This window comes from Dendrobates tinctorius, unplaced genomic scaffold, assembly GCF_039654945.1.
Source record: "Dendrobates tinctorius isolate UK_male_01 unplaced genomic scaffold, ASM3965494v1 ptg000022l, whole genome shotgun sequence".
Taxonomy (NCBI): Eukaryota; Metazoa; Chordata; class Amphibia; order Anura; family Dendrobatidae; genus Dendrobates; species Dendrobates tinctorius.
The window spans coordinates 116,880,133-116,951,576 of record NW_027361690.1 but is presented as its reverse complement, the minus strand read 5'-3'; the positions used below and the strand labels follow the sequence as shown (position 1 = coordinate 116,951,576).

Genomic DNA, 71,444 nt, shown 5'->3' with positions numbered 1-71,444 from the left:
ATTGAGAAAAGACCCCGAATACCTCTAAAATACCACGTGATGAAACATGTTGACGATGATAGGGGCTTAGCATAACAAGTGTGCCTACAAATACCTGTGATTAGCCCAAGTGTAATAGTCCTTTACTCACAAACAGCCTCGATATAAGTCCTTTACTCACAAACAGCCTCAATATAACAGTCCTTTACTCAGCCTCGATATAACAGTCCTTTACTCAGCCTCGATATAACAGTCCTTTACACAGAAAGAGCCTCAATATAACAGTCCTTTACCCACAAAGAGCCTCGATATAACAGTCCTTTACCCACAAAAAGCCTCAGTTTAACAGTTCTGCACCAACAAATCAGCTTCAGTTTAACAGTGCTTTCTAGAATAGCTAAACTTGCTGTGATCAGTGCAACAGTTTTGTTCTTACAAATACTTGCAGTCAACCTCAAAATAAGGGGTCATTCACATATCACTGAATTTTTATGTAGGCAAATAAAAACAAAAAAAAACAACAGAATTTCATCAGTGTTTGGTCCGTGTGTCAGTCTTTACCAGCATCATCTCATCGGGGTTTTGAGCATAAGAAGTTTTCTCAAGCTTCTATCAGACATGAAAATCATACGTCATCTGAAAAACTCCCGATTTTCTTTCACGGATCCACAGAAGTGCTTTGACAAGCTTGATTGTCGGATCAAAGTTTGACAGGTCTGTGTTTTGGAGCGGACCACTCGTTCCCCAAAAATACATCGATATGTGAACAGCTCCATAGTCTATAATAGCTATAATGGTCTAAACAGTATAATAGTCTATAACGTGAAAACCTGCCGTCTTAAGGCGCCCTATGGATATGTGAACACTTATTGGTTGTGGGTCGGCTACAAAAAAAAAAAAGCTTGAATCTTCTCATTCATTCAAAATGGTTCAAAACTTCTTCCAGAAATGTAAATCTTCATGAAAAAGCTTTTCCTGAAGCGGTTTCCACTAGAAAACTGGTAGTTTTTGACCATTTCCAAATAACTGTATAGGGCCAGTTCATCACAACTTTTACCCCAGAGATGTGGCGTAAAAGCTTTGAAAAGTCGCAAGAGTTTTGTGCAACTCAAGAGTTGCAAAAAATGTAAGCGACTTTAACAGTTTTTCGCCGATATGAATCAACTCTCCAAAAATAGGTGGAGCTGGGGAGGAGCTGAGGAGAGATGGGGGCGAGGGACAGACATTTCCATGCCCCGTCAGCCAATTCGTTGAATGTGTTGGCTTTTATGTCTCTGGCACACATCACTCAGAAGATGCGCAAATTCATTAAGTGGGCCTCTTAGTGAATTGAGTTCCTTCTACTTCATTTTATAGTTTACTATAGTAATTGATTATCAGACTGCAAAATTCATCACCCATATTAGTTTGACATGACTTATTGGGATCTCTGCAAAACACAAAAAAATAATGTTTGGCAGCACTTTTACATTCACATCTGCATCAGAGGCTCTGACGATGCAACTCAGCGGTTTTCATGCTCAACTGTATGGTAAAGCGGTGACCAGCCATTTCTAATCGACAACTCAGCAACTCAAAACATATAGGAGCATATGTATATGCTCAGCCAACAGCATGGGTTAGAAATGATTCATTAAAGGGGTTGTATCATAAACTCAAGCATCCACAGGACAGGTGACAACTTGATGATCACTGGGGGTCCCAATGATCCTGAGAACAGTCCGCACTTTTAGTGGTACAGCACGTGCACCCCCACTCCATTCATTGTGTGTGGTGCTGCTGGTGATCACCTTGGTCTCTTTATCAGATGGGTCTCAGTAAATGGGCATCCAACGATTCTGTCGATTGGTGATACCTTGCATTTACGGTACAACCGCTGTAGGGAATCTGTCAAATTCCTGTATCTAACGAAAGTGAAAATCATCATGCATCGCAGACACATTATCCATTTTGCCGACATATTGAAAATGTTTAGTAGGGGTGCAAGGAATGGGCACCATGTTACAAGTGGCAACGCTGGGTCCTTTGCAGTAATCCTGTCTTCTGATTGCATCCTATGATTTCCATATGCAGGAAAATGGACTAGGGCAATCCTATTTGAACAATCCCCATAGCCCATGTTCATATTTAAAGGGCAAAAAATGTTATAATAAATTATACAAAACCTCTGATTATATATATTTTTTTTTTTTAAATATGATTTAAACAACCAAGTCAAAACAAAGAGAAATCTTTCTGCTCGTCTAAGATCTCCCCAGGAGGGCAGCAGGAGGTTAACTTGTGTGCAGTGCCGGATGATCCCATTGTGGGTGAGTCAGGCTGCTGTGACAGAGCGCAGAGGAATGCGGCTTCATATCTAGGCATGTAAGGAACCAGACTCCACGTGGGCAATGGGAGCGTCCTGACAGTTTCAGGATCCAAGGAAACCCACTCAAGGGCGGCATTCGGAAAACAAGAAACCACGTAATGCTAAAGATATGGCGGAATCAGGCAGCGCTATGAGTGGGCTATAATACCAGGTTCAGTGGTGAAATATGACACATTCTCCACTCTGGGACAGTTGAAAGTGACCCATTGTGCTCAAAATGACCATTAGCTGCAAGTCACATTAGACATCATGTCTGAAAAAGATCTAGTATAACTTTAGAAATCCCTGAGCTGCTTAGGAGTTCATTGCATGGCCCTATTCAGTGATTTACAGGCTTCGAGATGTCAGCCTACAAGACTCTAAAACCTGTAATCACATAAGTCCTGTGGGGCGGTCTCTTCATTTGAAAGGTCCTCGGCTTCCTGCACTGTACACTGCCAAGCCCCTCCCACTATGCACTTGAGTGACAGTATCAATAACCAGTCAAAAGACCAGGAGAGCCACAGGGGAGGGGCTGAGGGTTGTTCAATGTGCAGAGTCCAGGTCACTGCAAATGAAGAGACCGCCCATAGGACACTTGCAATGCTGCAAATATGGGGGAGGGGGACTAAAACTTTTTCAAGTTTACGCACATGTTGGTATATTTATGTTAAAGCAAGAATAACCCACAATGGTCACTGAAATAATGTAAAACAAAAAAAAAAGTAATTTTAAATTAAATTTTACTGAATATCATCTAAGGAGAATCAAACACATGCTTTCAAATTGTGGTTCAACAGCAGAGAAAAAAAAAAAGAAAATGTCCTGCACAAAAATGATGGTACCCCTAGAATGGATTGAAAATACTTTGACCATAGGGACATGTGATACTAATGTATGTCCTGTGATTAACAGGACAGGTGTCTAGAAAACTTATAATCAGTCAGTCTACTTATAAAGTGAAAAGTAGTCGCTGTGCTGTTTGGCATCATGATGTGTACCACACTAGAGATGAGCGAATATGTTCAGAAAACAATCGCCGAATTCGAATGTCCCATATTCGTGCAATATTCGTGCAGAATTTATGTTTGACGATCATTTCCAAACATATTCGCTCATCTGTACTCTCACTGACTCCAATGGCATTCGGCTATGTTCGGCAAATATTACAAATATGGCGATCGTAATCCGAACCGAAAATTGAAATGTTCGCTCATCTCTATACCACACTGAACATGGTCCAAAGAAAGCAGAGGAGAGATTTGTCTCAGCAGATTAGCAAGAAAATAGACAAAAATGTTAAAGGCTATAAAACTATCTCAAAGGAGCTTGATGTTCCTGTTCCTACAGTTGCACATATTTTTCAGGTATTTAAGGTTGATGGGACTGTAGCCATCCTCCCTGGATGTGGCCACAAGAGGAAAATCGATGACAAATTGAAAAGTTGGATGTCATCGATATTGAAAATCTCTAGGACTCTGTAGTGCACTCTCCTCCCCCTCATACAAATTTCCATTGAGGACTGTCAATCTGAGCCCCTTGAATAGACTGTGTGAAGTGAACCCGCTTAATTAACGGGCAGGCCACCCTTTGTGAAGTGATATGATTAAAACAAATACCTCACATGAAGGAAACAAGAACTTTACAATCCACCAACCTCTATTGACCATAGGAGCACACAGTTAACATAAGGTAAAGTGAGGAATCTTAGTTACAATACAGAAAGTCCTTTTGAAGCTCAGGTGACTGAAAGAAGGTCCCATTTGTGAGAAAGACTGAAATTTAGTATGGACAGGTAATTAGACAAAAGGTCTTTTCAGCCAAAAACAGGGTACGTGTTTACGCATAGACACAAGTGGCAGAACCCTTTTGTTCCCAAGAAATACATGGTCCTTTCAAAAGAAGTGTTCTACATTTACACTACGTTATTTTTGTCCATGTAAGGGAAATATTGCATCTTTGGCCGACATATCTCTGGAAGAAAATATAGAATATCGAAGTCTGTATGGATACGATAGTAATGGGACATACATTTTCAGCCTCAGGGTTAATAGAGGAAGAATATGCATGTTTTCTCATAACTGTTGCCCCTGCATATAAGCCCCAAATCCATAATGGCCAAATCACTGACAACAGCCATGACAAGTTTGGTGTCTGGGTAACCATAAAATTCAAATAAATAATATGGTGGCGTCTTCGAACTTCTGCGATCATCCGGAGAGGAGTTATTGCATAAATTGGGATTCTCATAACATCCTGAAGGGCAGAAGACAGCCCACAATCCTGCCCAAGGGAGGGGGGGATGTGTAACTCAGGTGCTAATAAAAGAACAGGGCCAAATTAAGATCTAGGTTCCAGAAGAGAGATGCACATCATGCATGAACGAATCTGGTTTACCGAACGGCCGGCCTTAAGCGAAGCGCTCTTATTTGGCTAAACTGAATCGTCTCTGTGATCGATGTAGCAAGTTCTCTTGTTGATCCCTTTTATTTACTGTCACTGTATATACTGTATTGTTTTGTCCCATTTGCAAAATCTTTTGTATATTTTTCATAAACACTGCCCTCTTTTGGATTAAATATAAAATGTAATAGTTTTGTTCATCACACCCCTGAAAGCCTTAATCTACAGTCGGCCTGTATTAAACATGACTGGTGGTGGCGGCGAGTAGTCTGGGGTTATCGTACGGGGGTATATACATATTCCATGCAATAGAACCGGAGGTGCATATACTATGTTAGTTTCCCGGTAACGGAGGTGACAGGCTGCAGCCTCCTTCGGGAATCGGCCAATCGTGTAATTGTCCAGACAATAGGGGGCAGCAGAGAGCTGTTAGACACAAAGATCACGGCGGATGATTATACGTGACCTTCCTGGCCTGCTATAAACCTTGACAACTGATAATACGCATGGTAACAAAGTGCCCAGAACATCCAAAAAGATTACAGGTGAACCCCAATGTCAAGCTACATCGGTGTCAGATCGCAGCACCCATCGCTGTATGGGTCAAAGAGGATTTCATGGAAGACGACAGAAGAGGAACAGGTCAGATGAGGCAAAACTGGAGGTTTTTGTTAAATCACATCAGCTCTATATTCAGAAGCAAAAATGAAGCCTACAAAGAAAATAACATTGTACACTAATTGTTACATTAATACACTTGTAAGCGGAATTAGAGGAAAAGAGACGGAGGAGAAGCCACACGGCCACTCCATGCACACACCGGCAGCACTCAGACAGAGCTTGCTCTGGGAAGAGATCAGTGTCAGAACAGGACGAAGGGCCCCGAGACGCAAATGATGAGGCGCAACGGTGCACCAAATGCTTGGCCACCCTAAGGGTTCACCAAAATCTCCCATTTGCATATGACTTAAAAGTTATATTTTAATAATAAGAGTGGCTATTATAAGGGGCTAAGTCCCCTACAGCACTCTATAGCCCATTTCAAATGCATTTTGGAATTGACAGACTCCTTTTAAGGTAAGGGTACGATCAATATCTGATATTGAAAATGGCTTTGGTCAATTTCAATCTATTTCAGCGACCATTGTGGGTTTTGTTTTTTTGTTTTTTACACCTCATTCAGAGGTCTGATATTGTTGTACAGGTGTTTTCCGTAGTTTTCACGCATAGCACTTCTACTTGTGAAAGTCCATGGGGCCACTCACATGTCCGTGATTTGACGCGTACCAAGCGGTACATGCAAACCTGTGGAGACACCCACGGCTGATAACATGTAACATTTAACTCGCACTTACTGGAAGCGCGGCAGTAATCCCACCCATCGGCACCCCTGTAACATGAGCTGGCATGACAATCGGAGGTCTACAGAAGATGCAAAACTGGGGTCTTGTTATTGCTGATCTGCTATGGAGGCCACCCGGTGGCCGGCGTTCATAGCAGATGATTTTAAGCAATCGAATGATTGCAGCGACTAGTCTCTTCAGGGGCCTATTTAAACAAGTCAAAAAAAAAAAAAAATTTTATATATATATATATATATATATATATATATATATATATATATATATATATATACACATACTGTATATACACATATGTATGCATGCCTGCACACACACACACTTGGTATCGCTGCATTTAGAAGTGCCCGATCTATCAGGATATAAAAAGAATTGATCCGATTGGAAAACGAGAAAGAGAATCAAAACGCCAGAATTATGCTGTTTTTGGTCGCCGCAGCATTACAATAAAATGCATTAACAGGGGATTAAAACATATCTACACCACTATCAATAAAACATCAAGCAAAAAATAAACCATCACCCAGCCCCAAATACCAAAAAATGGAGACACTACGAGTCTCAGAAAATGGTGCTCCCCCCCAAATAAGTGAAAAAGAACCTATACATACTTGGTATCTGCAAACTGGTAATGACCTGGAGAATCATTATGGCAGCTCAGTTTTAGTATTCCATGAACATAGTATAAAAAACAAACAATTGTGGAATTGCACTTTTTTTGCAATTTACCGCACTTGGAACTTTTTTCTTGTTTTCCAGTACACTATATGGTAAAATCAGTAGTATCTTTCAATAGCACAATTTGTCCTGCAAAAAAACAAGACCTCATGGCCTTATTGATGGAAAAATAAAAAAAAGTTACGGTTCTGGTGAGGAAGGGGAGCAAAAAAAACAAACTCAAAAACCAAAAAAATCCCAAGGTCGGGAAGGGGTTAACAGGAGGATACCAACAATTTTACCCGTGTGTATATATGAACCATGAAAACTTCTGGCTGGCAACTGTGTGTTTATACAAGTTCGTTCTTTTCCCCTTCTTTACAGCTGCCTGCGTGCCTCGTTATTGCATATTATTATTAATAGAGCACCATTGATTGCAAAAAAATTGTAAGGCTAGTTTCACACTAGCGTTTATTCCACGCAGCGCACGGCGCCGCTAATCCCCGCCCCCTGCCGGCTCCCTGCCCGCCCCATCCGGTCATCGCCGCCTACTATCGCACATGGACGCTTGCGATCTGCGCACCCCATCTTTAGCATAGGGTGTGCAGATCGTGCGCTAGTAGGATTTCGGCGTGCGCTGTGCACTTTTGAAGGTGTGAACGTGCGCTCCGAACGCAGCATGTTGCATTTCTGCGCGCACGGCGCACCTTCAAAAGTTAGCAGCGCACGCCAAAATCCTACTAGCGCACGGCCAGCGCACAATCTGCGCACCCTATGCTAAAGATAGGGTGCGCAGATCGCAAGCGTCCATGTGCGATAGTAGGCGGCGATGACCGGATGGGGCGGGCAGGGAGCGGGGCTTAGCGGCGCCGTGCGCTGCGTGGAATAAACACTAGTGTGAAACTAGCCTAAGATAGTGCTGTAACTACCTTGTCCTTACATACAAGATCTCCTACCAAGAAACTGGCTGTTCACCTACTCACTATACATTGCTGCCCAGCATGTGAAACACAATCCCTCCTGAGCCAGAGGGAAGGGGAACAGAAGATGCTTATGGTGGGACATCCCATACAACATTAAAGGGGAGAAGGTGACACAAGCAGGCGACGAGCATCAGTGATTGCGTGTTAGATTGGTTTGCAGAGACATTCCAGCTACAGAAGAAACATCACTGACAAATCTTACTGCATATAAAGTATTGTGAACATCATTTTTTAAAATTAAAAATACCCTCCTAGGAAAAAAAAACATGAGATGATATAGTTTTGGATAATTTCATTTGACCGACCTATGAGTGACCCTGGACTATTACTATATTATACACTGCTATGACCGCCACCATGACAGCTCCTGCAGCTGCTGTGTCCATACTCATTTTCACTGTAAATACCGTAAGTTTCTCAGTTTTATATATTCCACCTCAAAAGTAAAAAATACACCGAATTGAGGATTTGCCTAATGGAGGCAGATCATGAGACATCATTGATGAACTGCGCAGATTCTCCGAAACCAAGGACAGTATTAGTCCTAGCCCTTCATCTGACATCATCTGCAGGGTCAACGCCAAGGACCAAGAGGCTGCGGCAGACCCCAGGAAGGGTCGAATTCGATCACAAGCTCACAGACACATCATTAAGAGGTCTTTCGGTCAGCTTCAGCCAGGGAATCCTTCAGCTTCTTGGTCATACTGGGGAGGAGATTCATGTGGTCCTCCGCACACTTCATCACACAACTCTCCAGCTGAGCTCTTGCTTGGGATTCTTTACTGCCATGATCCAGGGAATCCTTTGCCTTGTCATTGCAGTGCATTGTGCAGCGGCTCAGGCGATCCTAGGGTGAGGAGGAATCAGAGGAGCAACAGATCAGACTGTGTAGCAGGGCATGTGAATGGACATTAATACAAAATGGCCCTATATCATGAATCTGAACCTATAGCTGAAGCCCATGGATTTCTATTATTTCTTATTGTTCATTTATCCCCATCAATCATTTTATGCTAGTGCAGTGAAAGTGAGCACAAAGATAAAAAATGGCATCACTGTAACCTGTGGTGTTTTGACCATCCACACACTGTAATACTCAGCCAAAACCTTGGGTTTCTCTGACAATTTGCAAAAGTTTTAAAAGTAATAGACTGACTCCAGCAACGACACGAGCACTGAATGACCAAGCGTCTCCTGCATAGCATCAACTCCCTGCACAATCTGTGGCATCAATAGGCAGGAGCGCTACATGCAGCCAATTATGGGCCCTTACAGGCAGGCTTAAAGGGGCTGCGCAGTGAAAACAGGGGATAGGTGAAAATGTAAGGAATAGAGAGGGTCTGACATCTTGGACCCAACACTGATAATCAGAACCAGATGCTGTTAGAATGGAGCAGCAGTGTGGATGCCTGACCGACGCTCCATTTATTCCCTATGGGGCTGCAGAGTGCTGCACTCGTCTTTTATGCCCACCCCATAGGGACTGAATGGAGCGCTGGTCACATATCCGGCCTGCAGCTCTATTCTGTAACAGAGATAAGGGCCCTAGCGGCCAGACCCCCACCCATCAGTAAGTTACCCCCCATCAGGTGGACAGCTGATAATTCGTTTTCAACAGTAAACCCCTTTAAGCTGTCCGCAAATGAACTGCAGCTGCTGTACGTGAGAATGGTATAAATCATAGTGCAAATCTATGCCAATATCTGGAGTAAACTAGAGCAATGCTGACATTCTACTCACCTTTCTAGTAAAAAGAAAAGAAAGAAAAACTAAAAAAGGCCCCCAATACTTTAGGCTCTATTTGTATCCAGATCTCAGACTCCGATTCAGATTTTAGCACTTTTACAATGAAGAAAAAAATAAAAAAGCAATAAAAGTGGAGATACACGCTCTTCAAAATGTTGGAAATTTTGACAACTCCAATACAAATCAATGGTAGCACAAATCTAGAAGAACATGGTGGCTTCGGTTATGAATGTAAGGCGCAACGCAAATGTGCACAGGCCCTTAAAGGGGTTTACATTTTACGTGATCCCAGGAGCCAATCATTAGGCTCAGCTGCCATGCTTAAGTACACGGCACAGGACCGCTGAGCTCAGTGATTGTCTGCAGTGGTTATGAGCTATAGTGGTGCGATCGCCCAAGCTTGTCCGATCCACAAGGACTTGACGCGGCAGGCAGCAGTAGGTGGCGGAGTTCAGCTCACTCTGTTATTTTTACTCAGCTGATATAGTACAAAAATATAAAAACTCAATGAATTAGTAAGCCAGCGTTATCACATGGTGTCCTTACAAGGACACATAAAACCCCGGCTAAGGAAGGGCCACTTGCTGTATGCAACATTATCCTGGTGACCAATATCTCACAACAGAGCTCTGCTGCCCCCTGCTGGATTACACAGAAAAAAAAAAATTGTATTGGCATGATTGTTGGATTTTAGCTACAAGACTTACCTGAAATCTCTCCAGCTCACTGGTGACCAGACTCTGCGCTTGTGCGAGGGGAGCGTGGCAGCGCTCGATGCAGTTGTGCACCTGCTGCATGGAGGCCTTCTCGTTATCACAGCACTGTGCGCTACACAGGAACATCTTCCCCTGAAAGAAGAACCAGAGTGGAATAAAGTCACCTTCCGGAACACATAATACACAGATGCAGGGGTTTCTTTAGGGCAGAGGCTCCTGTAACCATGTCTTAGCTTTTCCCTTCTGTCCCTGGTATCAGTATTGATGGTCTAGCAGACATGTCACAAAATCACTTGTAGTAAAGGTGGAAGTGCCGCTAAGAACACCACCGAATTCTCCGGTAAGGCCCACATTACTAACAATTAATATGCAAAACGTGTTTATCTGTGATGTAAAGGCTGGCATCCCTTAAAAAAAAAAATATATATATATATATATATATATAGTACTCCAAAACAGGGAAGAAAAATACTAATTTTCTTGCACAAGAGCGAGGCCTCATACAGACATGTCCATAGTAAAAATAAAATAAAGTTATGGCTGCTAAGAGGTGGACAGGAAAAAGCTAAAAGAACTGACTGGTCATTAAAGTGGTTTTCTTGTTGCCCTTGGTTGCAGTTGGTTTTAAAAAAAAACAAAGATGTGCCTACCTTGCCCTCCCTGGGTCCAGCTCTCAATGTCTGGTCTGCAGCTCTGATGTCACGTTGACAGCAGCACACACAGTAAGCTCAGCATCTCTGCCTGAGCGACACTCTGCTCTATTACTGGCTGCCGCGATGCCAACGTGACGCAAGCACAGCCGATTGTAACACAGACACCAGAGCAGGAGCAGAGACTCAGCACTGGATCTGAGAAGGAGGAAGAAAAGGACAGTTTTGGGTTTTTTTTTTAAAGGGAAGGCGATTTCGGCTGCCCAAACCAAGACTGCAGCCAGGTATATTATTTTCTGAAACGCTCTGACCTTTCGGAGAAAATATACTTTAATAATAATAATAATAAATGATAATTTTATTTCTATAGCGCCAACATATTCCACAGCACTTTACATTATAGAGGGGACTTCTACAGACAATAGACATTACAGCAAACCAATAAACACATAGATCAAAACAGACACCAAGAGGAGTGAGGGCCCTGCTCGCAAGCTTACAATCTATGAGGAAAAAAGGGGAGACAAGAAAGGTGGATGGTAACAATTGCTTTTCTTGTTCGGACCAGCCATAGTGTAAGAATTGGGTTTTCCTGTGATGCTGCATGAACCAGTTAACAGTCTAAATATGTAACAGTACAGACACAGAGGGCTATTAAACGCACAAAGCATGTGAGAACATGATGCAAGGAACCTGGTTATGGTAAAAAATTTTGAATGTGCCATACAGGGATAGATTAGGTTAATGTGCTGAGGTGATAGGCCAGTCTGAACAAATGCGTTTTTAGGGCACGCTCAAAACGGTGGAGATTGGGGACTAATCGTATTAACCTGGGTAGTGCATTCCAAAGAATTGGTGCAGCACGTGTAAAGTCTTGGAGACGGGAGTGGGAGGTTCTGATTATTGAGGATGTTAACCTCAGGTCATTAGCAGAATGGAGGGCACGGGTAGGGTGGTAGACTGAGATGAGGGAGGAGATGTAGGGTGGTGCAGAGCCATGGAGGGCTTTGTGGGTGAGGGTAATAAGTTTGTACTGGATTCTGGAGTGGATGGGCAACCAGTGTAAGGACTGGCACAAGGTAGAGGCATCGAGCATACTTTGAAACTTGAAACTTCTGGCCGCCTCATCCCAGGGCTGCTGCCGCTGACTGACAGGTCTCTATGTGCACAGGAGGGAAAGACCTGTCAAAGAGACCTATCTCCAATCTCCTTATTGTCCCCAGCCAGATCCTCAAAGTATATGTTCTCGGAAATACCGGGTTGTCCCAGAGAATAAAATACCTATCTGCCTTGATGAATGCAGGTTGAGATTCATGTTGCCCATGGTTTAGGCAGCATGAATTGCCCAACAGGTTCTGCAGCGGGAGAACAGGAGTTTTCCCAAATCCTTTTGATGCCAGATCAATAAGGGGTTAAAAATGATAAGACAATAGAAAACAGCCGATTACTGGCAGCATCTCCACAAACATTAACCAGACTGTCAATAATAAGGGACAGGACGGTCTTTACTTTTTGACAAAGGGCAGAGTTCAGTGCATCCATCGTGGGCCGGCCGCCATCATCAGACCCCTGAGCCACAGATTTACTTTTACTAACGGCCTTTCATGCCCCTTCTAATTCTCTCAATGTGACTGTACCTAATCCGGAGAGGAGACCTGGGCACGTCCTCTCCGGGGGCAGAACGGACGGCCATTACACCAGTCGCCCACACCGCCAGTGCAGAGGGGAGACTACGTGGGGCTGGTACAGACAAAGAGGCAAGTCACACAGAGCCGTCCTTACAGACAGGAAAACTATTACAAAAGGGGTTAAAAAATGTAAATTAAAGGAACAAACTACAACTTCTAAAGCCTCAATAGCATCGATCACCAAGGTGCTGATAAAAGAAGATCACCGGTGTCTGTGGGTCTCAATACAATAATATAAGCAATGACTATTGGGGACCCCACAATACTGTATGTCATACTCTGTACATGTCTGCCACCTTGTGGCCATACTAGTGCACTGCCTTCACAGGATGTCTAGGGTTGCAGCATGAAAGTATATCTTTACATGGTGCTGTCAGTCAGGAGATAGAAAAATATTAAAATCTGAGAGTCCTCAGTGGTGGATATGGTTAGCAATTAAGAGGCATCAACCACAGAGGACTCATATTTTTTTGCCCCAAAGCACCCCTGGACCTTATTGATGCTTGGATGTCACTAGACTTCTGCAGGTGTCCCTATGGTATCAGAAACCAAGAGGTTAATAGTATGGCTCTAGGTGTGGATTTGTTTTTTATCAGGATATCCCTCAGATGCCTGATCAGAAAGTGATCAGGGAAATATACAGGCCAAGTCATCGCCATGATCATCAAGTCATGCTTCTCAAACCATTCCTTCGAGGGGTTGTCCAACATTGAAAAATGTTTCCCCAAGGCATGGATCTTTTCAAGATAACAATCGGAAACATGCTTGCCCTTCCGTCACCCTATGAATCAAGGGCAGAGCTCTGCATAGGCTGCAAAAGTGATAAGTGTACCATTTGTAAGTCAGAGGACAGATGAATTCTCAGATTAGCTGCAGCGGTCACATGAGTATAACAGCACGTCTCCGATTATAGGCGGAATGGTAACAGGGACATATTGGTATGGGATACAATAATACAGATCATCAGATGGCTAACTGACCCCTTCTCGCTCCATGACATATGCATGCCCTTCATGGGAGTCTGGAGCAGAGCCTGGGCCACACAGGGCAGGGGTTAACTCTAACAGCAGCATCCATAGCTCGCTCAGATCGCTGGCATTCAACCACCTAAACAGGAGCCATCACTGGGTCAGAAGGGGCAGCTTTTGCTCTTAGTTTATTCCCGTTGCTTTCCTGAGCAGGCCAGTTTTTTGTTCTTTTATAATCCGCCGTACAATTCCAGCGATATGGGCCTTTTTATTTAGGGTCACATTCTATGAAGGAGGCATGGCCGATATCTCTGAGCGCGTGGTGGATCGCTCCCCTTTTTTTGATGCGGAGATTCTGCACTTAAAAAGCAGCTGTGGTTTTCAGGCACCCAATGGAAGTCAATAGGACGAAAACCAAACAACCACATAGCAGCTTTAACCCCCTTAAAGGGAACTGGTCTGCAGGCGGGAGCCCTATAACTAAAGGCACGGCCATAATGGCGCTGTGCTGCGGATTATTATACCGGGTGTGAAGGGATCGCTCAGTGGTTGAGGAATACTCACTTGGGAAGTTTTCATAAAAAGACGACTTCTGTGCTTTAAAAAGGAGGCAGGGGACTGAATACTCAATGACCTGTACAAGAAGCAGAGGAACAGATAACCAAAAGAGGACCCTGCCCCACAGAACACATCATTTTCTGAATACTTCAGAAGGCGAGTATTAAGGCCTGTATCACACATCCCTTTTTAGATGTCCGTCAAAATCCGCCGTTTTGCAAAAAAAACGGATCCGCCATTTTTTTGGGCGGATCTGTTTTTTTTCCCCCATAGACTTGCATTAGTGGCTAAAGCGGATCCGTCCAAAAAACGCATCCATTAGCATCCGTTAGTGGCAAAACGGAAATGGATCCTTTTTTTCACACTTTGGCGGACGCCAAAAAACGGACCAGGTGTCCGATTAATCCGCAGCACAGCGCCATCATGGCCTTCAGTCTGTAGGGCTCACTCCTGCTGACAGGTTCTCCTTAAGGACTGGACAATTTTCGCAGTCAGTGCTATTCTCCTTTTCTTTCAAGAGCAAAAATGTTGTTATATTTCTGCACAAACGACTATTTGACGGCTTGTTTTTCGCAGAACAAGTTGCAGTTCTAAATGACACCATATAGTGTACTGGGAAAACAAATCCAAGGGAGATGAAATTGCAAAAAAAAAAAAACCCGCGGGGCCACTTTTTTTCAGTTGTGCAGTAAAAATTATTCTCCAGGTTCGCATGATTACGGCGATACAGAGTTTCCTTTTTTTTTTTTGCCATTTCTGTAGTCAATAAATATTCAGACACTCGTAAAAAAACAAATGACGACAAGGTTTTCATTTTGTGGTTGATGGAGCTGTGCGACGGCTTTTTTTTTTTTGCAGGGCAACCTGATGGGTTTATGGACACTATTTTGGGGTCGATAAGACACTTTGATCGCTTCTTATTGCATGTTTTTGAGTTGAGATGATAAAAAAAAAAAATAAATAATAATAATTCTCATACTTAGATTTTTTTTTTTCTCTTTCCAGTTTTTACCAACTGGTTGAATTAATGTAATTTTTATTTTGATAGACTGGACTTTGATTTTTAAATGGCAATACCAAATTTATGTGCTTAATCTTTTAAGATCCAAATTTTAAAATGGTGGAAAAGCGGAGGGGGATTCAAATTTGTAATTTTTTTTTTTTTTACTTACATTCTTTAGTCCCTTAGGGAACATGAACCTGACCTATCCCTGCTACTGCTTTACCGCTGCATTGCTGTACATTGCGCAAGTCAGTCTTGTATTGCATCAGCGTTCCACCATTCTGCTGCGGTGGGGGTGGGGGGGGGGGGGACTGTCGTGTGGTTACAACAGCGCACCCCTGGGCTAATCACTGTAAGGGTAGGTGCCAAGAAAGATATTTGATATCCATGGAGAAAGAAAAATGTAATTAAAAAAAAAAATCTCTGCAGACTTGTTTAATCTGGTATTGAGATCACACTCAGCCATGCAAGTCAATGAGTGCTTGGAAACCATTGGACTGCACTCGAATGACATCTGAGGGCAGTCCGATTTCAGTGCACTGACAGATTGTAGACCATTTGTTCTCCATCTTCTCCTCATTCGAGAGAATGGGATCACACTGTGAGGTTGATCAGAAGGCAGAATCGGGCCGATTCTCTTGGATGACACAATATACAGTCGGCTGCCCGGAGAATGACAGCAGCATGTACCAGGCTAGACGAGCTCCGTGCCTGTACACTGATCACCATTATAGATTCTTTAGTGCCCCCTACAATTGTTTTTGCTTCACCGATCCCGCAGATGATTTTTTTCTCTTTTTTGTGCCCCTCCGGTCCACAGTTTTGCCACCTGATAGTAAAGGCGTCACTTTTCCATTCACCCAGCGGTGCATGTAACACAGACCCTGCATTTCCCCATGGATGACACACGGTCTGCAGTATATGCCATACAAAATGATGGCTCCTGGAAGAAGAGCAGGAAAAAAAATAAGGCACAAAAATAAAAGTCTGCTACACCCATAAAGGGTTAATGAATGGCATGCCGGCCATTGCCAGTCCCTGCTGCACCGGTCACTCCGCAGCACCTGGCTGTGTGCCCTGCGCTGAGGCTCGGGCAGGTCTCCCACCTGCATCTGGCGGATATTCTCCCGCTCCAGGCTCTTCACCATGGCGTCCACCGCATTCTGCAGCCGGCTCTGATACTCCTCAGCCATTTCCTATGTAGACCAGTGCAGCAGCAGCATGGGCTCCAAGGGCATAGACCGAGCTTCCGCCCTTACTGCGTCACTTCCGGTATCCTAGGACGCCTCGGCATCACTATCCGCCATGTTTGTTTCTGGCACCAAGGGGCGATAACAACATGTATAACCCCAAACCAGAGAGAAAGATGGCGCGTACCAGCGCCGACACGTACCACGTTATAAAGCGGTGTCTGCAGCCGGGCTGTGATTCACCTCGCGTTCTCCTGTGTGATCGTTTGGGCTGCGGCGCCCAAAACAAAAATGTCTGCGCCGTGCAGTCGTCACCGGCGTTTCCGCTTCCTCTGACGTTAGTAACGTGCGCCTTTTGTAAAAACGTTGCGGCTTTCCTGGCGGCTGGAGCTGTTGTGTGATACGAGCCGGCGCCACACGAGGAAGGAAAATGAGCAAAGCGCACCCGCCCGAGCTGAAGAAGTAAGACCCCCGGGGACGGCGGAGGGTGCGCGGGGCTCAGGCACCATAATTACTGATAGGTTCCCAGTGGTGTTCAGGCCTGAGGAGGGGATGTAACTGCAGCATGCTGAGCATGGCGTCTGCTGCGCGGTGCCCCAGAGCTGTCAGGGTTGGTGGAGAATCCCACCGCGACCAATCACATGACAGCTTTCATTCCAAAGTGCATAGTTAAAAAATGAAAGTTGGTTTCTGATTGGCTTTTAACTTGGGAGTGTTTCTGCACATGTTTTTGTGGTGCAGTTGCCCATAGCAACATATAGTTACAAGGCCTCCGATGACCTACCTGCCTCTGTACCTTGTCCTCCTGCTTCACGTGTTTTCACAGCGGATTTATATTTTGTGACTAACTTGTCATGCCTGGAAATGCTTTTTAGAAAGGGTTAATCATTAGGTAAATAGTGTTGTAATCCTGCCTTACTAGATCAGCAGCTGCAGGGAGAAAATGGAGTAGTAATCTTCCTGCAGCCGCTCGTTTTCTCTCGCCGAAGCTGTCACAGTCACCATTCGCTACACGGTGGGTGGGACTGAAACCCCTCTGGTGTATTATCTGCAGGTAAATATTTCCCAACATGACAAGCTCCTGTTGGAGGACTAAATCCTTCAGCGCCTCTCATCGTCCCCCTGATAGAATCTTTTTGACCATTCAGCTTTGTCATAAGAGATGGGTTAAAAAAAAAAATCTCAGGTTTTATTTTTCACACTGACTGATTGGCTTCTGGGGTTTTTGGCAACTTCCACATCACTGTCCATGTGCTGGTGACGGTATTTGTGGACGTGGCTGATAATGATTTGGTTTCACACAATGAGGAGTGTCGGGATTATCACAACCAATCTATAAAAGGGGCAGTTGCCAGTAGTGACCAGATTTTGCAGACTTTTTGAAAGTTGGATGAACCAGGGCTCCAGTATTTCCTTGCTGTAGACCCCAGGGCCGGGTCCCTACATTCATTATTATCTGTATGTAAGTTGTGTTACATCTACTAACTCTGGATTATCTCTTTAGGTTCATGGACAAGAAGTTGTCATGTAAGTGTCATATGTGCGCCCCACCGTCATCTTCTCTTTATATTTGAGCACTGGGTAGAGTCCGACTTAACGCTTTTTCACTTGTCCTTTATTCTTCTCTCATCTTACAGTAAAACTAAATGGCGGCAGACATGTACAAGGAATCCTGAGAGGGTTTGACCCATTCATGAATTTGGTGGTAGATGAGTGCACGGAGGTGTCTGGATCCGGGCACCAGAACAACATTGGCATGGTGGTAAGTGTGCGAGGAGAACTAGCTCTACAGTTGTGATTGCTGCTCCTCACACAGGTCCCCCCCCCCCCACACACACAAAAAAAAACCAAAAACAACCATATGAGACTTTGGAAAATAAAATGGCGCTTAATGCTTGTATAGGTGCAAAATGTATAAAAAGATGGGTATGTGATCTATTAAGAAATGGGCTCCTTTAACAGTCTGTAGAGGGTCCTTAAGTGGCTCCTGTCATGCCCTAAATTGCTATAAACCTGCAGACATTTTAATCTGGTTATTAATAGCATTCTGAAGGCCCAGCTACCAATATGAAATAAAGTTTTTGTCCTGGCATCCTCCGGCTTTTATTCATAGAGGCACTGATGGCATGCGTTCAGTGGCTGTATTCACACTGAGGCCTGTCACTTACTGCCCGGCATGGTTACAGCCACTGATCACTACTGAAAGCGCAAGGAGGAAAGTTAATTGCCTCCCAGCATCCGGGCATTCAGTGCGGCGGCCGCACAGCTTTACAATGCTATTAACACCTTATCTGCAAGTCAGTAGCGTTTTTGACATGACTGGTTTCCTTTAGTTCAGTTGTATCGTAACCCATCTCCCAAGTGAATGACTTGCAGCACTTTTTTAGTTGCTTCACATTTATTTAATTTCCTGCACAGCAGCGTTACTAGCCACCCGCTGCCCAACAAAACTACTACATAACCCCATTTATTTGCCTGATCCTATGTTCCCGTTGCCTTCACAGTAGATAAGAGATGGCTGTTCTGCTGAAGGGGCCTTTTTTTTTCGATCTATTGGCTTTTCATCTATTTTCACAATCTGCCAGCACCTATTAAATACTGTAAAAGCCCATTCACAACATGGCAGTCGGCAGTGACGTACAGAGATGATCTGATTGTCAGGTCTTTGGATTTTAGGCGGGAGGGGCCTTTGGGAAGCCTTTTTTTTTTTTTTTCCTTCCTAGGATAGAAACCATTTATGTACTAAACATTAATGCATGATCTGCTGTGCTGCCCCAGTTCTCACGTGTGATGTGTGATCCATCCTTATCTTTTCAGGTTATAAGAGGGAACAGCATCATTATGTTGGAAGCTTTGGAACGAGTATAATACCGTGGAAACAGATGGAAGACCCCAGACCCGCTCAACAGAACACATTACTTGCAATCCCGAATCTGTGATGTTTATAGAAGATGCTTTACTTTTACGTGTAACTTCTGTTTTGTATTAAAACTCTTCAGTTAATGATGAGTGCTGCATTTTATGATCTAAAAATTCTTCTCACCGAAGCAAATGTGTTCACTATTGGAGGTAGTCAGCAAGATGGAGTCTACTATGACTTGCTGATAGTTTCATCTGGTCATTAGTGATGAGCAAGCGTGCGCAGATATTGTGTTATCTGTGTATCTCGGGCGTGCTCGAATATGTTGGAGTCCCCGCAACTGCATGTTTCGCAGCTGGTAGATGGCTTCCTCCGCCCATTCAGGTGGACATCTTTTCCAGTATGAGTTTGGGTACAGTGAGCCTTGATACAATGCTCAGTACAGGCTCTGAGAGGCGGTAAATGACGACACAGGGACTCGCTGCCCATAACAGTCTGCGTTTCTCCAATGCTCATTTGTTCAGCAATATTCCTTTATTTTAATGATCAAGGCAGACGCACAAAATATTGCAGCAGAAACACTAGGGGCCCGTACTGTACCTGCACATCAGCAGTTTCCAGCCTACGTTAAGTAACACTAACTATATATTATAGCAAAGTTTGTCATGAAATATGGCCACTTGTAGCCTGAACATTTTGTCTTTATTCACTCTGATGTTAAAGGTTTTCCCCCCTAATGCACAAAGAAGACCCTCGTCACCCGCATCCATCAGCTGTTATTGCTGGGATGAGCCTGTCGCCAGCATCAGATTGAATCTCCAGCATTTAGGGCTGTAGCAAGAAATGAATGACTCTCCACATAATTTAACATGGATATTCTGACCTCGCTCTACACTGCTGCAGCTCGCCACACTATTGGTGTAGAGAGACACCACAATATAATTGATGTCATAAATTAAAGGGGTTGTCCAGTCTAAACTGATAAGTCTGCAGTCACACAGTGTGACTTCAGACTTGTGAATCCCACAGCACACATTGCTTTACTGGGATCCGCTGGTTTCTGAGCCAGGACCAGTGGGTATGTGTGAGTTATGCATACTCCTGGCCAGTCATTGTAGTGGGTCCAGCCCCGCTCCGTACTGGACAGCCACATCATTGGACAGGGTGCGGTCTTGCTCAATGCAAGTGTGTGGCGTGATGCTGCGCCCACTAGACTGATTCTCACCTGGAGTATGCATAACTCTTACATACCTGCTGGTCCTGGCTCAGAAACCGGTGAATCTTCGCAGCGCAAAGTGCGAGCGCTGGGGCAATTCATAAGTCTGCAGTTACACAGAGTAACTGCAGACTTATCATCTGTTTTTCACAAACTTTTTCTCTCTGAATTTCACGGATAGAACGTACCCATTATAGTTTATGAAGCTGCTCATAGGACTAAATTTTCTAAGACTGCATGTCCACAAAAAAAAAATCTGATTTTTTTTTTTTTTTTTTTTTTTTTTTTTTTCCTCTCTCTAATCCGGATCAAAATCACCCATAAAATATGAATGCCGTTCTTAACACTATAAAGCCCCCTTTACATGTCCGTGTTTGCAGTACATGTGCCGTTGGGCACATGTCCGTGTTGTGACACAGATTGTGTGCCTATGCAAAACACATGGACCCATATCCATTTTTCCCTATGGCAGCACGGATGACGAGGGCCAATATAAGTATGGGTCCATGAAAACCATATACAGCACATGGAGGGCATCTGTCTGCGGCACATGTATTGCATAGTTTAGGAGAAGCATTGTAATTTATTTATCCATACTGGAAAACCACTGATGGTAAAAACGGACACCCGGCTGATACACTGATCCAAAACACTGAACGCACCGTTACTGTGTTTTCCGATACCAGTTTTATACAGCCATGTGAAGGGGCCTAATAGGTGGAAGCTTTAGATTTTTTTTGCACATGAGAAAATCACTGATGGAAAAAGCTGACGCCAATGAAAACCTGATCCAAAACAGTGATGAAATTGGTGCGGTTTTTCCCGAACTTCTGAGGCCTAAAAAGCTAGATTTGGAGTCTGAGTATGGACTGCAATTTGTTTAATATTCTTAGGCCTTCTGACCCGAACTCCATAGCTTTACTGGCATATATGAGTACCGAGTTTGGGTGAGGAGACCCGCGTCCGGTCCTGAAATTGTGGTTTGCACATGGACTTTTAATCTCAGGTGTGAAACCTAAAGTCCAGCACAGGATAGCCAGATGTGCCGGTTTTACGCTTTAAGTCCAGTGTGTTAGGAACGGCGGAACGCACTAAATAATAAAGTGCGTTCGCCGCTCGGGGTCCACCGTGCAGAAGGTGTTAACACTGATGCTAATTAATGGCAGACGCGCTATATGGCGGTATAATGCGCACGGGTTCAACGTCACCCGATGTGCGTAGAGCGGACTCAACTCACAGAGGCGCTGTAACACAAACACTAAGCCTGTTAGACTCACAGGTCTCAGCGAAATTGCACGAACGATATCAGGTCACAGGACAGGGGATGGTGTCCGTTTAGACCTACCGTGCGTGCGTCGTCGCTACTACTGCAGACGCCGGTAAGTACTGCTGAAAGCAGCGCGGCGGCAGACACAGCCGCTATGCGATAGAGACGTGACACCACCGGACACTAGTGTAGAGGTGAGGTGTGCACAGTGGCCTAAGGCTTGCCACTGACTGGCGCTTACTCTTTCTATAGTTCCCTATCCACATGCATAATATCAGAGGGAGGGGAATCGTAATAAGTCAGTCACCAGAGTCATACATCCATCACCATTCACACATCTAGCAAGAAGAGTCTATACTAGCTCGGCCATGCGGGCCTTTTATAGCCGTGCGCTGCCAGGACATTCCAGATCTCTGAGATGGACCAATCAGATCTGGAGAAGGACCTGAGCACGTGACTCCCAACCTCCAATGGGAGATCGTCTCGTGAGCATGCTGAGTGGAGCGGCAGAGGAACTTAGCCTCAGGAATGACTTGCTGCAGAGCAGCATGTGAGGCTCTGGATTCCTGTTGTGTAGCTGCAGGAATCCGACGCCTAAGGGTGGTTTCACATTAGCGCTTTTTAAGCGCACGCATGGCCGGGGGTAGCTCCGCCCCCGAGCCGGCTCTCTGCCCGGCGTGCCCGCCCCTTGCTTGTAGCGCCGCCTCCTAGCGCACTGCGGCGCCTGCGATCGGCGCACCCTATCTTTAGCATAGGGTGCGCAGATCGTGCGCAGGCCGTGCGCTAGTTGCGCTTTGACCTGCGTTGCGCACTTTTGACGGTGCGCCGTGCGCGCCAAAATCAAACTTCGGATTTTGGCGCGCACGGCGCACCGTCAAAAGTGCGCAGCGCAGGTCAAAGCGCAACTAGCGCACGGCCTGCGCACGATCTGCGCACCCTATGCTAAAGATAGGGTGCGCCGATCGCAGGCGCCGCTGTGCGCTAGGAGGCGGCGCTACAAGCAAGGGGCGGGCACGCCGGGCAGAGAGCCGGCTCGGGGGCGGAGCTACCCCCGGCCGTGCGTGCGCTTAAAAAGCGCTAATGTGAAACCAGCCTAACACAGTGTCTATGGATCGATTTCATTTGCACTTTTATCTAGTTTTGGGTGGCTTCGCTGGTTTTTGATTTGAGACAATTTTTTTTATTTGCACCTTTTTAGAAGTCTATTTTATACGTGTTTGCCTGTTTTATTTTCACTCAAGTTTTGTGACATTTTAGCGTCATAAGCAACTTTTTTCCTCTAAAAGGATACATAAAGGTAAAAAGACATATAACAAGCATTTTTGCTTATGCACAAAATTCATAAACCACATGCAACAGTTTGAAGAATTTCAATGAATACCAAAAGACAAACCTCAACAAATGACTCGGGTACTACGACATGATTGGCAGGAAACTGCACCACTTTTTTTATTTTTGTACTAGTTTTTAGTGCTGGTTCGTCATTGTTCACTTAGTGCAGCCTCCATGTGTGGGCTAATGTATTATATATACAGCAAATGGCTGTGTCTGTCATGGAGTAGAATGTAAAAATGTAGCCATCACTGAAAACTAGCAGGGAGCAATCCTCAAAAGTCTCTGCATTTTTAGAAACTCCTCTTGGAAACTGCTCCAGGTCTCTCATATTTGAAGGCACCTTCTCCCAACAGCAATTTTAAGATCTCTCTACAGGTTATCAATGGGATTTGGATCCAGACGCATTGCTGGCCACTTCAAAGCTCTCCAGCGCTTTTGTTTCCATTCATTTTTGGGTGCTTCTTGAAATATGTTTGAGGTCGTTGTCCTGATGTAATACCTTTGACCTAAACCCAGCTTTCTGTCACTGGGCACTACATTGCGACCCAAAATCATTTGGTAATCTTCAAATTTCATGGTGCCAAGGCACCCATTGCCAGAGACAACAAAGCAACCCCAAAACATCTTTGAACCTCCACCATATTTGACTGTAGGTACTGTGTTCTTTTCTTTGTTGGCCTCATTCCATTTTCAGTAAACTGTAGCATAATGTGCTTTACCAAAAAGCTCTATCTTGGTCTCATCTGTCCACAAGTCGATTTCCCAGAAGGATTTTGGCTTACATACATTTTGGCAAATTGAAGTCTAGCTTTTTCATGTCTGTGTGTCAGCAGTGGCGTCCTTCTGGGTCTCATTCAAATATCGACAGATAGTTTGCACTGACTCTGCTGCCCTGATCCTGCAGGACAGCTTGAAACTTTTTGGAATTTGACGGGCTGGTTATCCACCTTTCAGACTATCTTTCGTTGCAACCTTTCATCAATTTTTCTATGCTGTCCATGTGTAGGGAGATTAGCTACAGTGCCGTGGGTTGTAAACTTCCTGGTTATGGTGCACACCGTGGACAAAGGAACATCGTGATCTGTTGAACGAGCATCACATGCTTGAAACAAGGATGTTTACCCACAATCTTGGAAAGGTGCCATCAATTTTGTCCTTCCCATTTTTGGGGTCTTGTGTGAAATTACGTCCAATTTGCTTTTGTTTCTGCATTTTTTGTGTTCCAATACACAAAAATTAAATAAACGTGTATAACAAAATGTGTAACTGCAATCAGTTTCTGGGAGAAATACTTCATTTTCTGGAACAATGTCAAGGGAGCCAGTGCTTTCGGCCATGAATAAGTACATTGTTGGTTGGTTATCATCTCAAACCAAATGGAATGGAGCTGTTATTGATTATTTATTGGTAAACCTTAATTAAGAATTGTGGCCAATTTATGCCAATTATTGTCTTGAATCTTTAACTTGTTAAAGTAATTACAAGTGGCATATACCTTCGTATGGGAAAGACCATCACACTACTTGGACTGCTGAGGAAAAATCTCACCATTTCGAAGCCCTCACCTAAGTACCAGAAAACTAATTGCACACTACTGCTTTACGCCTGTGCATCGACAGCTGAGGAGATGTAAAGCACTAGTACCCGGATGCAGTCATGCATTTTCAGAGCGCTGGCACAAATGTCTTTATGACAATAAGATGTCTAAAAAGGCAGAATTTATTTATAAACTGGGAGGATGCTGATGGGTAGAAGAAGAGCCCCACATCATCCTGCAGAGGACATCCAGTAATCTGTAAAAAAAAAAAAAACAAAAAAAAAACTATAGGTTAGGACCATCCCAAATTTGAGTACACCTTGACGCTGGTGGGATGGCTTTTACGTTTTTCTCGATTAAAAACAGTTTACTAAGTACCCCATGTTATTTATATACACTGTTACTTTTACTTCTTTACTTAGAGCAGGGTATATGTTCATTTTGTTTCCGTCTTAGATTTTGATTGGCGTTTAAGCGAGAATGATGTGACAGGACCTTAAGACGTGCAGGTGGTTGCCCTCTTCTCCACATCACCATCACAGGGTGCAGACCTCGAAGACTGTACAACCGGGACTCATATTTTAATTAAATGTAATGTCCTGTGACTTGCGTCGACTCCTTAATTTTATGTTAACATTTATTCTCGTGCATTTTTGCTTGAGAAGAGATACACGACCAAGTTAGGAAACTGTGCCATGGGCAGAGATCACAGTGCAGAGAGTGGGACAAGGCGAGCTTTCAATTACCTGCTATACCCCATTTTGTTTGCCCACAGAGGTGTTACCCTCCATTATATTGGCGCCTGTGATGGTAGTGAGATGACAAAGTGGCCGAGTCTCGCATGTTAATACCCGGCACTCAGGAGCGGAGCATGCAGCTCCATGTATTACTATGCAGCCGCACGCTCTGCTTCTGAGTGCGGGTGGCAGTGCCGGGTATTAACATGCGAGACTCGGCCGTATTCCTCACATATGTGATCTCAGCCTTAAAAAGATTGTGTCAGCAAAAAAAAAAAAATTACTATTCAAGCCAAGCATAGGTGCTTGGTGCACCCTTGGTGTGATCGAACAGTTGAGTGGACCTTCCCACCTACTTGTCTAACATTAATCTCCACGCTCTTCTGGCTCCTACAAAGTGCTGTCAATGAAGGTAGAAAAAGGTGGAGGTAGATGAAAAAGAAATAGGTGGGATGGTGCTTTGAACTGTTTGGTTACATCAAGAATGCACCGAGCACCTGTGCTTGGTTTGAACAGTCATTTTATGCTCACAGATTCCCTGTAAACTAAGGGAAGCTCTTCAGCCCACTTTGCATAAAACTGATTTTTCAGTAATGGACCCGGCCATGGAAAGGTATTGCTGGATTTGTCGTTGAAAAAGCTACATGCCCACATAAATTGGTGGGAAAACAAATTCTGCTCACAGATTCCCTTCAACCCATCAGTTCGGCTCAGTACACAAAGATTTTTCAGGACACGTTACTAATTTTTCCTTTATTATTTTTTCTTCAAAATTTTAAACATTGGTGTTAACAGCTCATCTACTACCAGCGTGAGAATAGTGGTATGACTACTTTGCTGATATTTTTTTTTCTTCCTTAACATGGCAGAAAATAACAACTATCAAAAAGGAGGCCTGGATGTCAGAACCTCAGTTTTCATAGTTTGTAGTTACGCATGAGGAGCGAACGTCTCAATTCATATCAATAGAGATCTTGTTTTCATGTAACAAGATCCAAAAATGTTCGCAAAAATGAGAAACTGAAGAGGCCTTAGAGGCTCTACTCAGATCTATTTTAAGGCAAAGTTAGTCCAGTGTACACAGGGCCTATTGTAGGTCATTGGGGCCCTCCAGGTGCTGACTGTGCATTACATGTCCAGACTGAGCATGTGTGACTATTAACACTGGGCACATTTGTGAGACATTCTGCAAAGGAATTAATAGAAACCCAGAGACGCCATAACTTGATTAACAGTGATAGCTACAGACATACTGTATTTTTTTTATTTTTAATTAAAATTGAAAAATCTGAACTTTTTTGCCCGATCGAAAAGAAAAAATTAGAAAAAGGGAGTTATATTGCAGTCAATGGGATTGCATTTCAGAAAACTATGATTAAACTGTTTGTAGTTTAATTATACACAGCATTGTCCTGGCAAGACTACAAGCTGTGGTGAGGCGGACATTAATCCACCAGTTGAATGCATAGCTGGCTGCAGTATAAATCACAGATGGATTGGTGCTGGCAGGTTATAGGTAAAGGGGGATGTCTGACGAAAGGCATTTATGGCATATCCAGAGGTGGGACCTGTACCTAGGAATCTCCAGAATGCGGGTTCTCAAGATTCCTTGGTGGTCAAACACCTCCCAGAACAGCTGAGTCAGTGGACCTCTGTTTTTGAGAGAAATGTATGACCTGCAACCACCAGGCATTTATAGTAATGTCTTTCGAGAGGCAGACCTTTAACCATTTTCAGGTGTCATGAAAACACAGATAAAAGCATTGTGCGCAAGTGACTGGCTAAATAAAGAAAAAGTTGGCAGAATTGACCTTTTTCATTCAACATGTTATCAGAAAGTGAGACAGGTTTCTGGGTGAAAAATTACAGATGATGTTTAGTAAAAATAAACAAAATTATAACTCAGACTTGAGACGTTCGGCTAGATCCTCCTGGTCGATTTGTCCATCTTGCCCATACCAGCGGTGGTACGACAAAAGGGCAATATTCTTTGCGGAGATGGCACACATCTCCATGGCACTGGCTGCCAACTCTATACTGTTCAGATAATAAATGTCATGGTGCAATATTATAGGGGGTAGTTTTTCAGGAGGGTCGTACTGGGGATAAGCCAACCATTTCTTTACAATAACTGCATGATAGGACTCGAACAAGAGACGCAACTGTTCATCAGTGAGGGGCTCCGGTGAGAAGATCTTCCAGACTTTGGTATCAGAGGACTTGGAACTTTCAGGCTCTGGTTTCACAGGAGACACGGCACCGATGCTATTGATGAAGAGTTTGGGTTCATCAGTGGTTAATATTTCTAATACAGAAAACTGCGATGGCTTCGGGTAACCAAAGAAAGACGAGTTGATCTGCCCGTGGACAAAGGTGGCCACCGTCTGCTGGTATGGCTTGGAGGCTTCGATTGGTAGGTTAAAGTCGAGGAATTTAATGTTGGTAATTTCCTTAGCGAGTGGAGTAGCAATGACTACAATATCATACAAGCCTAGTGAGGGCCCTTGGTCAGTCTCATAATTGACTTCATACAGTTTCACTGTATTTCCTGAAATAAAATGGCAAATAATTAATAATGAGAGCTAGATATAGAAGCACAAACATGGCGTAAAATATTTGGAATTGATATGTACAAAATGGAACTAGAGAGTGAACCATAATCGATAATTCTGCTCCTTGGAATAGACTTTCTGAACTTCTAAGGTGCCAGCCCTTTCACTGACATCATTAGGAAAAATGGGGGTCCGGAAGCCTCTTACACAATATATTCTAAACATATAGTTTCATTATTTGGTTTTATTTTTAGATATACAAATCTTATTAATTAAAGGAATGAAAGTTCCATAATGGTGGCTAAACTAACGCTTAAATTCTGCTCTCAATCTCTAAGAACGGCATTTATAATTTCGCAATCCTAGTGCAGCATCCACTTGACGCGAATGTGAGTTGCTAATAGTTTGCTATGACAACAAAGGGCCTGCTGATGGCCCCAACCCCCAACATAATGGTGCTCCCATGAAGCCCAGCCACATACACCAAAATGTGAATTGCCCCCCTTTTTTCCTCACCTCAAAACAAGGATGTTTAAAAAAAAAAAAAAAACCAAGCACATTCGGTGTCAACGCATCTGTAACAGTCCAATTTCTCAAAATACTTAAAACAGGTTCTCCCCATTCAGAGAATCTTCAAAATTTTTGTCCCACCTACTACAACCCCCGATGCAGTAAGGTATAAAAAGGGAAGATGCACGTAACCCCATGCAGCCTCTTAACTAATGGCCAGGGTTGAGTTGTGGAGCCAGCAAAGATTAAAAAAAATATAGAGAAACTCACCTGATTTTGTAGGACGAGCCTTCTCTTGCACAGAGGTAACTGTTCCCTTAACTAGTTGGGCCTTGGAAGCATAGAGAAGCCCGATGCAAACTAGGTTGTTACCTCCTTCCACTGCCCAAAGTCCGGAATCCGTACCAGCTAGAGACACGGCCCCTAGAAAACAAATATTTAGAATCATTATAACTAAAATAGCAAAATTATAGGTTCTGCCACCTGTCGTTTGCTCCAACTTATGCAACACAACTCATAGTGCTCCAGTTTTTAGCAAGACTATAATTTCCACTTGTTGACGGCATACAGGGATTTTAATTTTTTTACTTTAAATATTTTTATTGAGTTTCAACATTGATATGAAAACAGAGTATTCCAATAATGTTTAACACTAAAAAAGTTGACGATTATTAATGTGAAGTTATCGTTTATAGGTATGACCGGCTTGATTGGGCATTAATGTAAGCTCTTACATGAACCAAACAATTGTGTGTGCTAGAGGCATGCAAAGAAAAAAAAAGAGGAAAGTGAAAGAATGGGAAGAAAAAAAAGGTGGGGAAATACCACATCTACCATGACGTTCTATTTTATGTATTATTTTCTGACAACCAGATTGCCAGATCATTCCCCTCACTGAAAAATATCCAACACGTCCATTGGCGATGAAAAGCTTTGAGGCGAATGCTTTGTGTAATCATGTTCCATTTTCATAATATTGTTAACCTCTTCCACCCATTTTCCCAAAAGTGGGAGTTTTTGTGGATTTACAGTACTTTTTAACACCCTAAGACCCTTCCTGCCCCCCCCCCCCCCCCCCCGGAAGGACACAAACAAGGAATTATCCTTCTTCCAATGATTAGTGGCCGATGAATACTCTAACAGGAACCCCCTAAAGTCTACAGTATGAAGCTTCCTTTCTTTCTGGTTAGTAGGATTGGAGAAACAGGAAGGGACAACCATTTCCTCTGACCGGTGGAATTTGGAGGCTACTTTGGGCAAGTAAGTTGGACCTGGCCTAAGCACCACCCTGTCATCCAGGAACTGTGTATATGGAGGGAGTCTAGAAAGAACCTGGATGTCACTCACCCTCCACGCAGATGTTAATGCAACCAAGAAGGCTGCCTTAAGGGAGAGCACCTTTACCGAAGCTGAGCTAATAGGCTCAAATGGGGGCTCCGTCATAGCTGTGAGAACCAAGTTCAAGTCCCATGGCATAATCCTTTCTTTACGAATGGGCCTAGATCTACTTGAGGATTTAATAAATTTGGCCACCCAATAATTACCCGCGATGTCACAGCTAAATAAGGCCCTCAGGGCTGATACTTGGACCTTAAGGGTACTTGTGGAAAGACCCATCTCCAGACCCCTTTGAAGGAACTCCAGAATTTGACCTACCGGCACCCCCTCCACGGCTCTAAATTCTGAGACAGAAATTTCCTCCAGGTTCTGGCGTAGATCCTGGTAGCAATTACCTTCCTACTCTTTAGGAGAGTGACTATAAATTTGGGAGAAAACCCCTTACCCCTCAGTAACGGCCTCTCAATTTCCACGCCACCAGGTGAAGCCCCGTCCCACGGATCGCAGACCAACATGGTTCTTAGCCATGAGAACCACGCCCTCCTGGGCTAAAAGGGGACAATTACTATAACTCTTGCCCTGTCCTCCCTGATCTTTCTCACTAGAGGTAAAAGGGCTACGGGGGAAAGGCATAACTCAGGTTGAAGTTCCACTTTATCAAGAAGGCATCTACCACCAGAAGATTCTCTCTGGGGTTGAGAGAACAGAATCACCTCACTTTTCTGTTTTTCCTCGTGGGAAAGAGGTCTATGTCTGGCTGACCCCATATGGCTGACCCCTGTAATGGCAAACAAAGGTTTCTGTACCAAATATTAAGTTCTGTTTTTCTATTGTATCCAATATTTATTTCATGCAATAAAATGCAAATTAATTATGTAAAAGTCATACAATGTGATTTTCTGGATTTCATTTTAGATTCTGTCTCTCACAGTTGAAGTTACCTACGATAAAAATTACAGACCTCTCCATTCTTTGTAGGTGGGAAAAATTACAAAATCAGCTTCGGCAGTGTGTAAAATAGTTATTTTTCTCACTGCATGAACTGAGATTCTGTATAGTGGAAGAGAGGCACTTAAACCTGTATTTAGTTATGTCTAATTATATGCGTAAAGAAAAAAGTAAAACATCTGCAAACTGTCTCCCATCAGGGAAGACCAGATTCCATTTCAGGAGCTCATAGACTGGCAGATTCCTTTCCAGTCTAGGTGCATCACCCTCATTCTGATCCATTGAACACCTTCTGCGACGTGCCGGACCTCTGTGGCAATGGTAGATCAGGAGATCAGTCATATATTCAGTACAGTCCAAAAGTTTGGACACACCTTCTCATTCAAAGAGTTTTCTTTATTTTCATGACTATTAAAATTGTAGATTCACTCTGAAGGCATCAAAACAATGAATTAACACATGTGGAATTATATAATTAACAAAAAAGTGTGAAACAACTGAAAATATGTCTTATATTCTAGGTTCTTCAAAGTAGCCACCTTTTGCTTTGATTACTGCTTTGCACACTCTTGGCATTCTCTTGATGAGCTTCAAGAGGTAGTCACCGGAAATGGTTTTCACTTCACAGGTGTGCCCTGTCAGGTTTAATAAGTGGGATTTCTTGCCTTATAAATGGGGTTGGGACCATCAGTTGTGTTGTGCAGAAGTCTGGTGGATACACAGCTGATAGTCCTACTGAATAGACTGTTAGAATTTGTATTATGGCAAGAAAAAAGCAGCTAAGTAAAGAAAAACGAGTGGCCATCATTACTTTAAGAAATGAAGGTCATTCAGTCTGAAAAATTGGGAAAACTTTGAAAGTGTCCCCAAGTGCAGTGGCAAAAACCATCAAGCGCTACAAAGAAACTGGCTCACATGAGGAAAGGAACACCAAGAGTCACCTCTGCTGCGGAGGATAAGTTCATCCGAGTCACCAGCCTCAGAAATCACAGGTTAACAGCAGCTCAGATTAGAGACCAGGTCAATGCCACACAGAGTTCGAGCAGCAGACACATCTCTACAACAAGTGTTAAGAGGAGACTTTGTGTAGCAGGCCTTCATGGTATAAAAGCTGCTAGGACACCACTGCTAAGGACAGGCAACAAGCAGAAGAGACTTATTTGGGCTAAAGAACACAAGGAATGGACATTAGACCAATGGAAATCTGTGCCTTGGTCTGATGAGTCCAAATTTGAGATCTTTGGTTCCAACCACCGTGCCTTTGTGCGACGCAGAAAAGGTGAACGGATGGACTCTACATGCCTGGTTCCCACCGTGAAGCATGGAAGGGGAGGTGTGATGGTGTGGGGGTGCTTTGCTGGTGACACTGATGGGGATTTATTCAAAATTGAAGGCATACTGAACCAGCATGGCTACCACAGCATCTTGCAGCAGCATGCTATTCCATCCGGTTTGCGTTTAGTTGGACCATCATTTATTTTTCAACTGGACAATGACCCCAAACACACCTCCAGGCTGTGTAAGGGTTATTTGACCAAGAAGGAGAGTGATGGGGTGCTACTCCAGATGACCTGGCCTCCACAGTCTCCAGACCTGAATCCAATTGAGATGGTTTGGGGTGAGCTGGACCATAGAGTGAAGGCAAAAGGGCCAACAAGTGATAAGCATCTCTGGGAACTCCTTCAAGACTGTTGGAAGACCATTTCCAGTGACTACCTCTTCAAGCTCATCAAGAGAATGCCAAGAGTGTGCAAAGCAGTAATCAAAGCAAAAGGTGGCTACTTTGAAGAACCTAGAATATAAGACATACAGTATTTTCAGTTGTTTCACACTTTTTTGTTAATGATATAATTCCACATGTGTTAATTCATAGTTTTGATGCCTTCAGAGTGAATCTACAATTTTCATAGTCATGAAAATAAAGAAAACTCTTTGAATGAGAAGGTGTGTCCAAACTTTTGGTCTGTACTGTATGTTATCTGGCAATGTCGAGGGCATCACAGAATGGTCTTAGGTTGCTTGGGTCTTTCAAAATATTCAATGTTCCATTTTTCAAGACCTGCAGCCAGAATAAGTACCCCCAGGGGTATCCAGAAAAAAACTATAGAAATCAAGCTTCTAAAAACTCCAGACTTTAATTGAAAAAGTTTAAAAACACATGGAATCAAGTATCATGGTGATCTATGCATGGAGCAACGCGTTTCAAACGCCCTTCCGGCGTTCTTTCTCAAAGCTAGTGAACATAGAATTCCCACAGGGTGTTATAGACGATCACAACCAATGAGAAACACTTACAAAAATCATGTGCCACTATAAAACCAACATAGTTTCACCAATCAGATGCTAAAGCAGAATTTAAAAAATACAATACAAGTACTTAAACCAGATGCGTTTTTGTTTTTTTTGAGATACGAATCTGTATATATCACAAGTCATTTTATTATTGGATTATTGGAGGACTTTTGTACTTACCGGAAACTTACATCTGATCCAACCACCAGAATGCAAGGGGATACCCACAAAATTATTGAGAAGGGATATGCTTTGGGAGTTCTTACAAAGTCTCAGTGGGATTATCTAATAATAATAAATTGCCCTACCCAAGGTCTACAAAGTCACTAATCCACAGCCAATGAGGCCCATTATTTCTGGCATAGGGTCATCCACGGGTACATCTTAGCGAGTGCTTGGATTCCCTTCTTCAGCCTTTAGGTCAGCGAATTCCGGGCCTTCTTAATGACTCAACGGATAAATTGGATCCATTTTTTTATATTACATGGCCCAAAGATTTTTCCTGGTTGAGCTGTAGCAGCGCTGTACACTTCTATTCCACAGGATATTGCCATAGAGGCTGTAGAATATCACTTGATCAGATATAGTGATTACTCCCAGAATTTGTGTCTTTACATAATTCAGGTTACACAATTCTTAATGACATGTAATTATTTCTCCGTTGATCAAAAATTTTATCTTCAGTACAGGGGAGTTTCCATGGGTTCGAAACATTCACCCGCCTTGGCTAATTTAATCATGACGTACTGGTAGGAGAATTATCTGTACAGTGATCATAATCTATTTTTTTTCACTGGTATTCGGGTATGGCAGATACTTTGACGATCTCTTGTTCATTTGGAGGGGGGTGGTGTGTCTGCTATACCAGAATTTGTTCAATACATTAACAATAATCAGTGTAGTTTGACTTTCGTGTATTCTGCTAACCTGTCATCTATTTCATTCCTAGATTTACATTTGGAGGGTGCATGTGACATGCCTATATCTACATCTACCTATATAAAACCATTATCAGGTAATACAACACTGCATGCCGGCAGCAGTCATCCGGGACATACTGTGTACTCAATCTCGGTAGGTGAACTTACTTAGGCCGGTTTCACACGTCAGTGTCTCCGATACGTGTGGTGACAGTTTTCTCGCGTACCAAAGACACTGACACATGTAGACCCATTCAAATGAATGCGTCTATGTACATGTGCGCGTTTTTTCACGGACCGTGTGTCCGTGTGCAAAACATGCAGACATGTCCGTTTCCTCACGGACACAAGGACCGCAACACGTGCCGCACACATGCACACGGAGGACAGTGCACACTGTCCTTCGTGTGTACTAACGGCCGCCGGGGAAGTAACGCTACTGTAAGCTGCTGGTCCCCGGCGGCTGGTGCTGAACGCGCCTGTCATTATTCTGCCCTGCTCGCCAGCGAGCAGGGTGAATGAATGAAATGAAAACCCAACGTGGGGTCCCCCTTTTTTTAATAAACCAACTTGACAAAACTCACAGGTGCGGTAGTCAGAGGAGTTCAGTTTCACATTCATTCATTCTCCTCTGCTCGCGCTGATCACGGCAGAGCAGGGGATAATGAATGAAAGCCGGCTTCAGCACCAGTCGCTGGACAACAGCGCTTACTGTAGTGCTCTTCCCCGGCGGCCATCCGTGTGGTCCTGATGCGGCACACGGATGCCACACGTGTGCCGCACGTACTACACATACGGACACTGATATCTCCGGTACCGGTTTTTCCAGTACCAGAAATTTCAGGACGTGTGAAACCACCCTTAAAGTGCATATATCAGAATATCAGAACAATTAACCAACATCATTTCTTCTTCCAGCTCCAACCGCACAGTTTCCCATGCATCCAAGCACTTTATTACGTGCCATGAACGTCGCACAGCTTCTTTTAAGGTTTCTGGCATTGAATGAGTGTTCAGATTGCCTCGAGGTGAAGACATCGAGAGACGTCTCTTAACCAGAGAAGCTTTTTGGATGTACACTCTCGGCACCTGTTTTCCTATGGGTTTAAATGCCTGAAAAGAGATCATGTTACATTACTAAATTCTGTATAACTGTTAGGAGTTTTCCTGCTTTAAGTACTTGTATATTGTATTTTATGCATTATCTGTTTTGTGAAACCATGTTGGTTTTATTGTGGCTCAATGACATGATTTTTGCACATTTTTCTCATTGGTTGTAATCGTGTATAACACCCTGTAGGAATTATGCTCACTAGAAAGAAAGCTTGAAGGGTGTTTGAAACGCGTTGCTCATGCACAGATCACCATGATACTTGTTTCCATAAGATTTTAAACTTTTTCAAATAAAGTTTGGAGTTTTTAAAGGCTCGATTCGTATAGATTTTTCTGCGTGTAGCGGCATGTATCCCCACTTCATCCCACGGGTTGTTCAGTTGAGCTTTATCACCCTCAGGAGTACTCAGGCCATTTTCTCAGAGGGCATCAAGTAGTGGTTTCAATACTCTTCTTTTAGCAAGTGTCATTCGGGATAGATCTGACAGCAATCACTTGCATTTTCCATTGGAGTCAACAGAGCTCAACTCCCTTGCTGTCGTCATAAAGGCCTCTTTTACATTGAAAAAATGTATGCGATGGATAATGTCCCTTGGACGCTCAGGATCTGGGCCACCAGGGCCTGGTGTAAGGTGTGCCCTATCAATCTCCAGCTCCTTATCAATAGGCTCACCAAGGATATAACCCCTTGTGTACTGATGCTTTCAGGTATACCCCTTATTCAGATATTATTGCGGCAATTGCAATTTTCTTGGTCATCAACCATATTAAATACACTATTTGCTGACTGTGAAGGTCCAGTGTTGGTTTATAAGCATTATGATGATCACAACTTGTACGACATGGTCCTCTAGTCTCTGTACCTTGTCAGTAAGCTGTGACCGGCTACACGTGAGGGAATGTATTTTGGATTTGTACGTGGTCTGCAGCCTCTGTATATATTGCTCCATGTCGTGTTTAGTTGGGATAGATGCAATATGATGTTTCAAATCAATTATGGCTTTCTCCATATCGGAATCCCTTGTGCCACACGGGAAAAGGAGCCCTCTGATAAACGCTGTATACCAGACGTGCTGATAGAGATTGGGACCTCAGATTAATCTCTGGTCTCTTGTCTTCCTTTCCCATAACAGACAGCATGTGGTAGGCCGTAAATTGCTTGTATGGTCTCAGGAGAGCTCTTCGTGTGTGTCCTCTCAGTGCCATGTCCAGGCCATGCCCACCAGTGATTTTAATAATTGTTGGTGATTTGAGAAACAAAAAGGTATATTAGAAAGTTGTAAAATGTTTCAATTCACAGCCATCAAGTGTGCTCCCTACATATTCTGATGGCCCCGTTCTCAGCTACATGCAGCTAGCCGAGGCTTCAAGGTGGCGGCTACATTCATTTTACTCTCTAAAGCAGGGGTCCCCAACCTGTAGCTCGGGAACCACATGAATTGTGGCTCGCGACTGTTTGCCAGCTTGGTGCATTAGGTCCAGGTCTAGCAAACGGGTATGAAGAGTACATCTCAAAATGGTGAATTTTGTGAGTAGCCCTGCACAGCAGTAACCCTGCACAGAAGAGCAGATCTGGATGCACATTTACTGGTCTTAGGGGCTTAGAGATATTTTAGGTATAGTACGCTGGAGGATGGTACTACCAGTTAGAGGAGGTGCTCAAAGCTGGATGCGACAGTGTGTTGGGAGTCCTTGATGGGAGAATACTGAATGGGGGGATTGTGGGAACCCCTGGATCTACTGCTCTGGAGTAATTTCTGTGGAAAAGCTCTGGTTATCATTATACCTGTAATGGGGGCTTTAGATGACACTATTTTTAAGGGGGGTGGGAGCTGGATGTGGCTCGCGCCCCTCTCTCAGTGCTGAATGTGGCTCGCGACCCTCTCTCTAAGCTGAATGTGGCTCTCAAGGTCAGAAAGGTTGGGGACCACTGCTCTAAAGCATAATGACAAATCACAAAATTTTCAAAGTTTTGTACTTGGCAGAAAGACTGAGGGGAGTTGGGCACTTTTGCACTCCAGTTTGAGCACTTACCAACAAAGCCGTTGATTTCCGCTCCCTGCCCGTAGTTGACTCTCATAGCTGGAACCACGATCTCATTGATGAACCTCTGAGAGAAGCCAGCTTTCTGCATAACTTCATCTATGGTCACATTTACCTTTGTGGTGAAATCATTTCCACCCATAGCATGAAGCAAAGACTCGGTGCTGGAAAACGAATAGTCAAAGGTCTGATACCGGTAGATCCTGTCAACAATAAAATAATCGGAGTTAACTACATATGACATCAGCCGACTGGGCCAAAGAAGTGCAGAACAAAAAAAAAAAATAAGACTCAGACTCTCAGATGGCAGAAATGTGGAGCTTCAGGCGCAACAAGAAAAAAACAACAATATTCTCTATTACACAGAGAAGAACTAGAATAAGGACACACAGAGCTACTTAATTGCATCCAGTTTACATGATAAGGGCTAAGTAGAATAATTGTTCTCCATTTCGAACCTTCATGAACGTAACAAAATCCTTAGCACTTCTAGCAAAAATTAGTTCAGGTGTTTAGGAAATCCAATGGGAAATACCCGAGTGGCAATTAGTGATAGGGTTCTGAGCTGTGACATGGTAAAGTGACCCAAACATCTACGGTGTAATGGATGATGTGTGGTGAAACCACAAAAGTGGATTAACCCCTGCAGTCTTTCAAAAATGTTATTGCAGTTGCTATAAAATTAGAAGCATTGCGGGCAGAATGGACTCTTGTTATTTTTAACGAAAGGGATCATAATGGAAGGACAGACTATTTCATGGATATGTTTCTAACAGGAACCTGTCACTTCATTTAGGCTACTGAAACCATGGGTGGCATGAATCAGTGGTTGCCTACAAGATTGCAGGAAGGTAGATTTTTCTCTGAAATGCTCCGACTTCTCCCAGCGCCGATGCACATTACTGTCCGGTCTCTCCCATTTGTGTACATATTGGCCGGGGGTGGCGCTGGACTAGTCTCCTTTTTGACCCCTGGCCGGTATGAACGGATCTTAACTGGACATGTTAACACTGCCTAAGGCAAAATGCTATGGTTGATTTAGAGGCCATGTACTGTGCCTGATGGCTGCCAGGCACCCAATTGTCACTGATGGGGGGGATGGTAAGAGGCAGAAAAAGCAAACAATGTAAGATATCCTGTATAACGTGTGAATCTAAAATTTACAAACCTCATGAATTTATCCATCATGTCTTCCACCCACATGTACATTCGCAGGAAATTGAGACCATAATTCCAGATCATTTTGAAGATATTAACCAAAAACCATTCACTCTCTTGAAAAACAAACTCATCTCCATTATAGATTCCAACCAGATTTCCATTCAGTGTGCGAGTATTGAGACCTAGAAGGAAGAAGTCACGGGTTACATCCCAGGCTGTCATTACTTACATAGAAAAAGGGCTGTAAAGACTCAAAAGCTATATGTCTTATTGTCTGACATCAAAATCTGTCACTTACTGACTAAGGCAGGATCTAATACAGCTTAAGGGAGGAGTCAGACAGCTGTATAACTTGGATGAGGATCACAGCGCAATGCTCGGACTGGCCGTCAGCTCTCCCAACTCAAGGGTGACAGCTCCATAGAAATACATGCTGTCACGCTCGGGCGAGTCAAGGGCCAGTCCGAGAATTGCGATGTGATGTTCGAGTTATACAGCTGTCTAACACTTCCCTTATGCTGTATTAGATCCTGCCTTAGTCAGTAAGTGACAGATTTTCACTTGAGACAATTAGACGTAAAGCTTTTGAGTCTTTACAGCCTTTTTTCTATGTGATCTTCGTCCTGAGTTAAATGGCCATGTGGCTCTTCCCTAATAATCCAACTGTCCAAATTTCCTGCAGAATGGACCTACACTTTATACACAAGTCTTCCATGTTCCATAGACCTACTCTTTATACACAAGTATTCCATGTTCCATAGACCTACTCTTTATACACAAGTATTCCATGTTCCATAGACCTACTCTTTATACACAAGTATTCCATGTTCCATGGACCTACTCATTATACACAAGTATTCCATGCTCCATGGACCTACTCTTTATACACAAGTCTTCCATGTTCCATAGACCTACACTTTATACACAAGTCTTCCATGTTCCATAGACCTCTACACTTTATACACAAGTATTCCATGTTCCATGGACCTACTCTTTATATACAAGTCTTCCATGTTCCATGGACCTACTCTTTATACACAAGTCTTCCATGTTCCATAGACCTACACTTTATACACAAGTCTTCCATGTTCCATAGACCTACACTTTATACACAAGTCTTCCATGTTCCATAGACCTACTCTTTATACACAAGTCTTCCATGTTCCATAGACCTACACTTTATACACAAGTCTTCCATGTTCCATAGACCTCTACACTTTATACACAAGTATTCCATGTTCCATGGACCTACTCTTTATATACAAGTATTCCATGTTCCATGGACCTACTCTTTATATACAAGTATTCCATGTTCCATGGACCTACTCTTTATATACAAGTATTCCATGTTCCATGGACCTACTCTTTATACACAAGTCTTCCATGTTCCATGGACCTACTCTTTATACACAAGTCTTTCATGTTCCATGGACCTACTCTTTATACACAAGTCTTCCATGTTCCATAGACCTACTCTTTATACACAAGTCTTCCATGTTCCATGGACCTACTCTTAATACACTAGTCTTCCATGTTCCATGGACCTACTCTTTATACACTAGTCTTCCATGTTCCATAGACCTACTCTTTATACACAAGTCTTCCATGTTCTATAGACCTACACTTTATACACAAGTCTTCCATGTTCCATGGACCTACTCTTTATATACAAGTATTCCATGTTCCATAGACCTACTCTTTATACACAAGTCTTCCATGTTCCATGGACCTACTCTTTATACACAAGTCTTCCATGTTCCATAGACCTACACTTTATACACAAGTCTTCCATGTTCCATAGACCTACACTTTATACACAAGTATTCCATGTTCCATGGACCTACTCTTTATATACAAGTATTCCATGTTCCATGGACCTACTCTTTATATACAAGTATTCCATGTTCCATGGACCTACTCTTTATACACAAGTCTTCCATGTTCCATGGACCTACTCTTTATACACAAGTCTTCCATGTTCCATGGACCTACTCTTTATACACTAGTCTTCCATGTTCCATGGACCTACTCTTTATACACAAGTCTTCCATGTTCCATAGACCTACACTTTATATACAAGTATTCCATGTTCCATGGACCTACTCTTTATATACAAGTATTCCATGTTCCATGGACCAACTCTTTATACACAAGTCTTCCATGTTCCATGGACCTACTCTTTATACACAAGTCTTCCATGTTCCATGGACCTACTCTTTATACACTAGTCTTCCATGTTCCATGGACCTACTCTTTATACACAAGTCTTCCATGTTCCATAGACCTACACTTTATACACAAGTCTTCCATGTTCCATAGACCTACTCTTTATATACAAGTATTCCATGTTCCATGGACCTACTCTTTATATACAAGTATTCCATGTTCCATGGACCTACTCTTTATACACAAGTCTTTCATGTTCCATGGACCTACTCTTTATACACAAGTCTTCCATGTTCCATAGACCTACTCTTTATACACAAGTATTCCATGTTCCATGGACCTACTCTTTATACACAAGTATTCCATGTTCCTTGGACCTACTCTTTATACACTAGTCTTCCATGTTCCATGGACCTACTCTTTATACACAAGTCTTCCATGTTCCATAGACCTACACTTTATACACAAGTCTTCCATGTTCCATAGACCTACACTTTATACACAAGTATTCCATGTTCCATAGACCTACACTTTATACACAAGTCTTCCATGTTCCATAGACCTACTCTTTATACACAAGTCTTCCATGTTCCATGGACCTACACTTTATACACAAGTCTTCCATGTTCCATAGACCTACTCTTTATACACAAGTCTTCCATGTTCCATAGACCTACACTTTATACACAAGTCTTCCATGTTCCATGGACCTACTCTTTATACACTAGTCTTCCATGTTCCATGGACCTACTCTTTATACACAAGTATTCCATGTTCCATGGACCTACTCTTTATATACAAGTATTCCATGTTCCATGGACCTACTCTTTATACACAAGTCTTCCATGTTCCTTGGACCTACTCTTTATACACTAGTCTTCCATGTTCCATGGACCTACTCTTTATACACAAGTCTTCCATGTTCCATAGACCTACACTTTATACACAAGTCTTCCATGTTCCATAGACCTACACTTTATACACAAGTATTCCATGTTCCATAGACCTACACTTTATACACAAGTCTTCCATGTTCCATAGACCTACTCTTTATACACAAGTCTTCCATGTTCCATGGACCTACACTTTATACACAAGTCTTCCATGTTCCATAGACCTACTCTTTATACACAAGTCTTCCATGTTCCATAGACCTACTCTTTATACACAAGTATTCCATGTTCCATGGACCTACTCTTTATACACAAGTATTCCATGTTCCTTGGACCTACTCTTTATACACAAGTCTTCCATGTTCCATGGACCTACTCTTTATACACTAGTCTTCCATGTTCCATGGACCTACTCTTTATACACAAGTCTTCCATGTTCCATAGACCTACACTTTATACACAAGTCTTCCATGTTCCATAGACCTACTCTTTATATACAAGTATTCCATGTTCCATGGACCTACTCTTTATATACAAGTATTCCATGTTCCATGGACCTACTCTTTATACACAAGTCTTTCATGTTCCATGGACCTACTCTTTATACACAAGTCTTCCATGTTCCATAGACCTACTCTTTATACACAAGTATTCCATGTTCCATGGACCTACTCTTTATACACAAGTATTCCATGTTCCTTGGACCTACTCTTTATACACTAGTCTTCCATGTTCCATGGACCTACTCTTTATACACAAGTCTTCCATGTTCCATAGACCTACACTTTATACACAAGTCTTCCATGTTCCATAGACCTACACTTTATACACAAGTATTCCATGTTCCATAGACCTACACTTTATACACAAGTCTTCCATGTTCCATAGACCTACTCTTTATACACAAGTCTTCCATGTTCCATGGACCTACTCTTTATACACTAGTCTTCCATGTTCCATGGACCTACTCTTTATACACAAGTCTTCCATGTTCCATAGACCTACACTTTATACACAAGTCTTCCATGTTCCATAGACCTCTACACTTTATACACAAGTATTCCATGTTCCATGGACCTACTCTTTATATACAAGTATTCCATGTTCCATGGACCTACACTTTATACACAAGTCTTTCATGTTCCATGGACCTACTCTTTATACACAAGTCTTCCATGTTCATTGACTATGAGAACTGCTATGAATAAAGCAGCCACACAGCAGTCCCAACAATACTAGATTATTGATACAGTCTGTGCATTTCTCTGTTCTAAACTAAAGGTTCTTATGTCTCTTATTTTGGCTGCTACTCACCCAACTCTTTCACAAATGATTTCATGTGCAGATTCAGAGGGTGTATAACGGACCCCCCAGATTCATAATGCTTCCCTTCCATTTCTACGGTTGAGAGGCGACCTCCTACCTCTCCCTTTTCAATTATGTCAATCTGGACATGGTTCCCAAACTTCTGTCGCAAGAAATAAGCTGTGGATGTTCCTCCGACCCCAGCTCCCACAACAGCTAAAAAAAAAGTAAATCATATTTTAGCAGATCAAAAAGCAGATATTAAAGGTCCTGTTCACATAGCTTTTTTCCCCCCTCTCTGTTTAATTTATACAGTAGAAAAAGTTACCAACGTATACAATAACGGGAGTGACCATCAGTGGCATCCATCACCCACAGGCTAGTGGGGCACTCATTAAACAGATGTTATGGAAAGTAATTGAAAACTGCATGACAAACACATGCAAACATTTAACGCACGTCTGTGATGATACGATCAGTGGTTTTCGTCACCTATGGGTTGACCTTACACATTATTTTTTGCAGTTTGCTGACATTGGCCAATGGAGTCCAAAAAGACCCTTTTGGCCACCATGTGACTAATTGACATCTATGGACATGTAGAGCATGTATGTCGGGAGCTTGGATCTTTCCTAGTGGATATGCTAATAGTTGCTAACATTTCTGTAGAGGGTATAGGAATGTTTAAGTCCCACCAATCCAACCCCTCCCAGAAATGCCCCCAACCCTCCTGAAAACACCCTCGACCCATCCATTGTTTTTTAGTGGGGTTTACATAACTTTCAGTATTGGACTCCTCAAATTTGCCAGGAATGTGTCTGAAAATTCGAGACAGTCCTGCAAAATTCGGAACAGGTTTGCATGCTACGAAAAATCAACTGTGAACAGACCCTGTAAGGGCTATGTCATTCACATGTACAAGGCTGTGTCATTTCTCGTGTACAGCACCATGGAATCAAATCATCATTTTTTTTTTACACATCTAAAATTAAGAAAGCTAAAAATCGGAAGTTTTGAGTTTGCCGCGGTAACTGACCATAATCAATATGTCGGCTCTGTCTTATTAACAAACATTTGGTAAAAGCGGTACATCACAGTCGCAAAGGGTGCAAACGGACCCTGAAAATAGGAGGGCTCGTCAAGATCCCCAGGAAAGCACTGCTTTCAATTATATAGGTGTCCAGTAAGCAGAGAAGCACTGGTTCCCACCTGCACCATTGCTATATGCTTACTAGTGCGGGGGGGGGGTGCGGAAGGAGATGGGCGCCATGATGACATCACATCCTCGCACCATCTGCGCCGGGCCAAAAACTGCAGGAAGGAGAAGTGAAGCTGCATGGCTCATCATGGAAGCAGGGTTATGCGAGTTTCAGTCTTTTAATTCACTAAAAAGGGGGCAATGTCATATGGAGTCAGGCACAAAGCGGGCATTATTAATATATGAAGGGGACCATTATAAATAGAAAACCCAACCCTGATCGAAGGAACGCGATCACAGGCAATAACACGTTACAAATCTAAATCTAGGTTATCTCCCTGCCAGTTCTTTAGTCATAGGGCCCTACAGGCTGACTTAATAAGGAAAGTAGTCCTAGCTGCCAATCTAATCTCGTCAGTGGAGATGTCAGCCGAGGAATCTGCCGCTTTTTTGGTAGAGAGGGCACAATCTCATCCCTTAGGTTATATGCGCACGTTGCGTATTTGCTTGCAGAAGTTTCTGCATCTCTTGGCAGAAAAACCCAGTGGAAAATACGCGCGTTTCTTATGCGTTTTTGTAAATCCATAGAGCTAAATAAAGATATATTATTAAAATCATTACATACTATGTTCAAATGTATATTGTTTACACACAGAAAACGAAAAAAAAATTTTGAATTAACCTACATATGCTGTAACAAAACAGCAACTGTCAGAAATCTGCCCGAAACGCAATGTTTATTTAAAAAAAAAAATAATTAAAAAAATTGCGTGGGCTCCCGCATAATTTTCATAACCAGCAGAGGAAAAGCTGAGGGCTGATGTTATATTTCTGGGAATGAGCCAATAGCCATAAAGGTTCCCAGGCTATTAATATCATCTCACAGCTGTTTGATTAGCCTTTACTGGCTAGTTTACAGGGGAACCCCAGAAAAAAATTGACATGGGGTCCCCCCCTATAAAATTGAACCAGCAAAGGCAAGGCAGACAGCTGTGGGCTGATATTAATAGCCTGGGAAAGGGCCATGGATATTGGCACCCCCCCAGGCTAAAAACATCAGCTCAAAGCCATCCCAGAAATGGTGCAGCTTATAGATTTTCTCTTGTTACCCTTGCGAAAATAAAAAAAAGTTTGGGTCTAAAGTAAATTTTTGGTGAAAAAAGTTAAATGTTCATTTTTTCCTTCCACATTGTTTCGGTTCTTGTGAAGCAACTGGAGGGTTAATAAACTTCTTGAATGTAGTTTTGAGCACCTTGAGGGGTGCAGTTTTTAGAATGGTGTCACTTTTGGGTATTTTTTGTCACATAGACCCCTCAAAGTCACTTCAAATGTGAGGTGGTCCCTGAAAAAAATGGTTTTATTAATTTTGTTGGAAAAATGAGAAATCGCTGGTCAACTTTTAACCCTTATAACGTCCTAACAAAAAAAAAATATGTTTCAAAAATTGTGCTGATGAGAGAAAAAACAGACGTTACAGACAGATTTCTCTACATGGTCATCTGATTAGGTTGTAAACTGAGCTTTGAGCGAGAGACGCCATCCGTTCACTTCCTGAGATGGAACATTCTAAAATTATGGCCTTATTCCAACTAAAATGTTGCACAATTTTCGAGGATAGAATAATTTTACTTATGTTCATTCTTCTCCAACTTGAAATATTCTTCTATATTGCGAAAACCTTTCAAACAACACATTCAGGCAGAACATATTGCAAATCTAAAAGGGTCGACTATAGTCCGTGCTATACCTTGCCAGCGCCCAGGGCAAAGCAAACACTGCGCCCCTCTTGAACCCAGTAATAACGCCCCAAGAGCCAGTTTTAGACAGGCCAGGAACAAGTACAACGCTCTCATCAGAATCCCAGAAAAGCAGAAGCCTATCAGATAAGGAGGTCAAAGGAGTCACTCTGCACCCTGGCTTCTGTCCGGGTAATGTTTCACCTTTCCAGATATGCACAAAAGTGTGTTGTTTTTTTCGGGGGGACAGGGTTTAGGAACCATTCCAGAGGAAACCCTGACGCTGTGCTTAGTGAAAAGCAGAGTATATGTGTGAACTTACCATATACTCTCCAAATTTGTGCAACAGAGACCCGGCCGGCAAAGGACTCACAATGCAGAGACATTGCCTCACCTGTACCGAGGTCCTGTAGGGGTTATGCCTGTAGGAAAACGGGTGGTGGGGCAGGGAGCTCACGGATCCATCACAGGGTCCTAACTGTATCTGCATCATGCACCAGCCTCATTTTTGGTCTTAGCGATTCCTCTTCTTTGGGGGCTCAAAATGGCAAATGAAAGTTGCGGGGTTTTTTCGCCTTTGAAATTTTGAGCCCAGAGCAGCGAAATGTGGCTCCCCTACGTCCCCCACGCTTGTAGACTATGAAGCTGCAGAGGCTGGAGGACTTGTCATAATGATGCACTCGGGTGGGATTATTTGTTTTAAGGGGGAATTATTACTTGGTTAGGGGCCACAATAGTCGACTTATACCCCACAAGGAATCTGGCTTCCTCATCATCGTATGAGTACAATCTCAAATTGTGTGTGGGATAATTGCAGGTGGCAAAAAAAAAGCAAAAATATAAACTGCCCGCGGCCATGTTCGGCTTCTGGGAGGTTATACGGACACTGCACAGGTATGGTCACCAACTGCAGACGTCCTGGGGGGCTCCGAACACGCATAAGGCCTCTTTCACACTTCAGTTTTTTACAATCAGTCACAATCCGCCAGGTTTTGAAAAAAACGGATCCGCCAATTTTTTTTGAGGATCCGTTTTTTTCCCCATTGACTTCCATTATTGGCGGATTGTGACGGATTGCCGTCCGTTGCATCCGTTTTTTTTTGCGGATCCGCCAAAAGTTGCTGTCCGTCACCATCCTCAAAGATTTCAAAACGGAGCTTGCAACGTTTTTTTCTCTGGCCGATCCTCCAGACACTGTTTTAACCCGAAATTCTTTCTGGGTGCCGGACAAAAAAACAAAATTCATTTTCTCTCTCTGTCTCTTTAAAATTCTTCATTTGTCGGATCCGTCAAAAAAACGGACGGGTGGCATCCGTTGTCATCAGTACTACAACGGATCCGCCATCCGTCCTTTTGGCGGATTATGACTGATGAAAAAAACTGAAGTGTGAAAGAGGCCTAACCCTGCACAAATGCAACAAGGAGTCCTGCGATCTACAAGGCTCGGAGGATCCTCTGGAGGAACAGACTAATGGCTGCTTGGATAGTGTGCAGACCGCAGGGCTCAGGTGCGCTGCTGGGATAGTGGGCGGACCACAGGGCTCAGGTGTCTGCAGAGCTCAGGTGTGCTGCTGGGATAGTGGGCGGACCGCAGGGATCTGGTGTGCTGCTGGGATAGTGGGCGGACCGCAGGGATCAGGTGTGCTGCTGGGATAGTGGGCAGACCGCAGAGCTCAGGTGCGCTGCTGGGATAGTGGGCGAACCGCAGGGCTCAGGTGTGCTGCTGGGACAGTGGGCGGACCGCAAGGCTTAGGTGTGCTGCTGGGATAGTGGTCGGACCGCAGCGCTCAGGTGTGCTGCTGGGATAGTGGTCGGACCGCAGAGCTCAGGTGTGCTGCTGGGATAGTGTGCGGACCGCAGGGCTTAGGTGTGCTGCTGGGATAGTGGTCGGACCACGGCAGAGCTCAGGTGTGCTGCTGGGATAGTGCGGACCGCGGCAGAGTTCAGGTGTGCTGCTGGGATAGTGCGGACCGCAGGGCTCAGGTGTGCTGCTGGGATAGTGGGCGGACCGCAGGGCTCAGGTGTGCTGCTGGGATAGTGGGCGGACCGCAGCGCTCAGGTGTGCTGCTGGGATAGTGTGCGGACAGCGGCAGAGCTCAGGTGTGCTGCTGGGATAGTGGGCGGACCGCAGTGCTCAGATGTGCTGCTGGGACAGTGGGCGGACCGCAGGGCTCAGGTGTGCTGCTGGGATAGTGCGGACCGCGGCAGAGCTCAGGTGTGCTGCTGGGATAGTGCGGACAGCAGGGCTCAGGTGTGCTGCTGGGACAGTGGGCGGACCGCAGGGCTCAGGTGTGCTGCTGGGATAGTGTGCGGACCGCGGCAGAGCTCAGGTGTGCTGCTGGGATAGTGGGCGGACCGCAGGGCTCAGGTGTGCTGCTGGGACAGTGGGCGGACCGCAGGGCTCAGGTGTGCTGATGGGATAGTGGGCGGAACGTAGGGCTCAGGTGTGCTGCTGGGACAGTGGGCGGACCGCAGGGCTCAGGTGTGCTGCTGGGACAGTGGGCGGACCGCAGGGCTCAGGTGTGCTGCTGGGACAGTGGGCGGACCGCGGCAGAGCTCAGGTGTGCTGCTGGGATAGTGGGCGGACCGCAGGGCTCAGGTGTGCTGCTGGGATAGTGGGCGGACCGCAGAGCTCAGGTGTGCTGCTGGGATAGTGGGCGGACCGCAGGGCTCAGGTGTGCTACTGGGATAGTGGCCGGACCGCAGGGCTCAGGTGTGCTGCTGGGACAGTGGGCGGGCCGCAGGGCTCAGGTGTGCTGCTGGGACAGTGGGCGGACCGCAGGGCTCAGGTGTGCTGCTGGGACAGTGGGCGGACCGCGGCAGAGCTCAGGTGTGCTGCTGGGATAGTGGGCGGACCGCAGGGCTCAGGTGTGCTGCTGGGATAGTGGGCGGACCGCAGGGCTCAGGTGTGCTGCTGGGATAGTGGGCGGACCGCAGGGCTCAGGTGTGCTGCTGGGATAGTGGGCGGACCGCAGGGCTCAGGTGTGCTGCTGGGATAGTGGGCGGACCGCAGGGCTCAGGTGTGCTGCTGGGATAGTGATCGGACCGCGGCAGGGCTCAGGTGTGCTGCTGGGATAGTGGGCGGACCGCGGCAGGGCTCAGGTGTGCTGCTGGGATAGTGGGCGGACCGCGGCAGGGCTCAGGTGTGCTGCTGGGATAGTGGGCGGACCGCAGGGCTCAGGTGTGCTGATGGGATAGTGGGCGGAACGTAGGGCTCAGGTGTGCTGCTGGGACAGTGGGCGGACCGCAGGGCTCAGGTGTGCTGCTGGGACAGTGGGCGGACCGCAGGGCTCAGGTGTGCTGCTGGGACAGTGGGCGGACCGCGGCAGAGCTCAGGTGTGCTGCTGGGATAGTGGGCGGACCGCAGAGCTCAGGTGTGCTGCTGGGATAGTGGGCGGAAAGTAGGGCTCAGGTGTGCTGCTGGGACAGTGGTCGGGCCGCAGGGCTCAGGTGTGCTGCTGGGACAGTGGGCGGACCGCAGGGCTCAGGTGTGCAGCTGGGACAGTGGACCGACCGCGGCAGAGCTCAGGTGTGCTGCTGGGATAGTGGGCGGACCGCAGGGCTCAGGTGTGCTGCTGGGACAGTGGGCGGACCGCGGCAGAGCTCAGGTGTGCTGCTGGGATAGTGGGCGGACCGCAGGGCTCAGGTGTGCTGCTGGGATAGTGGGCGGACCGCAGGGCTCAGGTGTGCTGCTGGGATAGTGGGCGGACCGCAGGGCTCAGGTGTGCTGCTGGGATAGTGGGCGGACCGCAGGGCTCAGGTGTGCTGCTGGGATAGTGGGCGGACCGCGGCAGGGCTCAGGTGTGCTGCTGGGATAGTGGGCGGACCGCGGCAGGGCTCAGGTGTGCTGCTGGGATAGTGGGCGGACCGCGGCAGGGCTCAGGTGTGCTGCTGGGATAGTGGGCGGACCGCGGCAGGGCTCAGGTGTGCTGCTGGGATAGTGGGCGGACCGCGGCAGGGCTCAGGTGTGCTGCTGGGATAGTGGGCGGACCGCGGCAGGGCTCAGGTGTGCTGCTGGGATAGTGGGCGGACCGCGGCAGGGCTCAGGTGTGCTGCTGGGATAGTGGGCGGACCGCGGCAGGGCTCAGGTGTGCTGCTGGGATAGTGGGCGGACCGCAGGGCTCAGGTGTGCTGCTGGGATAGTGGGCGGACCGCAGCGCTCAGGTGTGCTGCTGGGATAGTGGGCGGACCGCAGGGCTCAGGTGTGCTGCTGGGATAGTGGGCGGACCGCAGGGCTCAGGTGTGCTGCTGGGATAGTGGGCGGACCGCAGGGCTCAGGTGTGCTGCTGGGATAGTGGGCGGACCGCAGGGCTCATGTGTGCTGCTGGGATAGTGGACGGACCGCAGGGCTCAGGTGTGCTGCTGGGATAGTGGACGGACCGCAGCGCTCAGGTGTGCTGCTGGGATAGTGGGCGGACCGCAGGGCTCAGGTGTGCTGCTGGGATAGTGGGCGGACCGCAGGGCTCAGGTGTGCTGCTGGGATAGTGGGCGGACCGCAGGGCTCAGGTGTGCTGCTGGGATAGTGGGCGGACCGCAGGGCTCAGGTGTGCTGCTGGGATAGTGGGCGGACCGCAGGGCTCAGGTGTGCTGCTGGGATAGTGGGCGGACCGCAGGGCTCAGGTGTGCTGCTGGGATAGTGGGCGGACCGCAGGGCTCAGGTGTGCTGCTGGGATAGTGGGCGGACCGCAGGGCTCAGGTGTGCTGCTGGGATAGTGGGCGGACCGCAGCGCTCAGGTGTGCTGCTGGGATAGTGGGCGGACCGCAGGGCTCAGGTGTGCTGCTGGGATAGTGGGGGCGGACCGCAGGGCTCAGGTGTGCTGCTGGGATAGTGGGCGGACCGCAGGGCTCAGGTGTGCTGCTGGGATAGTGGGCGGACCGCAGGGCTCAGGTGTGCTGCTGGGATAGTGGGCGGACCGCAGGGCTCAGGTGTGCTGCTGGGATAGTGGGCGGACCGCAGAGCTCAGGTGTGCTGCTGGGATAGTGGGCGGACCGCAGCGCTCAGGTGTGCTGCTGGGATAGTGGGCGGACCGCAGGGCTCAGGTGTGCTGCTGGGATAGTGGGCGGACCGCAGGGCTCAGGTGTGCTGCTGGGATAGTGGGCGGACCGCAGGGCTCAGGTGTGCTGCTGGGATAGTGATCGGACCGCGGCAGGGCTCAGGTGTGCTGCTGGGATAGTGGGCGGACCGCGGCAGGGCTCAGGTGTGCTGCTGGGATAGTGGGCGGACCGCGGCAGGGCTCAGGTGTGCTGCTGGGATAGTGGGCGGACCGCAGGGCTCAGGTGTGCTGATGGGATAGTGGGCGGAACGTAGGGCTCAGGTGTGCTGCTGGGACAGTGGGCGGACCGCAGGGCTCAGGTGTGCTGCTGGGACAGTGGGCGGACCGCAGGGCTCAGGTGTGCTGCTGGGACAGTGGGCGGACCGCGGCAGAGCTCAGGTGTGCTGCTGGGATAGTGGGCGGACCGCAGAGCTCAGGTGTGCTGCTGGGATAGTGGGCGGAAAGTAGGGCTCAGGTGTGCTGCTGGGACAGTGGTCGGGCCGCAGGGCTCAGGTGTGCTGCTGGGACAGTGGGCGGACCGCAGGGCTCAGGTGTGCAGCTGGGACAGTGGACCGACCGCGGCAGAGCTCAGGTGTGCTGCTGGGATAGTGGGCGGACCGCAGGGCTCAGGTGTGCTGCTGGGACAGTGGGCGGACCGCGGCAGAGCTCAGGTGTGCTGCTGGGATAGTGGGCGGACCGCAGGGCTCAGGTGTGCTGCTGGGATAGTGGGCGGACCGCAGGGCTCAGGTGTGCTGCTGGGATAGTGGGCGGACCGCAGGGCTCAGGTGTGCTGCTGGGATAGTGGGCGGACCGCAGGGCTCAGGTGTGCTGCTGGGATAGTGGGCGGACCGCGGCAGGGCTCAGGTGTGCTGCTGGGATAGTGGGCGGACCGCGGCAGGGCTCAGGTGTGCTGCTGGGATAGTGGGCGGACCGCGGCAGGGCTCAGGTGTGCTGCTAGGATAGTGGGCGGACCGCGGCAGGGCTCAGGTGTGCTGCTGGGATAGTGGGCGGACCGCGGCAGGGCTCAGGTGTGCTGCTGGGATAGTGGGCGGACCGCGGCAGGGCTCAGGTGTGCTGCTGGGATAGTGGGCGGACCGCGGCAGGGCTCAGGTGTGCTGCTGGGATGGTGGGCGGACCGCGGCAGGGCTCAGGTGTGCTGCTGGGATAGTGGGCGGACCGCAGGGCTCAGGTGTGCTGCTGGGATAGTGGGCGGACCGCAGCGCTCAGGTGTGCTGCTGGGATAGTGGGCGGACCGCAGGGCTCAGGTGTGCTGCTGGGATAGTGGGCGGACCGCAGGGCTCAGGTGTGCTGCTGGGATAGTGGGCGGACCGCAGGGCTCAGGTGTGCTGCTGGGATAGTGGGCGGACCGCAGGGCTCATGTGTGCTGCTGGGATAGTGGACGGACCGCAGGGCTCAGGTGTGCTGCTGGGATAGTGGACGGACCGCAGCGCTCAGGTGTGCTGCTGGGATAGTGGGCGGACCGCAGGGCTCAGGTGTGCTGCTGGGATAGTGGGCGGACCGCAGGGCTCAGGTGTGCTGCTGGGATAGTGGGCGGACCGCAGGGCTCAGGTGTGCTGCTGGGATAGTGGGCGGACCGCAGGGCTCAGGTGTGCTGCTGGGATAGTGGGCGGACCGCAGGGCTCAGGTGTGCTGCTGGGATAGTGGGCGGACCGCAGGGCTCAGGTGTGCTGCTGGGATAGTGGGCGGACCGCAGAGCTCAGGTGTGCTGCTGGGATAGTGGGCGGACCGCAGGGCTCAGGTGTGCTGCTGGGATAGTGGGCGGACCGCAGGGCTCAGGTGTGCTGCTGGGATAGTGGGCGGACCGCAGAGCTCAGGTGTGCTGCTGGGATAGTGGGCGGACCGCAGCGCTCAGGTGTGCTGCTGGGATAGTGGGCGGACCGCAGGGCTCAGGTGTGCTGCTGGGATAGTGGGGGCGGACCGCAGGGCTCAGGTGTGCTGCTGGGATAGTGGGCGGACCGCAGGGCTCAGGTGTGCTGCTGGGATAGTGGGCGGACCGCAGGGCTCAGGTGTGCTGCTGGGATAGTGGGCGGACCGCGGCAGGGCTCAGGTGTGCTGCTGGGATAGTGGGCGGACCGCAGGGCTCAGGTGTGCTGCTGGGATAGTGGGCGGACCGCAGGGCTCAGGTGTGCTGCTGGGATAGTGGGCGGACCGCAGAGCTCAGGTGTGCTGCTGGGATAGTGGGCGGACCGCAGCGCTCAGGTGTGCTGCTGGGATAGTGGGCGGACCGCAGGGCTCAGGTGTGCTGCTGGGATAGTGGGCGGACCGCAGAGCTCAGGTGTGCTGCTGGGATAGTGGGCGGACCGCAGGGCTCAGGTGTGCTGCTGGGATAGTGGGCGGACCGCAGGGCTCAGGTGTGCTGCTGCCATCACACACCTGCACATATGTCTGCACAAGTTTAGGGAAAAGGAGAGAATTGCTGAATATTTTTCAAACTTTCTCCCATTGTCTGTCGCGACCTGTCCCCTGGAACCCAGTATATCGGGACAGAAGCGGCAGAGCTTCGTTGTCGTCATCTGCAGATTAGCGCCTGCCGGTACGGACCACCCTCATGCACCACTCGTGCTTACCGATCTTGTTGGGTGCATGCCGCAGGTCCGGTACCGCTGCGGTCCGCAGGCTGCACAGGATTACCCCGCACAGCATAGAGGAGACGGCGGCCGAGAGCTGCATGGCGTCCTGTGGGCGGCCCAGTCCGGACTATAGTGCGCATGCGCGCCTCTGCCATCTTGCGGTTTCCTGTGTGCTTTGATCCCGTTCACATTACCATTTACAGATCCCCAAGGAGGAAAGCAGATACCGCTACTGTCAGGACTGGCAGAGGGCTTTCACCTTTATATTTTAAGGGGGCAGGTTTTGGTGCTTCGACTTTATCTGGTAAAGTTTTTGTGCCTGTGAACAGGGGGCTCCCTCCCTGTAGGGGTATTCCCAGCTCATACACATACATCTACCCTGTCTGCCATAGATGTAGATATATCCACTAAGAGGACAAGCCCCTGTCCTGAGAACAGCTTGTCACATGCTTTCAGCGGGACGCCGACCACCTCTGGAGTCACAGCGGTGGCCAGGCCTGTTCTCAAAATAGTCACAGGTCCCATTAGTGGAGCTCGTTTCTGATATGTCCAGGGCCGGGATAAGGTATTTTGGGGCCCTAGGCAGATAAAGCCACTGGTGCCCCCCCTACCCCACCCCCAAGCAAGGGAATGGATCAGAGACTGTGGTAACATGCTCCCCTAACGCAACAGGGCTCCCAACTTGACTTTATTTTTTCTCAACATCTTATCAAAAAAATCACAGCCAGACAATATTTTTTACGGACACGCTGGAAATCCATAATAACTCATCCTGATTATCACTGACCCGTGTCTACAGGCCGTAATTCTGACTTCACAAGGGGGCAATTTCACAGATGGATGTAGAATCACTCATTGCAGACCACAGTACAAGGGTCAAATGGAGATATTCAGCCCTGACGTCCTATATTTTAAATGTCAGAGCCAATCATAGCCATGGAAACTAATAGAGCGTAACTATAATGGGGGCCGTTTGGTTTTTTTATTAAGCATTTGGTGGACACCCTAATACAAACTAAGCTGATTTCCATTAAAGATAGAGAGATACATATGACGGTTCATGCAACAAATACAACTTGTACCACACTCGTTATGATTCTGGTGCTGTATTCATGTACTGATGGTGATTCTTGTGACATGTTCATGTAGTGATGGTTGATCTGGTGCTGTATTCATGTACTTCTGATTGCTCTGGTGATGTATTCTAGTAGTGATAATGATTCTCATGATGTATTCATCCCTGGAACCATAATCAGTACATGAATACAAAACAAAACTTATCAGTACATAAATAGAACACCAGAACCACCATCAGTATATGAATGTATCACCAGGACCTCTATCAAAAGACCCACCATCATTACATCAGTATGTCACTAGAACTATTGTCAGTACATGTATATGTTACCAGAACCACCAGAAGTACATTAATGCATTACTAGAACCACCAGAAGTACTTGAATACAAGAACCAAGCTTAGTGCAGCAGTCATTTGTAATATAACGTCAGCCTCATGTTCAATTGTATCACACAGCTTACAAATCCCAATTCGACCTTGGAATGCTGGGAGTTATCAGCCATCATCAGACAGCGAACCATACAGGAACCACAGTACTGATAAAATGTACTCAGTATCACAAATCAGCATTTATTTCCAGGTACCTTAAAGATTACGTCTTCTTTGATAAGAGTTGTCTCTTTTTTTTTTCATCTCTATCTAGTCTGGATGCCATGATGACTTTTCACATCCACAGCTACCCTCTACAGACCTCCCTCTTCTCCGGTCTTCTCCAGGACATTTCAAAACAGTGCCCTTAAAAATAAGTGTCATTAAAATACGCTCTACATAAAAATATCTGTCCATATGATGCACTAAATAAGCCTCCTATGGTATATGACCTTCACATTGTCTACCTTTATGAGCTATAACCTCCACACTGTCTGCAGTTATTAACCATGGCCTATACCATGGATGTTCCCTCTCTTGGTTTCCCTTATAGCCTCAACGTCTCCACCTAATTTTATTACCTCTTTTCATGCTTCCTCTCCATATCTATTCTGTGGTCTCTCTTCACACTTTGCCCTCATACTGCCACCACGCTGCCCTTTCCAAACTGTACATCCACCTCAGACTGTCCCCTTACACAGTATAATGCACCCCACACAGTATGATATCCACCACAGCCACCTATCCAGTATGGATATCTGAGCCCCCAGTATAATGTCCTCCATAGCCCAACATATAGTATGGTCCCCACAGCCCCTCGTATACTATGATTTTCCAGAACAAGATTCAGTCCTTGGCGCAGCTGGTGCATGACAATATGACACGAGTCCAGGCAGACCAGAAGGGATGGTACGACCATAATGCTTGTGAGAGGGGACCTACCAGGTGGGTCAAATGGTGTGGGTATTGGTCCCCATACCCAGGGCCGGCTCCAGGTTTCCATGGGCCCTGGGTGAAAGACTCTCGGTGGGCCCCTTTAACACATACCACAATTCATGATGCACAGATACAGCAGAGAAATATACAGTGGGTACAGAAAGTATTCAGACCCCTTTACATTTTCACTCTTTGTTTCATTTCAGCCATTTGGTAAATTCAAAAAAGTTCATTTTTTTTCTCATTAATGTACACTCTGCACCCCATCTTGTCTAAAAAAAAAAAACAAATGTAGAAATTTTTGCAAATTTATTAAAAAAGAAAAACTGAAATATCAGATGGTCATAAGTATTCAGACCCTTTGCTCAGTATTGAGTAGAAGCCCCCTTTTGAGCTAGTACAGCCATGAGTCTTCTTGGGAATGATGCAACAAATTTTTCACAACTTGATTTGGGGATCCTCTGCCATTCTTCCTTGCAGATCCTCTCCAGTTCCGTCAGGTTGGATGGTGAGCGTTGGTGGACAGCCATTTTCAGGTCTCTCCAGAGATGCTCAATTGGGTTTAGGTCAGAGCTCTGGCTGGGCCAGTCAAGAATGGTCACAGAGTTGTTCTGAAGTGACTACTTTGTTATTTTAGCTGTGTGCTTAGGGTCATTGTCTTCTTGGAAGGTGAACCTTCGGCCAAGTCTAAGGTCCAGAGCACTCTGGAAGAGGTTTTCATCCAGGATATCTCTGTATTTGGCCGCATTTATGTTTCCTTCAATGGCAACCAGTCGTCCTGTCCCTGCAGCTGAAAACACCCCCATAACATGATGCTGCCACCACCATGTTTCACTGTTGGGATTGTATTGGGCAGGTGATGAGCAGTGCCTGGTTTTCTCCACACATACTGCTTAGAAATATCACCAAAAAGTTCTATCTTCGTCTCATCAGAACAGAGAATCTTATTTCTCATAATCTGGGAGTTCTTCATGTGTTTTTTGGCAAATTATATGTAGGCTTTTGGGTCGCCCTCCCAGGGCTGTGGGGTACTCGGTACCGGGCCGGTCTCTCAGAGGGGAATGTCACAGCAGCGGTGACCCGGTCCGTGGCCCTGGGCGCCCATGTAAAAGGGATGAAGTGATGGAATAAAGTTTATGAGTGATTCGTGACTCCACCTGTGGTATTTGGCAATAAAGATGTTAAGCCGACGCTGCATGCAGATCTTCTGGGACAGATGGTGTGGTGCAGCAATGATGGTGTAGCCCTCCAGAGGCAGGGCTGTAGTCCCAGGGCAGTGTAGATCGGTTTTGGGGAAGAGGGTGCAGTGTCTGGCACAGAGATGTAGCAGTGCTGAAGAAGTTGCAGGAAGAAGGCAAGGACACAACAAAGTGTAGTTTCTTTACCTTTACTTTGTAAGCGCAGTCCAGGGTCCAGATTACAGATGGCACAGGAGCTGATTAGCCTGGAAGCAACTCAGGGATCTTTCTATGCAGATAGGTTATGTAGTCTCCTTCCTAGCGCTTACTTGAGGTACATCCAGTACTGTGTTACACTGAAGTTCCTCCTTCTTGTTCCCTCTCAGATCTACCTCGTATGGCAGACAGCTGTACCTTCTATCTTTTCTCTTGGCTCAACCGTTGCTGTTGTGCCTCCGAGTCTTAGGTGGGAATAGAGCATTTACAGCTTCCTATTCCTCTGGTATCTGTTGCAGGACTTTCAGTATCCATACATCCGTGGAGACCAGACTCCAGTTCATGCGCTCCAGCTGGAAACGAGCTCTCAACTCTGCTCAGTCCCCCAGCTTCTCTCTCCACATCTACACACTTCGGCCTCCTCACACTAACTGCTAATTTCCCTTCCTGGCCCTCAGAGAGCACTCCTCCCCCAATTCTGGTTCAGAGCTCCCTCTGCTGGCCCGGAGTGGGAACTGTGTTGCATGTTATGGTTAACTGCTAGAGAGACCCTTCATTGCTTCCAAGCCTGACATCACCCTCCCTGAAGGAAGGCAATGCCATACTCCCCCCCCCCCCCCAGTTCAATTCAGTACTCCCAGACTGATAAAAAAAAACACATATGAACATATTAACACATTAACACTTATAAATGTACAAGATTTAGAGAAAAAAAAATGAAAAATACAAAAACCAAAAGCTCCAAAAATAGTCCTGTAACGATTAGTACATGCGTCAATGTCCATGGTCCATTCCTGGGCAAATGGTGAACTATGTACAAGATAGTTTTGACCACACCTAGTCCTGTGGCCCAATTGTCCATCAAAACAAACTGGAAAATTCAAAAAGGGGATTTCTTACAGAGTCTCTGTAGGCACGAAACTTAAACGTTACATATATACATACAGTTTAACATTTACAGGAAAATATTCAGGATTGAGAGTCCTCAGTAGTTGATACCTTTTAATGGCTAACTGAAAAGATGGTAATACATTGCAAGCTTTCGAGACTACTCAGGTCTCTTCATCAGGCTAGACTAATACAAAATCTGAAGTCACATATTTATGCACAATACAGCCTAGAAAAAATGCAATAGATAAGACAAGTGACGTGAAGCAGAACTATCAATATGGGAGAGGGAGAAACATAAATATAAACATTGGACCAGTTCATAGATAAGGAGTCTGGATGTTTTATGGTCCTCTGATTGGGGTCTAGTTCTGTGTTGCCCCGCAAGGTTTTAAAAGGAAATTCCTTAATTGATGTAAAAAGACATAAATCCATGCGACACATTCATTCCAGCACTGAGAGTGTCAAAGTTCGTCATAAATTTGTACTCCCAAACTCGTCTCTCTCTCTGAGATGTGAAGTTACCTTTCAATACCAGTAATTTCATATCCATGCTGCTGTGATCAGGCATACAGAAATGTTTTGCCACAGGTAGATCCATTCTTTTTTCTCTTATTGTGTGACGATGAGCATTCATCCTTGTTCTAAGCTTTTGCCCTGTCTCCCCCACATACAGACCCCCAGTTGGACATTTAGTACAAATAATTAAGTACACCAAGTACACACATTTACAGGAACTAATTTATACACGAAACCTGAGAGGTGGAATACCTTGGGTACTACGGGCAGACCTACGTAGCACTGGTGTTGTTGGGGACCTTACTGAATGCCTGGTGCTAACTACTGGTGTAGTGTGTACTGTACTGGCTACAATACTGGTGGTTCTGCTTAGCACAGGGATACTAGATTTCCTAGGACCACTTCTACTCACTGTGGGCATGACAGATTCACCACTGGCAGGGTTAGAATTCTCTTGTTCCACTGCTGGTGTAGCATCCGCTGCTTGCAATTGCTGATTTTCAGGGTGGTCTTGAGTCACTTCTTCTTGCACTACCAGTTGGGGAAAGGTCAAAACTGGCACCACTATGGCATTATATGCTCGAGTCCAATTTGCAGGGAATTCTCCAAGTACAGTGCTGACCTTTTCTTCTTCCTCTATGGGTTGGATGTTGTTTTGCTCTTCCATTCTTTCTTTTAACTGGTCAGGGCATAATTTCAAATGATCCCTTGATACTGCTGCTGAGGTTTCTCCCCCCATCCTTACTGATAAGGCACCCTTTGGTGTTGTCGAAGTTTGATGGTAAGATGGTGTAGGGTTCAGCTTTCCATTGGTCATCTAATTTATGCATCCTCCTCTTCCTCTTTAGGACTTGTTCTCCTGGTGACAAGGGAACTGCAGGTGCATGGTGATTGTAGTGCCTTTCTTGTTTTTGTCTTGCCTGAGCTAGACTCTTTTCTACACACTCTTGTACTCTTCGATACTGTTGCTGCCTCTCTGTGTCCCAGTCAGCATCTGGTGATGTCACCTCAGGTGTAAGGACTCCCATATCCAAATCAATAAGCAGCTTAACAGGCCTCGCTCTCATTAGGTAGGCTGGAGTGCAGTTGGTGGACTTCACAGGAATGTGGTTGTAGAGGTCTACCAGATCTGGCAACTTTTCTGGCCACAGATTCCTCTCTTCCAAAGGCAAGGTCTTCAGTAGGTCGATCACCACCTGGTTCATCTTTTCACACATGCCATTGGTCTGTGGATGGTACGGTGTTGTCCTGATCTTCTCGCAACCGTACAAGTTACAGAATTCCTGGAACACTTCTGCCTCAAAAGCTGGACCTTGATCTGTAATCACTTGCTCGGGATATCCGTGTGATCGACAAAAGTGCTGTTGGAATGCTCTAGCTGCTGTCCTGGCTGTTTGATCCTTGACAGGCACAACTACCAAGAATCTTGAGTAGTGGTCAACGATGGTAAGAGCATAAATGTAGCCTGAACGGCTTGGGACCAGCTTCACATGGTCCAGGGCGACCAACTCGAGTGGCTGCTTAGTTACTATTGGCTGCAAAGGAGCTCACTGGCTGTTAAGGTCCTTTCTGCGCAGGTTGCATTGTCCACACTCCCGACACCAATTTTCAATGGCTTTCCTCATACCAGCCCAGTAGAATCTCTCTCGGAGCAAGGCCTTCAACTTCTTCCATCCGAAGTGTCCAGCTCCATTATGGTATGCTTCCAAGACCATTGATGCTTCCCTCTTTGGGACTACCACTTGCCAAACCAGCTCATGAGTGCGGGCATTGATACTCCTCCGGCACAGCTTTCCTTCATAGATGAACAGCCGGCCTCTTTCCTTCCACAAATGCTGGGTTTCTTCAGGAGCATCCGACTCTGGGTGTGAGTCAGCTTGTGACAGTAACTCCTTCACCAGGCGGACTGCGGGGTCGCTATCCTGGGTTTCTGCCCAGTCATGATGAGGCAATGGATTTAGGGTGGCCTCTTTCAAGTCAGACTGTCTGTTTCTCACTCCTTGGGCACGTTGGGCCCCAATTGGCCGGTGGAAGGCAGGTAACTCTATTTCTTCAAGTGCCTCAGGGTCTTCTCCTGCATCTGGCAGATTGGGCATTCTGGACAGCGCATCAGCATTGGCATTCTTGTGCCCTGCTCGGTACTTGATGGTGAATTCATAGTTAGACAGCCGGGCCATCCATCGCTGCTCCAGTGCTCCTAGTTTTGCAGTTTCCAAGTGAGTCAACGGGTTGTTGTCTGTGAAGATGGTAAACTTGGCTGAAGCAAGGTAATGCTTGAATCGTTCAGTCACAGCCCAGACTATGGCGAAGAACTCCAGCTTGAAGGAACTGTAGTTGTCAGGGTTCCTTTCAGTGGGACGAAACTTCCTGCTGGCGTAGGAGATCACTCTATCTTTGCCATTCTGTACCTGTGACAGTACTGCTCCAAGTCCCACGTTGCTGGAATCAGTATACAACACAAAGGGTTGGTCATAATCTGGGTAGGCCAGAACTTCATCTCCTGTGAGAGCCATATTCAGTCGAGTGAAGGACCTCTCCAGCTCCTCATTCCATTCGAATGTAGGACTCTGCTTTCTGTCCTTCTTGGGCTGACCCACCAGAAGATTTTGCATAGGAGTGGCTATCTCAGTGAAGCCATTGATGAACCAGTAAGCAGCTTAGCAACTGTGGCATACCGAGATATTGTGGCCTCCTCCTCCCCACAATTCAAGAGGCGTACAGGTACTCTCCCTTTTCGGATATCAACTACCCCTCTGGCTGTCAGGACAGTGGGCCAGCTATCAGAGTACACTGGCTTTACCAATGCTTGGTAATCTTTTCCTCTGAGGACTATGGCTGCCCGACACCAAATTAACATTTCACATCTGGGGGGTATCGCAATGGGGAAAGAATCACTCACTCTGACGCTGCCAATTTCTCCGCCAGACAGTTCTACCTGCTGTCTTTGCATCAGGGCCTTGATCTCCTTCTGCAGGACCGTTGTTCACTGGAACCAGCAGTCTCAGCTACCTGTTGCAACAAAACAATAACCTCAGAAAGACAATTTTCAATCACATTGGTACCTAGAGTCATCATTGGGTTATATTCTCGTCGATCAATGTCTTCAACTATCAGACCTTGAGATTTTAACTCTACTCTCCCCACTTTAACACTAATTTCTTGACATCCTACTTGTGGTAAAGACTGACCATTGCTGGCAACTACTGTCAGTTTATCACATGGGCCACGGGTAAGTTCAGAGTCAGCCCAATACTGCTTGTAAAGGATATATGGCATAGTTGTCACCTGAGAGCCAGTGTCCAGCAAAGCATTCATGGGGATACCGTCAATCACCACTGGGAGGACCGGTCTCCCTCCAACATACTTAGCTCACCAGTTCTTTGGGCCTTGTGGTCCTACTCCTGGGGGTGGGCCCTCTGCCCCAGGGGTTGCTCTTTTAAATAACAGAATCTTGCGATGTGGCTTGCCTTGCGGAAATGACGACAGACGGGACGTCCGTCCTGGTCATAGCGATCGTTGGTTCTCCCTCGGAGTGGCGGGATCCTCTTCTTCTTTAGCCACGGGACATCCTCTGGACTGGAAGCCAGCTGGATCTTCTCCTTGGAGGATACCTGCAGGGACTGCACAGTCTTGGCAAAGGCAGCCATACCTTTGGTCAACTCCTGGACCTGAAGACGCAGTTCGGCAGATGGGTTTTTGTCCAGAGTCTGTGCACCAGCCTCCACAGGGCTGGAGGGGAAAGATGTTGCTTCCTGGTGGTATGTAATCGCTGGGCGCCTAGGGGGCGCTGGACGGCTGACATTTGGTTCATGCAGCACCCGGATAGCCTTGTCTTTGAAATCGGTGAAGTCTAGGTCAGGGTTTTGTAGGGCTATGATGCGCAGCTGTGCTCTGTGGGTACTGGATAGGAGTCCCTCAATGAATTGCTCCTTTAACAGTCCGTCTCCATCTTTCACACTGTCTGGGTCAATCTGCTTGACGGCTCGCAGTGCCTTCTGCAGGTTAAGAGCATAGTCCTGTATACTGTCCTGCGCTTTCTGCTTACACCCAAAGAATCTCATCTTGATTTCAGTGGCAGTGCGGGTGTCAAAGGTGCTTCTTAGCTTAGCCAGGATCTTTTTAACAGTCTCCTCATCAAGGTCCTGCCAGGCTTTTACTTCTCTCTGTGCTGCACCTGTTAGCTGCCCAATAAGGATGTTCACCTTCTGGCTTTCAGACAGAGGATACACTTCAAACAAACTGCACATTCTCTCTTTGAAGTCACTCAGAGTATGTGACTCCCCTGAATACTACGGTAGCCATGCTGCTCCCGGTATGTAAGGCATAGACAGCGGCATTATGGGGACCGATGCGGTGGCTGCTATTGGAGCCGCAGCCACGTTGGGCCCTGCATCTTGCGGCGCTGAGGGGTTGGCGGGGGCGTCCGCCGCTGCATCGGCGCGTGCCTCTGACATTTCCCCCCCCCAGTTAACGTTAGCCAGGCCCTGGGTTGCGCTGGCTTACCGGCTGGATGATCGGGGGACGCCGGGACTGCAGGCCTCAGCTTCTCACTTCTCGCGCGCTGGCCTCTTCCCACGCGGCACTTCACTTCTTCGCGCTCTTCGGCTGGCTCCGCCCACGACGGCCCGCCTCCTTGGGTTCCCGCGCGCGCCAAGCAGCAGGATAATGGCGGCACTTTCACAAACAGTCTATTGCACACAACACAGTCTCTGGCACACAGGACCCGGGGACACCAGGCTCCGTAAATCCTTTTCGTGATGCCAAAATGGGTCGCCCTTCCAGGGCTGTGGGGTACTCAGTACTGGGCCAGCCTCTAGAGGGGAATGTCACAGCAGCGGTGACCCGGTCCGTGGCCCTGGGCGCCCATGTAAAAGGGATGAAGTGATGGAATAAAGTTTGAGTGATTCATGACGCCACCTGTGGTATTTGGCAATGAAGATGTTAAGCTGACGCTGCAGACAGATCCTCTGGGACAGATGGTGTGGTGCAGCAATGATGGTGTAGCCCTCCACAGGCAGGGCTGTAGTCCCAAGGCAGTGTAGATCGGTGTTGGGGAAGAGGGTGCAGTGTCTGGCACAGAGATGTAGCAGTGCTGAAGAAGTTGCAGGAAGAAGGCAAGGACACAACAAAGTGTAGTTTCTTTACATTTACTTTGTAAGTGCAGTCCAGGGTCCAGATTACAGATGGCACAGGAGCTGATTAGCCTGGAAGCAACTCAGGAATCTTTCTGTGCAGATAGGTTGTGTAGTCTCCTTCCTAGCGCTTACTTGAGGTACATCCAGTACTGTGTTACATTGAAGTTCCTCCTTCTTGTTTTCTTTTAGATCTACCTCGTATGGCAGACAGCTGTAGCCTTCTATCTCTTCTCTTGGCTCACCCGTTGCTGTTGTGCATCCGAGTCTTAGGTGGGAATAGAGCATTTACAGCTTCCTATTCCTCTGGTTTCTGTTGCAGGACTTTCAGTATCCATACATCCGTGGAGACCAGGCTCCAGTTCATGCGCTCCAGCTGGGAACGAGCTCTCAACTCCGCTCAGTCCCCCAGCTTCTCTCTCCACGTCTACACACTTCAGCCTCCTCACACTAACTGCTAATTTCCCTTCCTGGCCATCAGAGAGCACTCCTCCCCCAATTCTGGTTCAGAGCTCCCTCTGCTGGCCCGGAGTGGGAACTGTGTTGCATGTTATGGTTAACTGCTAGAGAGACCCTTCATTGCTTCCAAGCCTGACATCACCCTCCATGGAGGAAGGCAATGCCACCATGGCGACCATACTCCTGGGGGCACCACACTTTCATATGTCTTGCAAGTGTAAGGAGAAAGACTGGGCTGCAGGTACCTGCGTGATGCCGGGTCCGAAACTGTGAAGGCTGCGTCCAGTGTTGTCGGGGGGAAAGAATGGGGAACCGGACAGGACCCATGACCTGGTGAGAGGGGGCGTGGTGAGCAGAGGGAGGAGAGAGCAGGAAACGAGGGAAGTTTCCCACCAGCAGCGAGTGGAGACAGGTGTGTGCCGCGCTCTACAGACAGAGTGCGGAGATGAGACCCGGAAGGGACTACGTGAGGGCCCCGCGGGAGCAGGGAGCGTGCAGAGCATCGGGCACACAGCCAAACAGTGTGAGGTGCTCGCATTGAGGAACGGGTGCTGGATCGTGAGGACAGGCATGCGGCGGAACATGCACTGTGTAGACTTCCACGGCGTTACCCACTTCGACTTTACAAATTAATGGACTGTCATGATCCAGACCAGGTTTTGAGTCCTGTCTTTCCATGTTCCTGGTCTGGTCATTTCAGGGGTTACCTTTTCTCAGCCTCAGTCTGGTTTCAGGTTTGCTATTTAGCTCCGCTGCATCCTGCAGGCTTTGTCAGCTATAGTTCCGCCTTCGGCGTGTGTATCTGACTGTGGTATATCCTGATTTGTCCTGCTGTGATCCCTGACTTGCCCCATGTCTGTTTATTCCCTCTGTCTGTCCTGACTCAGTGTTTCCTTGTAAGTTTGTTGACTCCCTGGTTTTGACTTGGCTTGTATTCGGACCTGCTTCTGTCTTTTGTCTTTGTCTTATCCGCTTCCGACCGTTGCTGATCTCCTGGCTTGTTTCTGACCACATGTACTGCTGTGACCTCTGGTACTTCTGTACCTTACTGCTTCTGACTCGGCTCGTCTGACCACTCTTTCGCCACCTGGTGGCGTTTGTGCTGCTGCTCAGTGTTGCTACACTGTGTGTGCAACCTCTCTTCCTTCACCAGCACCCCCTGGTGGAGGTTGCGCTATGCTGCACTGCAGTAGCATGACATTATAGCTGACCTATACATTTAATGGGGATTTTGAATTTTTTTTTTGCTGATCATAGATCTTCCTTGTAAATTGGCGGATCAGGTGTCCAATCTGACCCAAATGATGCAGGATTTGTCAGTGGAAAATAGGGCTCTTGCTTCTTCTCACAACTAGCTCCAGCAGGAGCTTACTTAGACTGTTAAATCTTTTCAGGGCTCCATGACTAAATCAGCTGTTAGGCAATCTAACTCTACTGATGTGTCCTTACACTCTTCTGTACCTATGGTCAGGCTCCCTGATACTTTCTCTGGAGAGGAGAAGTTTCTTGCATTCAGAGAAAGTTGTAAGCTATTTTTTCCCTTAGACCCAGATCCTCTGTGTCACGTGGACCCGTCCTGTGTGTCGCGACCCGCAGGCCGGTAACTAAAACAACAAGTCGCGGCACGTGATACGGTCCTGTGTGATGTGGCCCGCAGGCAGGTAGCTAAAACAACAAGACACGGGGAAAGGGGAAACAGTTAGGCCATGTGCACACGATGCAGATTTCCAGCGGATTTGCAGCGGATTTTACCGCGCAGAAACGCTGCATATCCGCATTGTGATGTACAGTAGCATGTTAATCAATGGAAAAAAAAAACGCTGTGCATCCCCCTGTGTCACCACACTCACACCCCCGCACTTCACCAAGGAGTACACCACCCTCCAACCCCTTCCACCACGAGGTCTGCGCCTCCCAGGTTTGGCCAATGGCGAGGGTTGAGACTTGCCCCTACTCTCCTGCAGCACATCTGCTGCCCTCACCGGAGAGGAAGGGGTCCGTTGAAGAGAGACAGCAGAGACAGTAGTTCCTAGGCAGCAGCCCTCACACGAGTGCTTCCAGCTGACCACTTACCTCGCCCGCCAATCTATTACCGGGTTGTGTCTTTTCAGCCAAGGGAGGCCTAAAACAATAGGTACTGGCATTCCCTCCAAGACGTAGCATGAGAAGGACTCCTTATGATGTCCTATACGCAGATGGATATTCTCTACGACCTTGGTCAAGCTCCCATGGCTCAGTGGAACAGAGTTTATGGCCTGGACGCTTATAGGCTGGGCTAGCGTCCTACACCTCAGACCATGAGTCTGGACAAAGCGAGCATCCACCAGACTGACTCCTGCTCCGCTGTCCACAAGCACCGGAATCACCTCCGGTACCCCGCCAGCAAAGACCTCTGCTGACATGGTACCTTGGGAGGGCAAAATGGAGGAAATGTATACTCCCTGGTCACCTCCCTCCAAGCGACCAGGGGAATGCGACTTCTCAGATGGCACAGATAATTTGGCGAGCAATGGGCAAGCCTTCAGGACATGACCAATCGGCCCACAGTACAAACATGCCGACACCACTCCCCGAACTGTAGGCAGCTCCGAATGCAAACTAGCTACACCTACTTGCATAGGTTCGTCTGGAGACTTGGCATGAACTGGGCAGACTCTAATAAAATGGCCAGGCTTCCCACAGGAAAAGCATACCCCCCACCACGACGAGCCGCAGACACCCCCTTTTTTTTGTCTCAACACCACCGGGCTGTCTGGGTTCCTCCGTCCGAACTGGTGGGTCCTCCTCCCTAGCGAGGACATCAGGGGGCATTTTTTGTATATGTCTTTCCCTAAGGCGTCTATCCTCCCGGTTGGCAAGGGACATGGCGGCCTCCAGCGACCTGGGGGCGGCGTACTGTACCAGAGTATCCTGCAACTTTGGAGATAAACCCTGCACAAATTGACTCCTAAGTGCAGGGTCATTCCACTGAGTGTTAGTGGCCCACCTCCTAAACTCTGAGCAGTACTCCTCAGCAACCCGGGCTCCCTGTTTACACCTACGGAGTCAAGATTCCGCCAGGGCGACGCCATCAGGATTCCCATACACAAGTGCCAATGCCGCAAAAAACTCGTCCACGGACTCTAATGATGGAGAAATGTCCGGTGAGGAGAAGGCCCAGGATTGGGGATCCCCTTTAAGAAGGGACCTAATGATTCCCACCCGTTGCTCTTCACTCCCTGATGAACGAGGGCGCAGCCTGAAATACAATTTACAGGCTTGCTGGAATACCAAGAATTGATCTCTCCCTCCAGAATATCTGTCAGGGAGGGATATCTTGGGTTCTGGCTGAGCCTGTCTCTGAACCAAGCCCCCAAAGCCCACCAACTGCTGCAGTTGCTGCACCAACTCACCGCGCAGCCCCCTAATCTCCTCAGTAAGGGTCTGCAGCATTTGGGCAAAGGTCTGAACTGGGTCCATGGCTCAGCAGAAAAAAAAGTTATGGGTTGGTGATAATGTCACGTGGACCCGTCCTGTGTGACGCAACCCAACCCGCAGGCCGGTAACTAAAACAAGAAGACATGGGAAAAGGGGAACAGTTACAATGGTGGGCCCTGCGATAGGGAACGGGGATGTGGAGACCTCCTGCACTCCCCTGAGTCAGTGTCACTACACTCCTACTGATCCCTAGTGTTATGAATGAGTCACCGTAGGAGGCAAAAGCAGAAATACAAGCTAAGTCCAGAAAACCAGAGAAGTTGGCAACTATCAGATTGCAGACCCCTGAACCTATCAACACAACTAGCAGTAGCCGTGGGGGGTTCCTACGATGCCCTAGACCCCTCGATCACAGCCGGAGAAATACATAGGCCTAAAGGAAGAAAGGGGAAATCTAAACTGCCCCAGAGCAGACCCCAAAGCAATAGGCAGCCCCCAACATATAATGACGGTGAAGCAAGATGAAAATACTAACACCAGCAGAAAGATAGACTGAGCAAAGACGGGGCCCCAAAACTACCTAGATAGGAAAGGACAGGAAGGCTGCTGTCTGCAATCTGCCAAAACTCTATCAAAGACATAAGCCAACCAGCTGATATGAAAAAGGCCCTGAAGCAACTGGGCTTCAAAAACTGAATCAGCACTCAGGTATTTTCAGAAGACAGAGCTAAATGAATTCAGCACACCCCAGCAGGGAATGGCAGAAATCCAGAAAAACAAAGCAAAAACAAAGTCAAAGCACAAAAGCAAAAGGCCGAGCAGCAAACTTAGCTTTGGAGGAGCAGGAATTCAGACTGGTCTCCAAGGATCCCACAGAGAAATCACCCGCAGGGCAGAAGGGCGTCGGCAGCATTATATCCAGTCCGTAACTCCACTCAGCCAGTCACAATCATCAGCCTCAGGTGTTTGACAATCAGGCTCACTACCTTTCTTTACCAGAAGAGGGAGTTCCTCGGGCCTCAGTAATGAAGGGGAAAATGAACTCACAACAGTACCTCCCCCTTGAGGAGGGGTCACCGAACCCTCAACTATGCCACCAGGGCGATCAGGGTGAGCCCGATGAAAGGCACGCACCAATCGTTTGGCATGAATATCAGAGGCGGAGACCCAGGAATTATCCTCCTGACCATAACCCTTCCACTTAACCAAATACTTGAGTCTCCGTCTAGCCAGACGGGAATCCAGTACTTTCTCTACCTCATACTCCATGTTACCTTCAACCAATACAGGGTCTGGAGGTGCCACCCCCGGAACAACAGGTTCAACAAACCTCTTCAACAAAGATTTATGGAACACATTATGGATTTTAAATGTGACAGGAAGAGCCAAACGAAAAGAGACCGGATTAACAATCTCCACAATCTTGTAAGGTCCAATAAATCTAGGCTTAAACTTAGGAGAAGCCACCTTCATAGCAATATTTTTTGATGATAACCACACCATATCACCAACCTTAAACTGGGGACCAATGGTCCTATGTCGGTTGGAAAACCGCTGGGCCTTCTCCTGGGAGAGAGATAACTTATCCACCACTTGGTCCCAGATCTGGTGCATTCTCTCCACCACAGTGTCAACACCTGGGCAGGCAGAGGGCTCCACCTGCCCTGAAGAAAATCGAGGATGAAACCCAAAGTTACAAAAAAAAGGTGACATCAAAGTGGCAGAACTAGCTCTATTATTCAAAGCAAATTCGGCCAAGGGCAAAAATGAAACCCAATCATCCTGATCAGCAGAAATAAAACATCTCAAATATGACTCCAAGGTCTGGTTTGTTCTCTCTGTCTGCCCATTGGTCTGAGGGTGAAAAGCAGAGGAGAAGGACAACTGAATTCCCAGCCTGGAACAGAAAGTTCTCCAAAATCTAGACACAAACTGCACTCCTCTGTCAGATACAATGTTCTCAGGAATCCCGTGCAAACGAACCACCTGTTGTAAAAACAGGGGCACCAACTCAGAGGAAGACGGCAACTTAGGGAGTGGTACAAGATGAACCATCTTAGAGAACCTATCACAAATCACCCAAATAACAGTCATCCTCTGAGAGACAGGCATATCAGAGATGAAATCCATTGAAATATGGGTCCATGGCCTCTTGGGGACAGGCAAAGGCATCAACAACCCACTAGAGCGAGAACACGATATAGACCGGGAGCACGTCCCACAGGACTGCACAAAATTCCTGACATCACGAGACAAGGAGGGCCACCAAAAAAACCGACTCACCAGATCTCTAGTACCAAAAATACCTGGATGACTAGCCAAAGCAGAGCAATGAACTTCAGACATCACTCTCTTCTTCCACTGGTCAGGAACATACAACTTTCCACTGGGACAACGCTCAGGTTTGTGCTCCTGGAACTCTTCCAGAGCACGTCTCAAATCGGGCGAGATGGCAGAAAGAACTACCCCTTCGCCTAAGATGGTAGCAGGCTTGGTCACCACAGGAGAATCAGCAAGGAAGCTCCTAGAGAGGGCGTCTGCCTTGACATTCTTTGTTCCAGGAAGAAAAGAAACCACAAAATCAAAACGTGTAAAAAACAAGGCCCACCTAGCCTGTCTAGGGTTCAAGCGCTTAGCCGACTCTAGGTAAATCAAATTCTTGTGGTCAGTGAGGACCACGACTTGATGCTTAGCTCCCTCCAACCAATGTCTCCACTCCTCAAATGCCCATTTCATGGCCAACAGTTCCCTATTCCCCACATCATAGTTATGTTCAGATGGAGAGAACTTTCGGGAAAAGAAAGCACAGGGATTCATTTTAGATGTTACAGGATCCTTTTGGGACAAAACAGCTCCTGCACCAATCTCAGAAGCATCCACCTCTACCTGGAATGGAAGTGAGACATCAGGTTGCCGCAAAACCGGGGCAGAGGTGAATCTTCGCTTCAACTCCTGAAAGGAAGAAACAGCCTCCGGAGACCAATTTAACACATCAGCACCCTTTTTAGTCAAATCAGTCAATGGCTTGGCAATACTAGAAAATTTTGCTATAAATTTCCGATAAAAATTAGCAAAACCCAAAAACTTCTGGAGGGCCTTCAAAGAAGTGGGCTGAACCCAATCGTCAATGGCCTGTACCTTGGCCGGGTCCATTTCAATAGTTGACGGGGACAAAATAAATCCCAAAAAAGAAATCCTCTGTACTCCAAAAAGGCATTTAGATCCCTTGACATACAGGGAATTCTCCCTCAAGATCCGGAACACAGTCCGAATATGTTCCACATGAGAATCCCAATCCTTGGAGAAGATGAAAATATCATCCAGATAGATAATCAAAAATTTATCAACAAAATCTCGGAAAATATCGTTCATGAAGCACTGGAAGACAGAAGGGGCATTAGTGAGCCCAAAAGGCATCACCAGGTACTCAAAATGTCCCTCCGGAGTATTAAACGCCGTCTTCCATTCATCCCCATGCTTAATGCGAATAAGATTATACGCCCCCTGAGGTCAAGCTTGGTAAACCAGCAAGCACCTTTAACTCTGGAGAATAGATCAGAAATCAGGGGTAACGGATACTGATATTTAACAGTAATTTTGTTGAGGGCACGATAATCAATACAAGGTCTTAATGATCCATCCTTTTTGGCTACAAAAAAAAAACCGGCACCCAAGGGTGACGAGGATGGTCTAATATGACCCTTCTCCAACGCCTCCTTAATATAGGATCGCATAGCCTCGTGCTCTGGTACAGATAAATTGAAGAGCCGACCCTTGGGAAATTTACACCCCGGGCTCAGTTCAATTGCACAGTCATAACTCCTATGAGGAGGAAGAGACGCAGACTCATTCTCACTAAATACATCATAAAAGTCCGCCAAATAATCAGGAACATCATGCGACTGAGGAGAGGTGGAAAACACCAGAGCCTCACTAAAGGCACACCGACAACCCCAACTCACCCCAGACACAGATTTCCAATCCAAAACTGGATTATGAATCTGTAACCAGGGAAACCCCAGAACAACAGTATCATGCAGATTATGCAACACCAGAAATCTGCAATTTTCTTGATGGTCTGGGGCGACCCGCATTACCACCTGGGTCCAAAACTGGGGTTTATTTTTAGCCAAAGGAGTAGCATCAATTCCCCTCAAAGGGATAGGCGTCTGCAGAGGTGTCATCGGAAATCCGCAACGTTTAGCAAAATCCAAGTCCATTAGGTTTAGGGCTGCTCCCGAATCCACAAAAG

The 71,444-nt window shown here is 46.6% G+C and overlaps 3 protein-coding genes across 5 annotated transcripts; 1 reads left to right on the top strand and 2 right to left on the bottom strand.

Annotated features, from left to right (window-relative positions):
• Nucleotides 1–8,007: 8,007 nt before the first annotated feature.
• On the bottom strand, nucleotides 8,008–16,567 carry FAM136A (family with sequence similarity 136 member A). 3 transcript variants are annotated; one of them, XM_073569089.1, is made up of 3 exons: nucleotides 16,453–16,567; nucleotides 10,184–10,324; nucleotides 8,008–8,577 (listed from the first exon to the last, which is right to left on the bottom strand). In XM_073569089.1, the coding sequence occupies exons 2-3, from the start codon at nucleotides 10,316–10,318 to the stop codon at nucleotides 8,380–8,382; spliced, it is 333 nt and encodes a 110-aa protein (XP_073425190.1). In that variant the 5' UTR covers nucleotides 10,319–10,324; nucleotides 16,453–16,567; the 3' UTR covers nucleotides 8,008–8,379. The 3 variants fall into 3 exon arrangements, with proteins under 3 accessions (XP_073425190.1, XP_073425189.1, XP_073425188.1); XM_073569088.1 differs by lacking the exon at nucleotides 16,453–16,567 and adding an exon at nucleotides 16,166–16,392; XM_073569087.1 differs by lacking the exon at nucleotides 16,453–16,567 and adding an exon at nucleotides 14,063–14,152.
• Nucleotides 16,568–16,573: 6 nt separating this feature from the next.
• SNRPG (small nuclear ribonucleoprotein polypeptide G) lies at nucleotides 16,574–19,252 on the top strand. The gene is made up of 4 exons (XM_073569090.1): nucleotides 16,574–16,711; nucleotides 17,754–17,776; nucleotides 17,887–18,011; nucleotides 19,067–19,252. Exons 1-4 carry the CDS (start codon nucleotides 16,680–16,682, stop codon nucleotides 19,115–19,117), a joined length of 231 nt encoding a protein of 76 aa, XP_073425191.1. The 5' UTR covers nucleotides 16,574–16,679; the 3' UTR covers nucleotides 19,118–19,252.
• Nucleotides 19,253–25,935: 6,683 nt separating this feature from the next.
• On the bottom strand, nucleotides 25,936–53,154 carry PCYOX1 (prenylcysteine oxidase 1). The gene is made up of 6 exons (XM_073569086.1): nucleotides 52,998–53,154; nucleotides 42,452–42,658; nucleotides 38,086–38,260; nucleotides 36,909–37,120; nucleotides 28,534–28,686; nucleotides 25,936–27,749 (listed from the first exon to the last, which is right to left on the bottom strand). The coding sequence occupies exons 1-6, from the start codon at nucleotides 53,098–53,100 to the stop codon at nucleotides 27,097–27,099; spliced, it is 1,503 nt and encodes a 500-aa protein (XP_073425187.1). The 5' UTR covers nucleotides 53,101–53,154; the 3' UTR covers nucleotides 25,936–27,096.
• Nucleotides 53,155–71,444: the final 18,290 nt, after the last annotated feature.

Excerpts from the sequence above, each read along its gene's own strand:
- PCYOX1 (XM_073569086.1), bottom strand. The coding sequence starts at position 53,100 with ATGCAGCTCTCGGCCGCCGTCTCCTCTATGCTGTGCGGGGTAATCCTG. Across the intron at positions 42,659-52,997 it reads GCATGCACCCAACAAGATCG|CTGTTGTGGGAGCTGGGGTC; the intron begins GTAAGCACGAGT and ends CTTTTTTTTTAG. Across the intron at positions 38,261-42,451 it reads ATCATTTGTGAAAGAGTTGG|GTCTCAATACTCGCACACTG; the intron begins GTGAGTAGCAGC and ends TCTTCCTTCTAG.
- SNRPG (XM_073569090.1), top strand. The coding sequence starts at position 16,680 with ATGAGCAAAGCGCACCCGCCCGAGCTGAAGAA. Across the intron at positions 16,712-17,753 it reads CACCCGCCCGAGCTGAAGAA|GTTCATGGACAAGAAGTTGT; the intron begins GTAAGACCCCCG and ends TTATCTCTTTAG. Across the intron at positions 18,012-19,066 it reads AGAACAACATTGGCATGGTG|GTTATAAGAGGGAACAGCAT; the intron begins GTAAGTGTGCGA and ends TTATCTTTTCAG.
- FAM136A (XM_073569088.1), bottom strand. The coding sequence starts at position 16,252 with ATGGCTGAGGAGTATCAGAGCCGGCTGCAGAATGCGGTGGACGCCATG. Across the intron at positions 10,325-16,165 it reads AGAATATCCGCCAGATGCAG|GGGAAGATGTTCCTGTGTAG; the intron begins GTGGGAGACCTG and ends TTCTTCTTTCAG. Across the intron at positions 8,578-10,183 it reads GTGAGCTGGAGAGATTTCAG|GATCGCCTGAGCCGCTGCAC; the intron begins GTAAGTCTTGTA and ends TCCTCACCCTAG.